General features: G+C 37.2%; 2 protein-coding genes and 1 pseudogene across 3 annotated transcripts; all 3 read right to left on the bottom strand.

Moving 5' to 3' along the window:
• Window positions 1-5,041: 5,041 nt before the first annotated feature.
• On the bottom strand, window positions 5,042-8,454 carry LOC141361625 (uncharacterized; annotated as a pseudogene).
• Window positions 8,455-14,016: 5,562 nt separating this feature from the next.
• pde9ac (phosphodiesterase 9ac) lies at window positions 14,017-33,487 on the bottom strand. 2 transcript variants are annotated; one of them, XM_073862485.1, is made up of 22 exons: window positions 31,809-33,487; window positions 31,576-31,707; window positions 31,182-31,241; window positions 30,368-30,519; window positions 27,146-27,216; window positions 26,912-26,989; window positions 26,788-26,831; window positions 26,621-26,675; window positions 26,460-26,530; window positions 25,319-25,406; window positions 25,091-25,172; window positions 24,900-24,974; window positions 24,611-24,697; window positions 22,241-22,345; window positions 22,076-22,158; window positions 21,751-21,907; window positions 21,556-21,669; window positions 21,362-21,466; window positions 21,157-21,285; window positions 20,936-21,031; window positions 17,147-17,223; window positions 14,017-16,752 (listed from the first exon to the last, which is right to left on the bottom strand). In XM_073862485.1, the coding sequence occupies exons 4-21, from the start codon at window positions 30,434-30,436 to the stop codon at window positions 17,191-17,193; spliced, it is 1,542 nt and encodes a 513-aa protein (XP_073718586.1). In that variant the 5' UTR covers window positions 30,437-30,519; window positions 31,182-31,241; window positions 31,576-31,707; window positions 31,809-33,487; the 3' UTR covers window positions 14,017-16,752; window positions 17,147-17,190. The 2 variants fall into 2 exon arrangements, with proteins under 2 accessions (XP_073718586.1, XP_055052423.2); XM_055196448.2 differs by lacking the exon at window positions 17,147-17,223.
• A 1,439-nt stretch (window positions 33,488-34,926) lies between these two features.
• On the bottom strand, window positions 34,927-48,755 carry hepacama (hepatic and glial cell adhesion molecule a). The gene is made up of 7 exons (XM_055196439.2): window positions 48,538-48,755; window positions 46,091-46,429; window positions 38,276-38,557; window positions 37,415-37,508; window positions 37,089-37,156; window positions 35,410-35,480; window positions 34,927-35,332 (listed from the first exon to the last, which is right to left on the bottom strand). The coding sequence occupies exons 1-7, from the start codon at window positions 48,623-48,625 to the stop codon at window positions 35,006-35,008; spliced, it is 1,269 nt and encodes a 422-aa protein (XP_055052414.1). The 5' UTR covers window positions 48,626-48,755; the 3' UTR covers window positions 34,927-35,005.
• Window positions 48,756-55,536: the final 6,781 nt, after the last annotated feature.

The following is a 55,536-nucleotide window of genomic DNA, read 5'->3' as shown; positions in this document are numbered from 1 at the left end:
ACAGTAAATAAAGAGCGGGACATGTTTAACTTTTTATATTAAGAAGTTATGAAATAATAAGTTACTGTGTTACACTGAGATAGGCATGTGCCCGCGTGCACTGAAAGCCAGCTGGCAGCGCGGAGTTCCCATAGCTTATTTTTTTGCTATGTGCGCAGATATTATAAAAGCTCGTCTCGTTAGGTATTCCTGACATGCGTTTATTTAAAGTAACAGCAGCGTAAACGCTGTTTATAAAATATTAGAAGATCATACTAACTAAATTTGTATTTTCCCGAGACTTAAGAAAAGTTCAATGTTAAAGATGATGCTAAATGAGAATGCAGTAACGTTACTACTGATAGTAATAATATTAACAGTAATAATATAATGGTTACATTTTATAATAAGGGTTCATGAATCACAATGAACTTATTTTTACTTCAGTCTGAACTAATGCTGAGTAAATGCATGTACTAATCATAAACTAATGAAGAGTCATCATTAAGTACAACATGACATGTTTTTTAGTTAATGTATTAATAAACAATGATTTCATGTGAGTCATTTTGTAGTTAATGATGACTCTTCATTAGTTTATGATTAGCACTAGGGCTGGAACAATAAAGAGCGGGACATGTTTTTATATTAATAAGGAGTTATTATTCAGTTTGATTTATTTTTATTTTACTTCTTTAATATTAATATATTTTATTTCTTTAAGGTGAATAATGCCCCTTTTGCACTGTTTATGTTAGGCTGAATTAATGTTGGACTTGTTTTTATGTGATTTGTTATATTTTCCTTGGCACTGGCACTGTTTGTGTATTTGTTTAATTGAGAAAATGCTTCAATAAAATGTTGGCATTAATAGCAGATGTTACATTTATTATTTGTAAAAAAAATCTTTATTTAGACTATTCGATTAATCGAAAAAATAATCGATAGACTAATCGGTTGAAAAAATAGTCGAAATTTGCAGCTCTAGAAACTAGTACATTTAAAAGTGCAGTGTGTCTTTTTAAAATAATTATTTAATAATACACAAAAATATATTATCAGGGGTGTATAAAGACCTTTCATAATGAACTGTTATGTTTTTATTACCTTAGAACAAGCCCTTAACGGACCATTTTTTTTACTTAGTTGTCCCTGACGATGACATGTTTGTCCGGTGGCAGCTACCGTAGCTTCTCTATGTGTTTCAAAAGCGAGGGGTGAGCAGTGGACTAAGCCGTTGGCTGCAATTCGTAACCTTACCACTAGATGCCACTGAAATGTACACACTGCACCTTTAAAATGTTCAAGCGTCCAACTCGGGCGGTAGACGTGAATTTGACACCTCATGCGCGTCTGGTGTGAACCCACGGTAACATTTAATTAGTTTGATTAATGATCCCATCGATATTGTTCCTCTGTCTGTATCTTTATCATTAGACAGCAGTATGGCCACTGACATTTTTTTATATTTAAATTTTTTTTTAACTTTATAGTTGTCGTTTTTGGTCTAAAATGGTCTGCACTGTTAGCAGCACAAATGTATGAAGTAGACGTGGCCAGTTTAATATGCTTACTAAAGGCACAGCCAACAGCTGTTATTATGGTGAAAATGTAGAACTGGAAGATCTGACCTGAAATCTCACATTAATTTTTCTTAAATGTAATTTTGCTGGTGTAAAATCACATTTGAGCTATTAAAACTTTTATTTAAGCCACCACCAATATGGTAGCAGACTTACCTTGTAAAGTTCGCAAGTCTTGTGGAAAGTGCACAAGCAAAATTAACTAGTTTTTATCTCAGCAAGAAGCAAAATAAAGTAATCTAGCCTTGAGCAAAGGCAATGTCCTGAAAAATGCCACAATCATGTACAATTGTTTGATAAATCACACTGAGATGACAGAGATTTTAAATGTCTTATATCTGCCTGACCCAGTTGTTTTGAAAACGTTGATGAATTATCTATTCAAGTTACTTCAAACAGTAACATCTTCAAATACAAAACAGCGGAGTTTCATAAGGGTAAAAAAATGTAACAGTCAAACCACGGTGATAAGCCAATTTCTCAAGGACAACGTTGCCAAGACATAAACTTTGCTGTCTTGAATCAGTACTGAAACATCTTTGGCTGGGATTTTACAGGCAAATATTGTGGACACAGTGAATGCATTATGTTGTATGATCTCAACTTTTGTTGGAGATTTCTTTAAGGGGACTCACAGACTTATTGTCTGTTCCATCTCCTCTGAGGGCTGTTTTTTTAAACAAAATGTTTATCACCACATTGTCTTGTCTCAACTGTAGGCCTGTTGATAAATGTAAGGAGATGTCCCAGATATCTTCAGTGTCTTACAAACATACAGTTGGCTTTTGTAGCAGCCTATCACGTACGGTTTAACTGCAAACAAGCTCACGAGCACTACAGGTGTCCAGTTGTAACCTCATGTCTGGTATTTGTGACCCAAAATCTTCTACATTAAACCATCCTACATAATGTAAAAAACATATAACCTTGATATCTGTAATAATGAGTAATATCATGTCAAAGATTGAAATCAATGTGAACTCAAACTTTCATGCTCCTGAATTCACAGGCTAGTCGTAAAAAGTACATCATAGTTGTAAAAAGCAGATTGAGATTTTGGTTGGACTGTATCTAAGGAATGCCCCTGAAGCCGACTGTATGTCTCTCACAGGAAGATCATTCTCAGACCCCCTGACTTATTTGCCTTCTCAATCTCTGAGAGGAGCCAGACATTCCTGTCTGTGAGGGAGAGTTCAGCGTCTGGGGGTTCAGAAGTTCTTTAACACATGAAGTAAATTGCTTACAAAGGCTGATGGCCCATAAATCTGAAGAGATTTATATTAACAAGGCTCTATTTAAAGTGGCAACCCTTAACATTAAGCTAACAAAATCATCTAACATCAGTTACTGAGCAGGTTTAAAAATCAGTGTTTAAAACGGTCTACGTACCCCTATTTGCAGCACTAAGCTATAATAAATAAGGGATGTGTACAGGCAGCCGGTTGTTATAGCAGAAATAAGCAGATCAGGACCCGACATTACACTGAAGGGGTTTATTTCCCGATAACAATTGGCCTGTACATTATCCTGCTTATTTCTTGGCCATTGACATCATAAGGTAAGGAAGATTAAATAATAATTTGAAATATTTTTGAATAACATTTTTATTTTATTATCTTTTTTTAAAAAAATGCAGACCTTCCACGGGGAAAACCCATTTACTAATCATTTGTAAATAAGGTGTCATGTGTTATTAAAAGACATATATTCATATTTAAAGGATTAGTCAATTTTCTTAAAAAAATTCAGATAATTTACTCACCACCATGTCATCCAAAATGTTGATGTATTTCTTTGTTCAGTCAAGAAGAAATTATGTTTTTAAAGGAAAACATTCCAGGTTTTTTCTCATTTTAATGGACTTTAATGGACCCCAACACGTAACAGGTTTAATGCAGTTTAAAATTGCAGTTTCAAAGTAGGGCTGTGCCGGTTTCAGAATTGGTGATGACGGTTATGACGTGAGTCAAATGTGACGGTTCGTCACATAACCGTCTGGGGGGGGGGGTTGCTTGTGCTCGTGGATTGACGCGAAAGTGTCATTTTACCATAAAATCATGAATGTGATGCCAAGTGTGTTTTAAACAGTAATGACTTTGAGAAATTTAACAGAAGGCAATTAAATATTTAAAAAACACACTGTTGCCAGAAGACTGCGCTGTCACTCTCTGTCCAGCATAAATGAAATCCTCTATCTATCATTATCTTAATAATCTTCAGAGAAACAGATTTGTGCCATGGGCTTTTAATGTCTATAATTGTGTCTATATCTGTCATTACATGGACCAGAACAGCACGAAAACAATGTGGATTAAAAAGCGTTTTGAAGAGGTTTTGCTCATAAATGCATGTAAAATAAAGTAATGTAAACTTGAGATTGTTATACTATTAAACTGCGCCATATGCGCTGCAAACGCAGCCGTTGTAAAAGCACATGGCCACGCGCGGCAAACGCTCTCCGCATACGCGCTGCTCAGTGCTCACGCTTGCGATGTGAAACCAGCATTTGAATAAACTAAACACTAATTAGCTACTTGCTCTACGTTTATTTACAATTAACAGCAAGACAACTAGCAGTGAATGTGCTTTCAGGAGAGTTAGTAGATTAACATATGGGAGGATTTGAACTTGAAAAGCGGGGCGGAGCCTTTCCGCGGTTAAAACATCTTATGGTTGTTCATGTTTATTTGATTCTATAAATTAAATAGAACCGTCACACCCCTACCAAAGGCTCTAAATGATCACAAACGAGGTATAAGGGTCTTATCTAGCGAAACGATTGTTATTTTTGAAAATAAAAATATGCACTTTTAAACCTCTCGTCTTCCTCTGGTCCTGTGGTGCGACCTCAAGTAATTGCGTTATAACGTTGAAACACAAAGACATTAATTAGTATCATTCGACATACAACAACATCGGAACGGTCCTCTTTCTCCACACTTAACACTGGGGCGTAGTTTCGATATGTCATCCGAGACCTCTTGACGTGATGACGTATTATGTGAGGTCGTGCTGGCGCGCCACAGGACTGGAGATAGACGAGAAGTTGTGATTTAAGAGTGCATATTTTTTTATTTTCTTGTCAAAAATGACAATCGTTTCGCGTAGGCTATCCGTAGCCTGTGCGTAGCTCTGCGTAGCCTGACGTGCACCTCGCAAAAATTTTAACAGCGCGTCAGTTCTACGCGGACCACAAGCGCTGTTATTGGTCCACCAGAACCCCTCCGTCAGGTAAAACAAACTGCGTCATTGGTATTTCCGTTTGCGACGGTAAAAACAAAGATGAGCCAAGTTGAGGAGTGATTTAACTCAAACTGCAACAAAAGTCACTGTTTATTTACTTCCATCATTGCTGGTCTTCTCAAATCATACACAACAAGTTGCGGTTTCTTCTTCGTTTGTGGGTTAACTTGCCAAGTTTCTTCTTCTCTGACGGTCGCGCTGCTACTGTGGTTACACGCGTGGATACTGCCTGTAAGGTACCACCCACAAGCCCAACGACGGATGCAAGTGGAGTGGGTGAGGGGTCTCGTGTTCGCTCCTTCCTCAGCGCTTCTACAATAATAATTCCATTTATTAGGTTTCCATTTATTTATTTTACCTCGGTAGTTAAATTATAATCTGACTCCAATTTATAAAAGATCAATATTATTCTGATGCTGATCATAATTTATATTTATCATTATTATGTTTGCATTCTCTTAATTATTTAAATATACATAGAGAATAAGTTATAATCCTGAAGGTGCTAAGGCAGTTCCATCCAGCTGGGCGTAGAGGCATTCTCCTTCTAACTTAAATTAAAATCAGAGGTTTCTCCAAAACACATTGAAAATAAGAGGATCCATCTATAGTTTAGGTTGAGGCATTTTTCCATCCAACCTATAAAGTGAGGCAATTATACACATCATATTTTCAATAGAGGTCATTTTCCTAATCTAGGCCCCCTTCGGTATATTCTCTTAAATACTTAAAATACAAGAAAAGACTCGACAAGTTTTAAAATGAATAAAAGTTAACAATTTATTATGCCAGGCAGGTTACACTTAAATCAATCATTTAGTTGTTCAAATTAAATCAAGTCAAACATTCATTAAAAAGATCAGCATATAAAGAAAAGTCACAAAGTAAAATTCATACCTGGCAATCAAAGACACACAGTAGTGTGGGAAGTTCTGAAATACAGATGCTTCCCTGAGTCCTTTTCCAATGTTCCTTATATACACCAGTACAAATGGGAGTTATTGTCAATATGGTATTTTCATTTAGTTTCTTGTGTAGTTTCTCGTGGCCCTAAAGGTCACCAAATGGGATCGTCAGCCATTTGTACTTAAGATTACCTAGAAAAGACACGCCTCTTAGAGGAACAAAGAATATGTTTTAAAGTTAAATCTCCAATATACTCTTATCTTAGACTTAAAGAAATTAGACCTCTCTTTACCCATCGCACCATGACATTTAAAAAGATATCAAACATGATGTAACAGTATTTCCATCATCACAACATATGATATACTAAATGTTACATGTGTTTAGTATATTTCCAGCAACAAGATCTTTCAAAGGGGAGGAAATTACAAGTCATTTCCTGGGTATCAGTGACCCCTGTGCAGAGAGATAACACCCTTTCTCGGGAACAGGCATAGAATGTGGTTTTATTGCTTTATTGTCCAGCTCCAAAAACACACTCTTGTCCATCTGCCCTACATAACTCCACCCCTGGACACGCAGGGACAATTTTAAAATGATCCCTAAGGGGACATCCTTGGATGTTGTGAAGTCCTTATGCATTATTTGTTACTGTAAAAGTCTTTGAAACGCAGGCACCTGTAAAGGTCCAAGTGTTAACACATTGTTGATGGATTCCTTCAACGATCGAATCATATACCTGAAATAACAACACTGGAGTATTGTAAACATGAGAATAAAACCACTGCCAATCACGCATCCACGGAACACCCAGTCCCACCAGGTGTATACATACTGTGCAGACCGTGTAGATGAACTTGACAGTAGCTTTGCCGTTCCTTTGGCCAGGTTTGTTTCCACCTGAGCCTGATTGAGATGATACTCAGTCTGTAGAATAGTCCGTTAGACTAACTCCATTGTTTCAGTCAAAGTCTGTGTGCTGTGTTCGTAGAAGGTGTCCTCCCACCAGGGAGAAACATCTATGTCAAGTGGAATCCTCCCCAGGATATTTATCTGACCCATTGAAAAGTCCTCAGTTACCTCAAGACAAAAGGTATGGTTTGACGGACAGGTCAGACCTCCATAGGTGAAAGAATTCATCTCACTGATGACACACCACTGTGATTGCGAAACCTGTACAGCATCTGCATGACCATGTAATGACTGAACATTAATAAGCTTAGTATCATTAGGAGAGAATGGTTGTAAAGTGTTACAAGTACAAATGACATAACTTGAAGTTTCATGACAACAGGTACGAGTGGTAAATAAGGTCTCATTTCTTTTCAAAGTCATATAACCTGTTAAATGATCCCATTTAATGATCTGATTTTTTACTACCATGCCTATAGAACGTATAGTTGTGGAATTTTGAAAAATTTGATCTGGGTGTATTAAAGGAAAACTGACAAAAAACCCAATACATCCGGCACATTCATTTCCATTATACAACATCAAAGTTGATAACAATTCTGAATATTTAATGTCCTTCATTTTTTTCAGATGCAAACCACCTATGTAAATCCAAAATCTCAATAAGATCATTTAAAGCATGTCTAGGTGTTTTAAGAAGACGCAAGTCTAGAATCTCTTGTCTAGCAACAGTAAATAAATCTTGAGCATATGATCTGCAGGCTAGGTCACGTTCGATGGTACGGGTCTGATTGAATAATGTGTGGCTGATCAATAGAAGCGCCTGCGCTTCAGATCTAACCGCTTTGATAATATTTTCATTACTATTGCTGAGGTGCTGAAAACCAGTGGCCACCTGGTTTGCCAACCATGTTGAAAATTGTGATTGTCCAGTTATTTTGTAAGTGTTGGCAATTGAATTAACTGAGCCGAAGAGACCTGCTAAATTTCCAAGTAGATCTCATTTAGAGCGTACAGGTGGAATTCGGACAGCTAATCTGCCTTTATAATCAGAGATTAAATCATCGATTCGTGACTGTAGCCATGCATATGTTTTATCACCAGTACTACAATGATTCATATAAGCAGATAAAATATTTGAAATATTATATGTTACATGAGTCATGACTAGATTAACATCATGCAACAAAGTCTTATTGATATTTCCCTTAATAAAACCACCAGGAGGGATTGGATATAATTTTGGACATTGTTTGGGTTTACTATACCCACAAGTGGTTAGATTAAAACAATGCTTTAAGGTCCATGTACAATTTTGTGGGCTAGTATAACTATTTACATCAGACTCACATTTGCCCACACAATAGGTTCCTTCTTTTCGGCTAGTCCAAATAAAAGTTTTTGGGTCAGTATCAACCGATACATATGAAGTGAGGTTGAACTTGTAATCTACAAAACTCATATGTGTGCTGTTGATTGTTTCAATATGTGTACCTCTGTATATGGCAGGCTCCAGATCTTTTATAAAATAAAAAATTTTAGGATCTATACAATTGTTAGGTTTTTCATATAGGGTGCGCATACCCCCAACTTTTGTTCCTGATTCAAGTTTAAGTTGATACCAGGCTGTTATTTTGTGTGAATATAGACGTGCGGGTGTGTCACCTGAAATGTTCACTATGGGATGATAGTTGGAACCTACTTTACAGAGAAAAAAATTTTGTTGCGCAATTTGGTTCCGGCTTTATACCGGGAGGCCATGTAACTATCTCTCTAAGCGAAATTGTTATGTATGATGTGGATGGCCCCTTTGCATATTTCCAGACCCCTCACCCACTCCACTTGCATCCGTCGTTGGGCTTGTGGGTGGTACCTTACATGCCTAGCAGCGGTTTGCGCGTGTGTTTGCACGTCGACACGGAGGACGATGCAAAAGTATAAATGAAAACCGACGCGGAACCTACGCCGTCGCGGCTATGCCGTAGGACCTACGCACGACTATAACAAGCCCTTAAGTGTGTATTAGTACGTGTTAACGATATGCAAAAGGTAGGCTACATACCCCAAATTAAACAATGATGCGAGTTATCGTCTCCAACGTAAATCTCTTTTCTTGGACTACAACAAACACACGGATTGTAGTCAACAGTTTCCTTTCTGGTATTGGGGATGTAGACATTATCATAATTCCTCCCACTCCTGTTAGCATTGCATTGTGCGCGAATCTTTTAAACATGGTAAGGAGCGTCACGTTTCCGGCGAATGTCAGAGGTATTCAGACCAATCACAACGTACAGATAAGCTGGCAAATCAAGGACACAGAGTTTTTCAGATCTGTGCGTTTCAGGAAGAGAGTGAAATCTGGAGCTACAAAAATGTACAGGATGTGGAAAATTATGTGGTTTTTGAACCATAAACCACGCAAACACATTGTATAATAACAAATACACAAAATAATATTGTTTTAGCAATAAAATAGGTGCTCTTTAAATAAAAGCATCTGCCAAATTATGTTTAAACAGAGATGGCGATAGAGAGGCAAATACGTGTTTTTGCAAACCTTGCTGTTTTTATAGAAAATACACACTGGTATTTTCAACACAACAATAAATCATACTAGTTATTTTAATAACTATTAAGTCATTAGCTACATTTCCATTAAAGATTTGCGGACTAGCGTTGTTTTCTAAATGCCGTCAAAAAACTATTGCAAAATCCATTAACCAATGTTATGCGACTGAAATTTAGTTTTGTTGTCTCGAGATAAGTAATTCCAAAACCCATGGCACAAGTGTGTCTGACTTCATACGGCATGGCGCAGACAGTCCCGTGGACGACATCAAAGAGCGACTATAAAGCATAGAGAGCAGTCAACTTCCGAATCACTCTTGGGGTATTTTAATGTTATGCCCTTGTTGGTTGTTGTGACACGCATGAAGTCGGCCAGACCTCCTTTGTCTTGTTGTTTGTTTTATTTATAGAGCACAATTTAAACAACACCAGGTTGACCAATGTGCTGTACAATAAAACGAATAAAAAAAGAGCACAAGAAAAGGGAAAAATATATAAATAAGCAAATAAAACAAATGTGTCTAGCCAACTCTAATAAATACAATTTCAAATTTCGTTTAAAAGAAACCAATGTAGGTAAAGGCAAGCTATTCCAACGCTTTGCGGGCCACCACTAAAAACGCTAGGTCACCAATTTTTTATTTAGACCTATGAACATCCAGAATCATTTGGTTTGATGACCTTAGATTCCTTTGGGGTGTATGTAAATGCAAAAGATCAATTAAATAAGAGGGGGCCAAATTGTGTAGGACTTTATATACTAAAATAAGTAATTTAAAATTGACCCTGTAGTGAATTGGAAGCCAAGGCGAAAAAGCTGTTTCCATTGCGGTTTTGCAAAATATTCATTTTTGCCTAAAAAAACACCTCACCCGAGCACAAACACTTTTTATTGACATAAGGGAGTTTATGCGAAATCGCCATGTTTCCATTGGGTGCATTTTCAATTCGCTATTTCAACTTGCGCAATTTAAAGGGTAATGGAAACGCAGCTAGTGAGGCAGAAACAGTTCACACATTGTGGTTGCTTACACAGAAAACAATATAAGGATGAAAAATCAATGATACAATTTTTATTGTCTGATGTACTGTTCGTTTAATAGATAACATAATTAAACAAAGACCACATAATGTTGGAACTTTAGCGAAGAAAGAAAAGAAAACATTGTGCTTAATCATTTTCTCCCAAAGGAAAATGATTCATCTATCAGAGGAGAACTGAAACAGACAACCCCCTTTAAAGTCCACACATACTGACCCTTAGCTCAACAACCCTCAAAGAAAACACAGAGAGGAGACGCAGACCGGACCTGTGTGTTTAGACAAAGACAGTATCTGGAGAGGAAAAACTGTAAGAAGAGAGAGTTTATAGCTTTGATGTTTAGAGTTTGGATGAGGAATGTCATTTAAAATTCACTTTCTTTCACATCATTTACTTCAGAGTAAATAAAAAAGTTTCCATTAAATCAGATACAGAATTGCTTTCACGTTACCCAGAAATACATTAAACTTCAAACGGGAATCACTGAGGGAAAGCCGCAAATTAGCAGGAAGGATTTGGAAACTAATGACAATAAAGGAATAGAAAACAGCACGTTCCTTTAAAGAAAATCCAAAGCATTTCTCATTTTGACGTTACTGTTTATAGCACATCAACCGCAGTGATAGAAAGCAGATTTAATCTGCTCCTGAAAAAAACGTTTGAGGTAACTTATCTTAAGCACACTTTCACTGACAAACAAGTTAGACACTGGACTGATAAATGATGATAAGAAGTAGAAAGAGAATTTTAGGAGTCAAATTACCAGAGGCCCCTCTGTTCCCCACAAAGATAGTGTGCACTGACTTCTAGGACACTCGCTAACATTCATTGTGCTCTTTCTTTGCTAAATCAAAACCGATTAGCAGAAATTAGCTTTATCTGTTTAATACTGGAAATGTGTTCAAAAATTGTGTTATACATTGACATTAGCCTCTTTCACACAGTAATTTCGGTAAATTACCGTTAATTTACCAGAATGACTTTACAATAAATAAAACAGTAAGATCATTCGCACATCAGTAACAATATACCGTACTGCCGTACGGCGAGGTCGGTGTTGTGTTGTAACAATAGCACTTTAACACTTAACGTGTGTTGGACTTCGAAACATGTGATCTCTTAACTGCAATTTACCAGTAAAGACTGTATGTGTGAAAGCAGTTATTGTGTACAAAAATACAACAGGAAACCTGCATGTGTTGTAATTCTAAAGGTATAAAAATTCTTAATTTTAACAGACAAAAAGTAAAAATGCTATGTAAAAATCTGTTAATTGGTGTAAATTTTAGTGATATCTAGTGGTGACATTGCGAACTGCAACCAACAGCTTACCCCTCAATTTCGAAACGCATATGGTAGCTGTCACAGCACAAACATTTTGTAGTCTGAGACAACGTAGGGATAAAACACCCTCTGTAGAACAGTTTTTCCGTTCAGGTTTTACTGTTTAGGATCACTGCGATTGATGTGTTATAAACAGTAATGTTTTCTATTCCTTTATTGTACTTCTGGTTTCTGTTTGTTTAATGGTCTGACTAAACTGAACTCTTGAACAAATACCTAGTTGACATTCTATACATTATAGGCCTATAGTACACATTTCAGAGCAACGTTAGCTCAGTGTTGTTTTTTATACGCTTTAGCTATGAAATATGAACTAGCTAATCTACTTGTTGTTTATTTTGCTTGTTATCAGAAATAAAATACTCTAAAAAGATTTTGTTATTGATTCTTAGTGGAGTTTACTGGAAGTAACGCGTGTTCCACGAAAGCCGCTTGTTTATAGCCTGGGTGCCAGCCGATCTTAGCCCCGCCCACAAGATTTTGAAAACGGGAAGATCGGTCTGGGGTTTCTGCGTTGAGGAGCTACTATGCTAGACCCAAAGCTGGTCGAACCAATCAAATTGTCAGGGCGGGCTTTATACGATGATGGACAGATAATCAACAGTAACGTAATGAACCACGTCACCAAAGAGCGCGTGTGTTGAATGGCTGCTGCTGTAGAGTTCAGATGTGTGGATTCTGACATTGAGTCTTTTCTAAAAGATATCGACAGAACATTGATTTTAAAAGAGGAACAGAGAAACGCGAGCAGGGCATTTGTTGATGTTTTTGCCGTCCTTCCTAACGAATTCGGCAAAAGTTGGTCGCAACTGAAATGGGTAACGTTATCACGGCGATGCAACTCGGCGTGCACAACGAGATGGATATAATTAGCGGTCGTTGCCAGCTTCTTTTCGGAAGCCCGGAATCGTGGTTGCTGAATAAGTGGAGGGACATGCTAGGCTCCAATATTTTCAAGCCAACGTAATGGGTATCGTCGTGGATGAAGTTCACCTGACGTAACTACAAATGGTAAGAGATAGTCTGACTGTATGACTTAGTAAACACTTCATGTTGTGATATAAACGAAATGTTGTAAACATAGTAGGTGTTGATGTACATTCGCTAACTCAGACTTAGTATAATCACAATGTTAGTGTCATTGTAGCGAAATAACTAGCAGTTCGGTCAGGCTGCAAAAGACGACATTTCAACATACGTCACACACTCCGTTGCTCTGATTGGGCGTAGGTCTATCCAATTGAGTGCAGAGGCATTTTTCGGTTGAGACACGCCTCATAATTATAGCTCAATGGAGCGGTATCAGACTCAAATTCTGACTAGAATTGAGTATGACAACGTCAGGCTAGCTTGTTTATGTTGTTACTGCTGAAACCGTCTTTATTATATTGCATTTCTATCAAGAGATCCTTTTAAAAGTTACACAATGCACCTTTAACTCTAAAAAACCTTGACATATACAGTTAAAAACTGCAATATATTTACCTGCATTTACCAATAAAAGTTTATTTTATGATGAAATCTTTATAATATTCAATGGGGTTATACGTGTACTTTTATGGTAAATTATTGTAAAAACAATGGTTTCTGTAGGTTAAAAATAAAATACAAAGTCATGGTAAAATTTACAGTGCGCCATCTCTACACGTATTAGCCACAATCTAAAATGGGATTCAATATGTGGACGTCCATTTTACCACCTGTGTTATGGTGATAAGCAAGTGAAATATAAAAAACAGTTTTTATCTCCAAAGTGGTTTATATGCTTCCTGTATTTTTAAAGAGGTTTTCCAACTAGTACAGCTGCCAGTTTTTTTTACCATAAAAAGTTTTATAGTGCAGTAAGGTTCAAATGTCTGATACCACTGCCTGATCTCACGAGAATTCGTACAGATTTTACGAGTTGGCTAATTCATATCAACTCATACGAAGTTAATTGTACAATTCTCATGAAAAAAAACCTAAACCGAACCCCTAACTCCAACGTCACAGAGGTCAAGGCGAATCGTACCAAAACGTACAAATGTGGTCGTAATTGATACGAATTAGCCAACTCGTAAAATATGTATGAATTCCCATGAAATAACGTTGGATACCACTCTGAAAATCTGAGTTTCATAATCTTGTTTCAACTTGGAAATACAAGGAAAGTTTTAGTTTTAAAAAGTCTAACCAAAAAGGATTCTTCATTGTAAATCAAATGAGCAAATTTGTGTCATATGTGACAGACAATTTACACGTTTAAAAGTTAAGACGTTCATTTTCCATTGCTCTTTCCCAACATTCCCATGCTGAGATAACACAGATTAAGTTTTGCATGCCAGATCAAGAGCCTGCTGTTAATACAGCAAGGTTATGTGTCAGTTTCTACCAATATACCTTTCAGTACAAATATGCACTCTTTAGGTACAAAGTAGTACTTTATACCATTTTTTAGGGTTCCATAGGTTTAATTTCTGAAAGTGTAGGAAATGAAATTCTAAAACATACTGTACGTTGACTATTTCATGACAACTTTTCCATTAAATATTTGGAAATTAAAAAAGAATTCCCAGTGGTCTCAGATGTCTGGACTACACTGTATTAACATCACAGAAACAAATATGCACTCTTGTAAATATTGAGATATACGAGCTGTGCAATACAGAAACCTGAACCAAAAGATGGGAAATGACACAATACTCTGTCTGTCTACTACACCGTGGGTGTGAAATATGATCGAAAACAAGACCTTTCAATGGCTGGGATTGACCGTCTCTCCAGTTATCAGTTTTCACTCTTGAGAATTTCTCTTTTGTCATCTAATTGCTCTTTTTTCACTCGTCAGAGCATAAAAGGACTCTTTAGTGAAATATTGCCACCCTGTGAACACTTTGCGGAACAGAGTTCACAACAAACATAAAGGTGTTGACAGACACCAATCACTTTTTTAATGGCTCATCTTGGGCTTTACAACTACTAAAAAAAGGTGAAAACAAAAGGTTGGGACACTTCATCTTGGAACACGTCTAAGTTGGATGCCTTACAAAAGCCCCAAAGGCAATTTTAGTGCAACAAGTGCACAGCTAAAATCAAGGGCAGGGCTAAATTTACTGGAATGAGAGCAATGGACTCAATATAAGTTTCTGAAGTGGGTGATGAAAAGGGATTAATAATATGTGAACTCATACTATCACAGTCAGTGGAGACAAAGCAAAACATGCCAATGGATGAATCATTTAAAATCTAAATTAAAGCTAAGATGAATAGTGACAACCTCATGAGGAAATTCACATAAAACCCCACATTGCATCAGGAAAAAAACATTTATACAAGCCAAAGGCATATAGTCATCTGCTCTACAGGAAGGAAGAAGCATGACTATATAGGTTCGGGTCTTAAACTGCGCACATAAACTGCGTACATAAACTGTGTATTTGGGCTTGTGGCTATAACTATTAAATAACTTGTTATGAATCACAAAAAAAAAAAACTCAAACATCGCACACTGGTCCTGTCTAAACAAGTCGCTTGTGCAGCCCTCAACAAAAGAAATATGTTTCGTAATCTCCATCCATCAAAATGCGCTTATCTACAGATAAATGGCATGACAGAGAAACATATGGGTGAAATGATGCATACAGGCCTAACCTTGTTATAACAGTTAACACATGTGACCTCCCGCCGCGAGAGCTTTTATTGCAGAGTTGATTAAAAGAGGAAAGAATGGTGTTGCTCAAGAATAGCCAGGAGGCAGAACTCCCACAGATTTTTATTGGCCTTTATTCAGGAAGTTTTAGAAAGAAACCGGAGCAAATAGGGTACGGAGTACTCAACTGAAAATTATTGAGAATATGGAGCCACAGGGAAAATATAATTGAATGTGGTTAGCAGGTACGACACAGTAAAAAATCTGATGTTGTATCACTTTCCCACCCAAAGAAATGAATTAAAGGAACAATTCAAATACACATAAAATGAGTCTTTTTCACTCTTAAAAATAAAGGTAAATAAATAAAATAGAAAAAACATTTTTGGTTATTCGAAGAACCATTCAGGTATTCTGAAACACCTGTATAAGTATATTCCCTGACATGTTGTTCCGATGGATTTTGTTTGAATAATTTTCTCAAGCTCTAAAAAAAAACCTTTTTGAGCAAACTATTCCTTAAATATCTTATCCGTATATGATTCTTCCGAAACATTTCTTTTCACAGTTAACATGAGATAAACCTGTAATGATAAAATCATTTAGTTTGTAAATTCTGGGAATAAAAACACTGCTTAGGGAGTTCTTATGTATCCATTAATGATATTGGGGAAGTTTCCCAGACAGGGCTTATCCTACACTGTAAACAATTTCTGTAGAAATTACAGTATTACTGGCAACTAAATGCCAGTAACTTACTATAGATTTTACATTTATGTTATTTACTGGCAACAGTTTGTTCAAAGTTAAATGAACATGAAACATTTTCAGTCGTTATCTTCTACAGTAAGTTACTGGCAACCAGCTGCATAATTACAGCAAATTTTTTACAGTGTAGTCCCAGAGAAAAATGCATGTTTGAGCTGCCTTAATTTAAAAACATCTTGCACTAACATTTCTTAACATATATCAGTGCTATTGTTTTGCTTCAAGTAAGATTTGTTTGTAAAAACTACTTTAATAGTTTTTCTGGGAAACCGCCCCATTTTTATAGTGGTATTGTGCTCATCACAAAAACATCTTCAAATGAGGTTTTAAAATATCAGAGCTGACAAAGAAACAGTATCATATTGTCTTGACCGCTGATTATTCTCAAGACACATTTTAAAGGCACTCGGTAATTCTCGTATCGTAATTGCTTTGGGACCACAAACCTTTCAGATGACTACATGCACCAAAAATGTAGATGTTCTCATTCATCGGTGCAAAACCAAAAATCAAACAACAAACACACTCGAAACTTCTGTGATAAATATACCCATGCCCATATCAGCAGAAAAATGGCTTAATAATGGTTTGATAAGAAGTAATCTGACCAGGAATGTATGCTGTTAAATGTAACATCAGAAAACAACCCCTGAGTTGATGGGGTGACTCTTTGGGTTCAGTAAACAAACCAGTTATCTTCATCACCTGAGCTCTTATACTTTCTTCTGCTGGAACTGCTGCTCACCCAGTGCAGACGTGTCCAAAAAGTGAGACCCCTAAGATTACACATAAAAAACAACAATATGATATTTTCCCTCATAAATCCCCTCATACTGATTAAAACAAAATGTATAGAACAGTGGTTCTCAAACTTTTTCTGCGTGCGGCCCCCCTTGTGTACGGTGCATTCCTTCGCGCCCCCCCCCCCCAAAGAAAATTTATGACAAAAACTGTTCCAAAATTTTACATTTTAATTAAACAAAACATAAAGTAGTGCTGTTGGTTAGTAGCCTCATTTTTTTAGGTTTAATTACACAGAATTCATGATAAATGAATGTATTTTATAAAATGTCATAAAACTGGGGCCCTCCTGGCACCATCTCGCGGCCCCCCTGGGGGCCCGGGGCCCCAGTTTGAGAACCACTAGTATAGAATATATAGTGTACATACACAGTAGCATTCGGCTACTGCCTGTGCTTATTTCTTCTTCCCTCCTAATGACATATTTTCAGTTTTTTCTTCAGCGCCTTATTGAACAAAAGACACATCTTTATGTTAACCAATGTCACAATCCCACACTTCCATACTAGATCAGAGGTCTTCAACCTTTTTAGGCCCTTGATAGAGATTATAGGAGCAGGAATCCCCAGTATATGTCAAATTTAGGCTGGATTTAGATATTATAATTAGATAACAATGATATTAAAATAAACATTTTTGGTAAAAAAAAATAGTTGAAGAGTCGGTTTCAAATGCAATAAATACATTTAGGGCCCTATCTTGCACCCAGCGCAATTGACTTTGTCAGTGACGCATATATCATTCGTATTTTGCACCGGCGCACAGGTGATTTTTCCCTCCACAGACGCATGTCGGCAAACTAGGGAATAAACTTGTGCTCCCTGGGCGGTTCAGCGCAAAAAGGAGGCGTGTTCCGGTGCAAACCATCCCTGAAGCTTTGCAGTTTCAAAAAACAATTGCGCCACTGACCAAAAAAAAACTAGTCTAAAGTCAGTGGCAATTATGCTATTTTAAGGGCACATGCTTGACCATAATAGCGTGCACAACGCGCACACACTTTGCTTATCTAATCTACACAGATGCAACAGTTATTTTTGCAAATCATAAATTGTTACAATAAAAAATATTAACACATGACATAAGGGAAATCATTGTGGTGAGCATTGTGGTGACAGTTTTTATTAATTGTGTGGCTGCGTTAAAAAATTATCATACAAATAACGATTAAAAAGGTTTTCATAAGAAACCTTAATGTATGTGAACTTGATTTGTACTTTGGGGTTGGACTGCTTGCATTTCTTGGCTTTCAGCTGTGAGGGTGGACGCAGCAATGTCCTGCTGGCGTCAGGTCCTGTGTAGAGGCAGATCCACCCCCGTTACACGGCGTGCTCGATTTATGCTGGCAAACTTGGTATTCCCCGTCTGCTGACATTATTGTAGCGCTTGTGGCGCAACGTCCTGGGGATGCCAGCTGATGAGACAATTGTGGCTATTTCCTCTCACACCTGTTTAACCGACGCTGATTTGGGCAGGTTTCTCCCATCCCCATACAAAACAACTTCTCTGTCTTTGACTGCTCTTACAAAAACGTGGGTCTCCTCGGCTGTGAACCGCTCCTGGCGTGCGCCTGGTTAATCCATCATAACAATAGCAACCCGCCATGGAACTTGCGCACTTGTGTTTAAAGGGAATGTTGGATAGCGTTCTGATTGGTTTATTTGACGTTACGCCCAAACCACACCTATGAATAATGAACCTACTTCTCTGACCAACCCCTTATTGATTTGCGCCTGGCGCAAGAGTTATTTCTCCCGCCAGGAAAATAGCAACAGCGCCCAAGATCCGCCAACAAAGTCACTTGCGCTTTGCGCTTCGCACTTGCATTTCAGATCGTTTAAATAGTGCCCTTAGACTAATTTGGGTAAAAATGTGTTTAGAAAGTGAGAAGATAAAAACCACTATTTTCTGGTACAAACTTTCACATAGCATCTTTAGGTTATAACATTAAAAATTTGAATCCATCATTTGATTTTCAAAGATTTATTATAAAAACGTTTTTTTTTTCCAAAATCCTATATATCTATTGAATCAATATAAAAATGTGCATTCATCTTTGCCATGTTATATTCATTTAGTTGACTAGTGGTATACACTGATTAAAAAAATAAACATTAATGGCATTAATCAAAACACTTACTTTGTCATATTAAGAACACTGTCATTCTTATGACGTTGTCGCTAAACTTTTTCAAAACAGCGATCAGCTGTAAAATGTTTTGGTCCTGCTTGATTTTCGTTGACTTTGAGTAAAATAATGGAAATTTTTTATAAGATCCCCTGGGGTCAATGTGTTAGCATGAGAGAAGCTTCATGCTGTCTTGTGAGAACAAGCAAAAGCCGGCATTTTTCCTTTGCCCGAGTGCCTCTCACGTAAATTATTTGAATGGCTTACGTTTCTTCCCTGCCACAGAAAACCTCCACGGGTATATCAATGGTATCAAAATTATAATTTTGTTATTGTTTGTTTGTTGATCACGAAGTAAAAAGTAGATGAGGAAAACTAGGATTCTGTGTGTATTCAACGTGCCGCCATTATTGTTTAACATTCGTGGAATGATGCGCTGTGATTTGTTGAGCGGATTTATTGCATTCTGCAGAGGAGGAGTGGTGTTTATCACGTTTTGGAAAAAAAGGGAACAAATATGGCGGATATCGAATTTTGCTTAATGAACAATTGACTTTTTAATATTGACCTGATGCAATACTAATTTTGGCGGTAACTTTTTTTTTAATGGCGTTTATCGCGTTTTGAAACCAAACTCTTCAGTTGGTTAAAAACTTACTGAATTAACTCAAAATGTTAAGGCAACCAGGTAACTTACTTTTTAAGTTGAACCAACACATTTTTTGTACAGTGCAGCTACATAGTGTAAACATACTACATTTTATTTTAATCAAGTTTTAGGGCCCTATTTTAACGATCTAAGCACATTTTCTAAAGCGCACAGCGCAACGTTTAAATGGGCGTGTCCGAATCCACTTTTGCTAATTTAATGACGGGAAAAATGGTTTGTTTGCCGAGCGCATGGTCGAAAAGGGTTGGTCCTATTTTTTTAATGATTAATGGGAGTATTTTGGGCATAACGTGCAATAAACCAATGAGAGTCTCAGCTCTCATCCCCTTTAAAAGCCTGTTGCGCTGGCGGTATGTTTAATCCCTATTTAGATGACGGACTTTGTAAACTGAAAAACTAAGCGGAGGTAGATGACAACCAGTTTAAGAATAATGTTAAATAATTGTGTTGTTTTTCACTTGTATTGAAATTGTTATTTTTTCATTAAAACCTTTAAAACCCGTTTTCATTTAGTCATGGAAGTAAAAAAGCAGGTTTTTAATTGCTTTAAATGTATAGCTATCCAATATCATCAAAAAAAAAAAAAATTTTCTTACAAGTATGTAAGAAAAGGTTTGTACTCTAAAAATACTTTCTTTGTAACAAACAGGAGATAAAGAATTTACAAACGACTCTCCCCACGTTTCAGCACTTGGACAGCGTCACAAGTTTTTTTTTAAACATTACTTAAAAATGTTTCTCATCTCACCATATCCACAGGTACAGAGTCATATACAATAAATCTGTGTGGTAGCATTTAAAAACATTTAAAAATAGATGCATTTGTTTAAAGCAAAGCACTTATTTACTTACCAGACTACAGGTGAAGCAGCTCTTTATGCCTTCTAACGTCTCATAATCGGTCCTCATTTATGTCCATTTACTTTAGACTTTAGACCAGGTTTTAGTTGGTCAATGACGTAGTCTATTTTAGTTGCCTCAAAATAGCAACGCGCCAACAATGCGCCTGAACACACCTCATTTTCAGACCAGAACACCCATGGGTGCAAAAGGGGGCGCAAATGCATTTGCTATAAAACAACGCAGCACTAAACGTGAAAAAGACACTTGCGTCGCGCATTGCGCTGCATTGCGCTGGGTGTAAGATAGAGCCCTTAAAGTTTATCATAAGCCTATTAGTGCATTTTGATGCCTAATTTCCTTTAACCAAAAAATATTTAAAATTTAAAGAATAGTTGATCCCCTGTTTAAGATTTACTGTATGCTAGATGACAGTTTATAGTGTATACATGTATGTGACCAAAACTTAAACTTTTCATGCTACGACTATGAATAATGTCATGAGAAGCTGAGGGGCGTTTACCTCTGTCATGGCATCATCAATTTGCTTCAGCTCCTCGTAATGGTCGCGTGAGTCTCTGAGTGGCTGTACCATAATCTCTTCAATCTGAGGGAAGAGCTGAAGGAAAAGCATAAACAAACATTCACACCTACCGTACTTGACACGCTTCAAGCATGGCATCATCTAAAGAGATAATTCAACAAAAGTCAATCATAATGTCTGTTACGACTTATCTTAGGTACCTTCATGACAGTTTCAAACATGGGGATAAGGACAAACTTAATGAAGCCGATCTGAGCCGTGGGTTTGGTTACTTTGTCTCTGTCCATAAAGGGGGCCACAGGAAGCCCCTCAGATTTTTCTCTATCACTCTAAACAAACAAAAAAAACATCCATCACTTGATCCATTAAATGGCATAACACTGAGGTGAAATCGAGTAAGCAGACCTGTATGAAGTATTCCTCCAGCAGAGAGTCTACCCATGGCTCTGCCACATCTGTAGGCCTGACCTCATTGGAGATGTCACAGCACTTGATAAGGACCATCTTCATCTGAACATTTGATAGGAACACAACAGCGGGTCAAATATCACCTAGTAGACCAAACTGTGTTTGCTGCATTGATGATTCACGGTACATACGCAAGTCACATGCTCCTCATTGGTGAAATCGAAATTGTCCACTTTATGCTTAAAGGAGTCCAATATCTCGCCATGCCTGGCCATGTCCGTGGCCAAAATCAATGTGATAATAGCCTGCCATAATTTGTTATATAAGAAAACAATACAAATAAATTGCATTTAAATGGAAGTTGTCCTGAAGATGAACAAATATACCTGTCGGATCTGTTTAAAGGCTTCTGGTTGTACGTTGGCAAATATGTTACACTCAGGCAATAAGAGTATCTGGAAGGCCACAGCACAGTGATGGTTCTCCAGGGGCGAGATGTCGTTGTAGCGCACGGCCAACTCAGTGCGAGCATTGATTTGGTACCTGTTAATGGACAGCCAATGAACGCCCTGGATTTGCTCATCGTATCAAACGATAAGCGACTAAATGTGAGATCATATAATTATCATGTAGGCAAATACTTGGGTGCACCTGTATGTTATTATGAGAACTGACTTGAAAACCTAAATTACATGGAAGCAAATATCTTACGTATTGTTGTATCCAGGGTGGTCCAAGTCATGACATATGGCGGCAGTCATTAAAATGCACAGATCTGTTAGCGTAAGCATTTCCTGCGAGTCACACACACAAAGAGCGTTTCACTTTTACTGTCCCTGAATAACTGCCATACTAATTGCTACGTACAGTTCTCACCTGGAGGTTGCAGAGGTGGATCATGCCATACATCATCTGACTCACGCAGAAACAATGACGGAAATTATGAAAGGGGTTACTGCGATAATTTTCTTGAATGCCCAGCTGAAAAGAATCAGCAGTTAATAAGTGTTAATCTAATCTGTCTCTTAGCTCAACTGGTAAAGCATGCTAGCAAAGTCGTGGTCATGTTTGATTCCTTGGGAATGCACTATGTTTATTGAACTGTAAAATAACTGGTAACCAGTGGCGGCCGGTGACTTCTCTTCCGAGCGGCACAAATTCAAAATGTTAATCTATGTGTGTCATGTCAAAATACGTGCCTGCTGCATACACATCTAAAGGGTTTATGATAAAAAAACACTCATGTTTAAAAATACTCGCAAGACACTCACTTAACACTAAACTCTGTTTAGTGTATCTGGCAAACGCGAGCGTCTCTTTTATCATAAGCCGCTTTGAAGCATCTGCAGCAGACACTTAGACTACGTTCACGCTGTCATGAAATCCGATTTTCTGCTCACACCGCGTGAACAGCACAAACTACATGGAATCTGATCTTTTCGATTCTGATTTGAGCCACTTCCATATGTGGCAAAAGCACTTAAAAACATTCAAGAAATTAAATATTAAGCTTCTGTTGCACATCACCTTATACATGTAACACGCAAATAAGTGTGTTTGACTTTCCTGAAGCATTGTCCAGATGACAGACCTGCACGTGACCTGGGAGCTGCATCGGCTCGTATCGTTCGCTCACACGGAACTGAGATATAAAACACGTCAACTGGCCAGTCTGCGCAGCTCCGTATGATGTCCACAACACCCGCTCGGTAGTCTGCACGTTAATTTCAGCATTACCGCGTGCTGCGCATAACGTAGTATTGCTCTTTTGCGCATGCGATGCAGTTTAGGACCACGAACAGTTCACACAGCTGTCTGATTTTAGCCACATAGTGTGAACAGTCAAAGAAAAAATCAGATCTGAGCAAAAAATCAGAATTGAGCATTTGCAGTGTGAACAAAGTCTTATTTTGGCATGACACATGATGCACATAGGTTAACAACATGACACGCTGAACACATATTTTGACATGATGAGCAACACACGATGGGCTAAATACATGTTTGGATGAGCTTAGCATAGTGCACCCTCGAAAAACAAGTCATTGGCCGCCACTGCTGGAAACATTTACTATAAGGTTTGTTTCAAGTATTTGTTGGCATTAGTAGATATATTAGCTAACATAAACTAGAACTATGTTGTTTTTTAGCATTTATTTAAACTTTCTCAATGTTAGGTATAATGCCAATACAATTGCTTATGTTAGTTCAATGTGCATTAAATAATGTTAATAGATTTAACTTTTGATTTAAAAAAATAACATTAGTAAATGATGAAATTAGCATGAACTAAGATAAATACAGTAAAAGTATCGTTCATTGTTAGGTTATGTTGGCTAATGCATTAATGCAACCTTATTGTGTTTTTGCATAAACTGTAAGATAAGCTAAACTCAAAAAAATGTTATTTTAACGCTATCTCACGAGAATTTTTACATATTTTACAAGTTGGCTTATTCATACCACCACATTTGTAAGTTTTTGTACGATTTGCCTTGACCCCTGTGACGTCCCTCTGTCATCTGTGTGCGTGCACGTGGGCGCTGGAGCGCGCTGCGACACTTCGATAGCATTTAGCTTAGCCCCATTCATTCAATAGTATCAAACAGAGATAAAGTTAGAAGTGACCAAACACATCAACGTTTTTCCTATTTAAGACGAGTAGTTATACAAGCAAGTTTGGTGGTACAAAATAAAACATAGCACTTTTCTAAGCGGATTTAAAAGAGGAACAATATGTTATGGCATAATAGCACTTATGGGAGTACTTCGACTCGGCGCAGTAACACCCTCCCTCTCCCATTATGAGAGTGAGAAGGGGAGCGGACTTTTCAGGCGAGTCGAAGTACTCCCAAAAGTGCTATTACGCCATACAATATAGTTCCTCTTTTAAATCCGCTTTTGAACCACCAAACTTGCTCGTATAACTACTCGTCTTAAATAGGAAAAACGTTGATGTGTTTGGTCACTTCTAACTTTATCTCTGTTTGATACCATTGAATGAATGGGGCTAAGCTAAATGCTATCGAAGTGTCGCAGCGCGCTCCAGCACTTACGTGCACGCACACAGATGATAGAGGGATGAATCAACAATTCTTAGTTAAGGTAATAACATAGTTTAATATTGAAAATGAGTAGACTATTCCTTTAATGGTGGGTTGAAAAAACCCAGCATTTTTTTAAGTGTATTTGCATACATGTAAATGTATTTTTCACAAATTGTTAAGCTCATACTCATACTCTCACCAGCCAGCGTTTCAAAGTGATTGGGTTCATGTTCAACTCCTTCACAAGGCCTAAGTCGTGGTACATGTACTCCAGGCAGCTCAGCATCTGACAAACATACAAGTCACTGTCAAATCAATATTCAAAGCACGTGGCACAAAAATGATTTAATATCTAAACCGAAAGGGGTACAAAGTCTTATACCACATTGAAAACCAGGGGTTAATAATCACATTCTATGGTAGTTCAAAAATAACAAATTACATTGGAAAAATGACTTATACAACTACTATACATCAGTCAAACTCACTTCATTGTGCTCCCAGTGCCAAACATCAAAGGTTGGTTGCTTCAGTGCTTCAATGGTCTCCTGAGAAAGCGTGTACTGAAAAATGCATCATGAGATTGATATGAGATATGAGTGAGGGCGAGAAACAGAGACAAAAATTACCCAGAGCCGCCCATAACTCAATCAAAACGCATTGTGAAAATGTCAAGCACCTTTGGGTAGCTCGGGACATCACGTCTGGGAGTTAACTTCTTTCCATCATCTGAAAAATTGTACTTGCACGGACAATTCACTCTGAAAAGAAAATGAAGGAGTCATTTAGATACATTTGTGCTGGTTGCAAGCCATGCCTATATGCCGTGATGGCCGCTACAGATGGATAAGCAGATAGATGGTCACAGTTGGGTTGATTTGAAAAGAAAACATTTTCTTTCATTTACCTTCCACCAGCTCTGGATGTCACCTCATCTCTCAACTTCTTCAAGTCGTTTTTGCACTTTTCAATCTCCACAACCTTCAACCCCTCCACTGTGCAAAGAATAACTTGTCAAGACTGGTTGTATAACTAGTACTTTTACATTTCATGATAAATGTTATGGATAGTTGGTGATGGTAAGCAAAGGGAGTTAATAAACCATTAGGTTGACTTTATAAACTGAATTATTGCTTTAAAATGTGATTGGTTCGGTAAAATATAGACCAACTATTGGGTTTTAACAAGACCTACATCTTAAAGGGGACATTTCACAAGACTTTTTTAAGATGTAAAATAAATCTTTGGTGTCCCCAGAGTATACCCATGTGAAGTTTTAGCTCAAAATACCCCACAGATAATATATTTTCAGAATGCATGTTAAAATTGCCACTTATAGGTGTGAGCAAAAAAAGGTGTACGTGTCCTTTAAAATGCAAATGAGTTGATCTCTGCACTAAATGGCAGTGCCGCGGTTGGATAGTGCAGATTAAGGGGCAGTATTATCCCCTTCTGACATCACAAGGGGAGCCAAATTTCAATTAGCTATTTTTCCACATGCTTGCAGAGAATGGTTACCAAAACTTAGTTATCTTTTCACATTTTCTAGTTTGATAGAAGCACTGGGGACCCAATTATAGCACTTAAACATGGAAAAAGTCAAATGTTCATGATATGTCCACTTTAAAGGGATAGTTTACAAAAAAGAAAATTCTGTCATCATTTACTCACCCTCAAGCTGTTAGAAACCTGTATATTAAATGTATTTGCTCTGCTGAGCACAAAGGAAGATATTTTAAGAAATGTTTGTAACCAAACTATTTTTTGAGCACCATTATCTTCCATAGTATTTTTAATTCCTTCTATGGAAGTCTATGGTGCTCCTGTTTCCTGCTTTATTACTGATATCTTTCTTTGTTTCCAACAAAAAAAGAAATGTATGCAGGTTTGATACAACTTAGGGATGGGTAAATGACGAAAGAATTTTGGGTGAACTATCCCTAAGGCTACTGTGTCTTTTATTGTTAAGCACATCATTAAAAACCCAAGATATCAATACATGCATGCCCGAGCCTGTGCGAGAGAAAGCAAGTACTGCCATTACATACATTCAACTCTCTTCTCCAGCATAGCCAGGCGATTGGTCACCTCGGTTTTCAGTTCATTAATCCTGAATGCTCTGCAAAGTGGAGAAAGTGATTTCAGTGCAGATCTCTTACAGTGATAGAGATTTCTAAGTTATCTATGAGAAAACAAAGACGGCTATTACCTGCTGAACTGCTCTGCTACCTGCAAGAGCACATTCTGAAACATGTCCTCCTTTTCTGTGGAGCAAAACACGCAGGCTATAAATCACGCCAAAAACTGTTGACTCTAATTATCTAAAGTTATAAAGATCAAAAGTAAGACTGTGACAAACAGTGAAGGGTGATTTACCTCCCAGTTGGCCGGTGGACAGTGGTATGACTTTGTACAGAGAGCTAAAAGGACAGAATGACATCAATAACATGCCGATCAAAATATTGCTTTTATAAACAATGAGAACAGCGTTGCGTTTTACTTGGGGTTGTTGGGGGGCATCGTGGGATCGATCGACACGAGAGCACCTTCAGGGTCCACCATCATTATAGCTGTATTTCTACAGGAAGAAGAAATACAAACCAAGTAAGAATCACATTCTTTGGATTTATCAAATGTCTGAGAGCTGCTATTTTAAATGCCTTATTTTAAATCGCTGTAGGTTTTTCGAGAGGCACTGAGGTAATGCATGGTGATGTCATCATGATATACAGACCTGGGAATGTTGGAAGAAGAACACAGCAGCTCTTTGATGTCACACGGGCTGCAGTGGCGATTAAAAAGCACCTGTGCACAAATACAAATAAGGGTGCGTCAGTTATATTTTGATGGGGTTTTTGCTTGTGCATTGAACCTGCTAAATGCCATTGAAAATATAAATGTTTTTAAAATATGACAAGCAGTGATAAACTAACACTCTACATTAGACAGTAAAGACATATAACTGATTTTTTTGTATCCCAATGGTTTTTGATACAGAAGTTACATTAAATCAGATATTTTGGTTACTGTACTGTAGGTCACAAACTTAAATATGTCTCTTGAAGATACTTTGGGTAATAAATTTTTCCAAAATATCTGCAAGAATTTTTGTGATCATCTCCTGACATGATGACAACTCATTTTGAGGTTAAATATTAAATTTTTCTAATACAAAATTAGCTTTGAGATATGAGCTTAAACTTTATAAGACTATACTGCTCTTTACTCTAAATTTTAATTTCTAAAAGGTACTTTATGAAAGAAACATCTGAGAAAAAATTGAACAAAATTAAGTCTCCTCAATCCATTAAATCTGTTCATTACATGGCACTCTTAAATGCTTGATTCTGATTGGCCAGTCGCAACATTCAAAAGTATGTTATTCCGAGATATCAACAGCCTGAAACTAATAACACACGGTAACCCGGATGCTGATAATCATTTTGACAGGTAAAGTTTAATATTACATACAAATATGTATTTTAATAACATACAGACATTATATTAACAAATGATTAAAATAGTGTGTTTGTGACATTTGAACATCTTACCTTAACCGAAAGTAATTGTTTTTTCCTTGCAGAAGCTCTGCATTCAGTAATAAAATATTTCAATTTAATATTTAATATTCCTTACCCTACTTATGAGGTAAATAGCCGTACACTCTAAAAAAACAAACGGTGCTATATAGAACCAAAACTGTTGCTTTGGATCGTAATCATAGAAGAACCGTTTTTAGTGCCATATAGCACCGGTGAAGCACCAGTGAAGCACCTGTGTAGAACCATATAGGTGCCATATAGAACCACTATAGCACCAAATATGGTTCTATATGGCACCTATATGGTTCTACACAGGTGCTTCACTGGTGCTTCACCGGTGCTATATGGCACTAAAAACGGTTCTTCTATGATTACGAGCAAAGAACCACTTTTGGTGCTATATAGCACCGTTTGTTTTTAGAGTGTAAAATAAGCAGGATAATGTACAGGCAGCCGGTTGTTATCGCAAAATAAGCATCTTCAGTGCTTCATGTTGGGTCGTGATCACACTGTCGGTGCTTATTTCTGTGATTTCAACCTACATTATCCCTTACTTAAAAGCAACCCCTCTGAACAATAACAATTTCACTCTAGAAGTCTACCAAATATTATTGGTTTAAAATGTAATTTATTAAAACATTGAATGGTGTATGGTTGAGTATTCGTTGAAAGAGTAATATATGGTGGCAGGCGTGGTAGACGAGGTACATCTTGTACTAGTAAACATATGTCACTTTCAATATCCACTTGTCTTCTCTGAATAAGGCAGGTTGTGTGTGCTTTACTGACAAACACGTTCAGCCACGAAAGCCACACCCTACATTATACAGCATGACAAAAATATTTATGACAATGAAAACAAATATAGGCAATTATTATGTTCATAAACACCTAAATGTTGTATAATGTTCTCCTAACGTCCTAAACTCCCAAAAAGATTTTCCATGGATAATGAGTATACTTATAAATCTGATTCTCATATCGATTACATCATTTCATACTGATTACAGTCCTCTGTCCATCTCCTACTACTCTTTTCTATGGGAATCACAACAGTAGAAAACAATGGAGACTCAGAACAAATTTTGTAAGTGGCACAACAGTACGCAATGTCAGTAACAGCTGCCATCTACAGCTTATTTTTAACCCGATCTCTCTTTTAACATTACATTACACATTAACATAACCATTTGCTTAAGTGCACAGAGACTGTTTGGTTACAAAAAGGATTCTGATCAAACTTAAAATGTTTGATTTAAATGGATGACAACTCATGACTGTGATGAAATGTCAACAAAGAAGACATTATTTATTTAACCTCTTAAGACCCGAGCTTGGTTTGGTTTGCATTTTAGATTTCTTCAAGCTATTTGGGGTTGGGTAGAACAAAAAAATATAATAACCGAATATATTTCATTAAACATGAAGCAGTGTAATTGTCCACGTGTGTGTACAACAGGTTCCAGTTACACAGAATTAAGTATTATGATGCAAAAAACAAAAAATGTGATGTCCAAGTATGTGGACACCCGGGTCTTAGGAGGTTAAACAATTTTCAAATGTGTGGCCCAGTCGGTGAAAACCCAGCTAAAGACATTTTTTGTGATTTCACCCACCTAGATGACCACACTGCAGTCATTAATAGCAGCACAGGGCAGAAAATTAGCCATACAGTAAAAAAGAAAAATCACAAATGTGACCCTGCCTGTGAAAACCCACATAAAGAGATTTATAGATTTCATCAAAATCATTCTACATAATGTAAGGCAGTGGTTCTCAAACTTTTTTAGCGTGCCTCCCCCCTTGTGTATAGGGCATTTGTTCGTGCCCCCCCCCCCCCCCCACATAAAAATTGATGACAAATTTGTTCTAAAATGTAACATTTGAATTAAACAAAACAAAACATATAAAATAATTCAAAGTAGTGCTGTTGGTTAGTAGCCTTATATTTTTTTGGTTTAATTACACAGAATTCGTGATAAATTAATGTATTTTATAAAATCTCATAAAACTGGGTCTCCCCTGGCACCATCTTGCAGCCCCCAGTTTGAGAACCACTGATGTAAAGAAATGTGAAATCAATGATTGAAATCAAACTTTGATGCTCCTCAAAACATTTCTTAGTGAAAAATGTCGCAAAACATTTTAAGGCTTTGAAATAACATATAAATGTTATGCAAACATTTGGCACCAAAATCAATTCTGCATTGTTAAATATAAATGTAAACATTTCAACGGCTGTCATTAAATTAAATATTAAATATAAAAAGGTACAATGGTCAACAACCACCCTGCTTTCTAAATTATGGCATTGTTATAAAAAAAAAAAAACATTGTGTTCGATAACCAGCAACTAATTTGTTTTAATAGTTTGAATTAGATAAATTACAGTCCATTTAAAACATGACGCTTACCTTCTGCACTTTACCATCTACATCCAGGTAGATGACTTTGTAGGCGTAAGAAGAAGAGCCGGACCCCATGTTCACAGCACTTTCCTACCACACCAACAAGAAGTGAACCTGTCCCCACCTATCCAGACACCCGTAGCCGGAGCAGGTCCAGTCTATAAGCACAAAAAGTAAACAACCCCTGGACATTAAAATAAATAAAAGAATAACTTTTACAAGTGGCAAGTGGCATTCATTAATCCTTATTTTATATAACCTGATGTCTTATCTTGCTACGTTTCACACCCTTCATACAATGATAAACTTCTTGTGGTGCAGAACTTTAAAGGCAGTGCTCATTCAAAAGTAAATAAAGTTTAAAAGTTTAAAAAAAAAATAAAAGCATGAGATGCTTAAAAGAAGCATTGGTAAAAAAATAAGTTTAAGCATATTTCCTGGTAAATTTACAAACTTTTACTCAAAGTGACGTGCATTTCTTCAGTCTAGAGATCAAACCCAAGACCTTTACGTCGCTAACACAATGCTCTACCAATTAAGCAACCCTATTGGCAAAACACTCAAAAAATATCTTATTATAACAAAGGTAAACATCACAATCTGCAATGAAACAAGTTTGGTAATGCTGCAAATCAATGCATCTTTAAATACACTTGAGTGTTAAAATGAGCCTTCTGTTATCATAACAGACAAACACAGCGTCACCTGAAACTTTCCTGGAGACTTCAGTTAAGTCTTATGTCAGGCCACACTTATTTTTAACCACGAAACTTAATATCTATGTAATTAAGTGTTTCTATTCGTAGCATTGCAGTCTTGCCTGTGCCGTGTCAGCAGTTCCTGGTTCTCTCCGTGATCAGTCACCGCCGGCCCAGGTGCTCTACGGAGCCAAAAAGTGCAAGAGAAACCTGGGGGTATTGAAGGACCCTGAATATAATTGACACTCTCCACAGTTGCCAAGGGGAACAGTTGCTACGGTGAAAAAGGGCCCAGCCCCCTTGATGCCTATTGTTGCTGTTGTAATCATTTCATTTTTAGCAATCATTTCAATGTCCCTCTTTCTTATAAAGGCAACTGTACCCAGTGTTTATATTTACATGTAAAAAAAGAATCATGCTTCAAATGTATATCTGAGATCTAATATCATACATTACCATCAAGATCCATGACATTGGACTACATAAAAAGCGTAAATTTGATGACATTTCGGTCACCGTAATGTGTCCTTCATTCTCTTGTGTCCACTTAGACAGGACAACAGATGTTCTGGTCAGCTGAGGAACAAGAGCTAGCTCGAACATATCCACTATGGTCTTTCTGCACCGTACATGAATTTCAATTTAAACCTGATATAAGTGGAAAACAAACATTTTGTACTTGTGTTAGATCATTAACAACCTCTGAAAACAGGGAACTGGATGTGTGAAATGTAAAGACAAGAGCAAACCTGTTCTCAGTCTCCTTCATCTCTAAATTTGTCCCTCTGAGGCCACAAAAGCTTCCTACATCTTAATTCGCATGTGTTAATGATTTCTCTCATGACAGAAACTGATTAGCAGTCGTTTATAACGCTGACACAACTTTGATAAAAACAGACTGGACTGGGTTAAAGTGCATGATATGAGACCAGAATTTCTTTGTCTAACTTCCAGTGTTACCAGTTGGGGGCTATGGGCTTAACGTGATTCATAAAATCAGGTACAATATGGCATAAATTTGCAGGGATGCTTACAGGAAACTAATTCACACCTCAGGTAATCAGAAACACATATATGCTGGCTGCTAATCTGGGGACAAAGGAGAGGAGTGCAGTCATATTTAAATAATAAAAGATCTAAGGGACAACATTATCCTGATAATAAGGGACGTTATTGGCTGTTCAGTTTATAGATGTTTATCCGTGCCAAATCTGGGCAGGAATATGGAAGACTCCTCTATTAGGGTCCTTTCATCTTCCTGGCAACCTTAATGTTTCATCCTCTCTCATTGTCTTGAACTTGAATGTCTTCTTGAAAGATTCATTTTTCCATCTTATTCTGTGTCTTTGTCTCCGGCATGCTGCATTAAGGAAAACAAACCTCTGGCTTTGTAGCCCCCGACTTCAAAATCTGCACAACATATGTCAAACTCTTGATAAATGAACAAAGTAAAACCCTACAAAGATTTGGGTGCCTGATGTTTCTGAAGCCAGTTCTGGTTATATTCAAAGCAAGCACATGACTTCAGAATAGTATGCTCTCAATATAAAAAATAACACTTGAGGGGTGGACTGGGATTTTACTGGTCTGATTATTAAAGGATCTACTTCACAGTGTTTTAGGAGCCTTGATTGCCACCATTCTGCATAATCGTCAATTACACAAATGCTTTGACCACGGACCAGCTTACAGTGAGTAACGTTGAGTTACTAGTGTTATCAAGTTACTGTAGAAAATAATGGCTAAAGCCTTATTAAAAAATGTGAAAATTCTGTCATAATTTACTTACCCTCGACTTGTTCCAAACCTGTATAAATGTATTCTGGTGAACCCAAGATATTTTGAGCAATGTTTGCAACCAGACAGCTATCGGTTTTAGCAGTTGTTATCGTAGGACAATAGTAGGCCTCAGAATGTCGCGACTGACCAATCAGAATCAAGTATTCAAGAAAGGTCCGCTATCAGCAAAGTTCTCATAGCTGAACAAATCAAATTAAAAGATATATCTAAAATATACATGCTAATGCAGGGCTCCCGCATTCACCTTAAGACACACATTTCAGTCAGTTCTCACTTTCACACGCCACACCTTGTATTTCTGGCGCTGTAAAGAGATAACTTTTCCCACTTACAATAAATGGACGAGGCGTAAGTTCTAATTTTTTTAGGTGTGCTACTCAACTTTACGCAGCGACGCTAGGACCGACATGCAGATGACATCAAAGTACCGCGAGAACAATTCGAGAAATTACACGGAGGAGTCTGGTTTCAAATCGCTCTCGCGCTCCTCTGATGTCATCCACTTGACACGCGCATGCACAGAGTGAAAATTGGAAGAATCCTACGACTGCTGTAAATAATTGATTCAGTCAAAAAATCTCCAACTGCTTTGCAACCAGAAGCTTTAGCTTGCCTAAAACTATGGAAAGTAAACTAAAGGCTAAAATTAATTAAAGGAGATGTATTTCATATTACCAAGTCGTCATGAAAATGTGTAAAAACACGAACACAAAACACCATACGCTGAAATATGTACTCTCTCTCTCACACACACACACATCTTAAAATACACGCTGATGGCACGCAGCGCTGTTCAGTTGGGTCGTTTGTGGCCAGATTTTATTTTAATTTTTAAATCTTTTTATTTAAAAAAAAATAAAAATAAAATTATTTTGATAAATTGTAGTTTTATCAGACTTACAGTTGTTATAATTTCTATTTGTGATGGTCAATTATGAACTTAAAATTGAACAGCTAGCACAAAACTTAAGAGAATTTGGTGTAGCCGAGTGGCCCCTCCCCTAACAGATGTGATCTCACTCCAAACATTTGATAAAACTTGAGAGCCCTGCTTTAAAGTATTCTATGACAGAGATTTACAGTTAAACAAATACTGTCACCAAATTGTCTTGGCTTAATCAAACAACACCATATTGCAGTATGCAAAGTAATTATTTAAATAAACGTTTAGGTCACTAATTGAATTAATTTACGTTTGATACTCATAGCTGATCATATTTACCGCGTTAAATGCCTCATATTGGAAGTGTGAAGCCCAATAACAGTAAAACAAAACACTCATGTAATGTGGTGCAAGTGCTCTTGTTTACTCGGTGAATCAAGACAAGTTAGTGAAAACTATATTTATTTTCTTGCATAAATAAGAACTTAAATATAGTTATACAATCCTGTTTAGCTTTTTGTCGACGCTTTAATTGTGTTGATTGATTGTGATATGGGAGCCTCTAGTGGTGAAATGAAGAGTGTGAATCACTAAGGCTGAAGTATTCTCAAATGTCTTGAGCCATTTTGTATTTATTTCCACTTAAATAACAAAACATTAAATATAAATAACGAAAACAAAAATTAAAAGAGTTCAGGAGTCAAGTGTTTTTATTTAAAAAAGAAAAGAAAATCATCTTAATGCTGAACTACTGTAATATTTTACTCAGATTTGCAATAAGCCAGAAAATGGCATGGAAATGTAATTATATATATATATATATATATATATATATATATATATATATATATATATATATACATACATATATATATATATATATATACATATACATATATATATATATATATATATATATACATATACATATATATATATATATATATATATATATATATATATATATATATATACATATATATACACATATATATATATATGCAATCAATCTATACATTTTTCTGTTTATACTTTTTGACTTAATAAAGACCAAGAATGTTTAAAGCAAATTATATTGTATTAATATAAGAAAATATCCAACATGTTCTCCTATAGGAATTAGTTCTTTAACAAAATTTCTTACCTAAACAATGCTCTTAAAAAAAATAAAATACTAATAGGCATTTACTTAAAATGCTTTAATTGCTATATTTCCCCCATAAACACATACATACTGTCATTCCTACTCATAATCTATCTGGCTCATCGGGGTAAACTGTGGTGGTGGCGTGTATTGTTCTCCTGTTCTCCTTCTTCTGCATGTGGAGGGGAGGGGCTTGATCTTGGATGGTGGGGCTTACGTGTTAGGCTGCCCAGGTGTGGGGGACCCAAGAGGGGAGGAGTTAAAGTTGGATGAGGGGTTGTTGGTGGGGAGGGGACAGGAGTGCGAGGGTATCTTCTTCCTGAATTCATGTAAGCATCTGGAGAATGTGCAGGAGGAGAAGCCATGCCGGGATAACACGGAGGACTGAGAGGATCAATAGGGTTTATATAATTACAAGAAGACTCATCTGGTCCCTCGTGGAAATCCTAAAAACAAAGCAGAGATGAGTTTGTCCTTTACATTGTTAACAGCATTGAGAACCATATTAGCAATAATTTCTTACTGTTTCTTTTAGTACGTATAGTCCACCTGGGTTCCTGCGATTATGGTAATTTCTAGCAGGAACAATATCAACTATAAAGAGAGGATTCAAGGTTTAATAAAAAGGGAAGGCAAATAATTCCTCTACTGTAGGAATAAATTTGAATAAAAGGTGCACTCAGAATTTTTGGTTTATGATGCACTACCCCCATATGGCAGTCGACTGGGATTTATTACACCTACTTGTATGCAGCAGCATGCAAAAGAAAAAAAATTACCAATGCCATTGCAGAATAGGCCTACTCTGCTGTGATCAACTATAAATAATTTATTCACAAACAAGCAACCAATAACAGGTAGGTTACTAAAATGTACAAAACCTTACTTAAAAGGTGACCAATTGTAATGATTTATATGAAATATTGAGGTATGAGGTTTTTGACAAGTAATGATGATATACACTCACCTAAAGGATTATTAGGAACACCTGTTCAATTTCTCATTAATGCAATTATCTAATCAACCAATCACATGGCAGTTGCTTCGATGTATTTAGGGGTGTGGTTTTGGGCAAGACAATCTCCTGAACTCCAAACTGAATGTCAGAATGGGAAAAAAAGGTGATTTAAGCAATTTTGAGCGTGGCATGGTTGTTGTTGCCCGATGGGCCGGTCTGAGTATTTCACAATCTGCTCAGTTACTGGGATTTTCACGCACAACCATTTCTAGGGTTTACAAAGAATGGTGTGAAAAGGGAAAAACATCCAGTATGCAGCAGTCCTGTGGGCAAAAATGCCTTGTTGATGCTAGAGGTCAGAGGAGAATGGGCCGACTGATAGAAGAGCAATTTTGACTGAAATAAACACTCGTTACAACCGAGGTATGCAGCAAAGCATTTGTGAAGCCACAACACGCACAACCTTGAGGCGGATGGGCTACAACAGCAGAAGACCCCACCGGGTACCACTCATCTCCACTAGGAAAAAGAGGCTACAATTTGCAAGAGCTCACCAAAATTGGACAGTTGAAGACTGGAAAAATGTTGGCTGGTCTGATGAGTCTCGATTTCTGTTGAGATATTCAGATGGTAGAGTCAGAATTTGGTGGTGGTGGTGTAATGGTGTGGGGGGTGTTTTCTTGGAACACTTTAGGCCCCTTAGTGCCAATTGGGCATCATTTAAGTGCCACGGCCTACCTGAGCATTGTTTCTGACCTTGTCCATCCCTTTATGACCACCATGCACACATCCTCTGATGGCTACTTTCAGCAGGATAATGCACGATGTTACAAAGCTTGAATCTTTTCAAATTGGTTTCTTGAACATGACAATGCATTCACTGTACTAAAATGGCCCCCACAGTCACCAGATCTCAACCCAATAGAGCATCTTTGGGATGTGGTGGAACGTGAGTTTCGTGCCCTGGATGTGCATCCCACAAATCTCCATCAACTGCAAGATGCTATCCTATCAATATAGGCCAACATTTCTAAAGAATGCTTTCAGCACATTGTTGAATCAATGTCACGTAGAATTAAGTCAGTTCTGAAGGCGAAAGGGTGTCAAACACAGTATTAGTATGGTATTCCTAATAATCCTTTAGGTGAATGTATAAACTAATTAGCGAGAGCACCTTATAAATATATCGAAAAAAAATACTGAGTGCATCTTGAAAATATATTATTGAAGAAACATAATGTTACCGTCATGATTGCCATTGCTCAGGTCTGATACATTTTGTCTGCTTTCTCTGGCAAGCTGTTGCCTTTTTCTGCAGACAGAATTATGTTAGCAAAATAATGTTTGTGACCGAAAGACAACTCTTTAATATTGTTTTAGTGCAAAAGCTTATTTCTAGATTACTTTTTGCTCTCTTTAGAGCTTCCTTTGTATCTGATCTTTGGAACTTTAACCTCCTAACATTTAAAGCACAAAGACTTTCTTACAAGAACAGTGCGACCCTGTGAGATTTATATTTGCTTGCTTTAGATCTATCAAAGTGAAAGCTTAAAGACAATAAAGCTGGTACTTTTTGGAGGGTTTCCAACAGGCACACACAGTCACCAAGGTGATGAGTAAGAAAATGCCTCCGATGGACAGAATGATATAAAGGGAGCTCCGTCCTGCAAAATTTAAGAGCGTAAATTAAAGGGTTGACATAGTACAACTTTCAAATTCTCTCATCACAAAACAACAACAACGGTGCTCTAGAGACCTGAAATGGAAAATGAGACATATGGGTTGCCAGGAATGCTAAGTACGTGAATGAATGTGGCAACCTGGGGGCTTTTTAAAAGGGTAGACTTTACTGGGGGAATGCAGAATCCTGCTGGGTTCAACTGTGAAAGTAAAGCAGTAGATGTGGAGAGGATTACACAGCTGAGCTCCACTGGAGCAAAACTTTGCTCATAAACACATTCCCGTCTGCTCCTTCCTTATATAAAGATAGCCAGCCTAAATTAAAGGAGTGATTTAACCAAATTAACATTCTGTCACTTACAGTCTTTTTGTTCCAAAAGTGTATGCTGTTTTTTCATTGTACATTATGCATCATCTTTTGTGCGTCATGTGTGGGCAAACTCATAATCCTTATACGTGCTAAATGTACAATATTTGCATTGCATTTTGTAATAACATCAAGGCATGCATATTTACAACTCTACAGCTTCACAATGCCACAAAAGAACCTTTAACATCCAAATAACCTTCTGTTTCACAAAAGTGGTAAAACGACTTTAGACTAAAAAAAAGAAGAAGAAAGAAATGGTTCTTTTATGAACCTTTGACTGAATGATTCTTTGGGGATTGAAAAATGACAAAAAAAATTAATTATCCTGCATGTTTTCTTGCTTTCTCTTTGTCTGAAGGTTCATGGAGTCACATCACCTACTGTAGACAGTGAGTTTGACGGGCATGCTCTTCATACTGCTGATGGGGTTCTCCACCTTGCAGCTGTAGATGTCATCATCTGACATGATGACACGAGAGATGGTCAGGACCTTCTGGTCATGTGACAGGAAAAGACGCGAGTCATTGGTCAAAGACTTCCCGCCTTTCAGCCAGCTATAGGTGGGTTTAGTGCCACTCTCGTGAGTACAGTTGAGAACGAAGAACTCGGTCAACTCCAGGACAGATGAGGCCACCATATGCACATGAGGTCTGGACACTGGAACTGTGAGAGATGAGAAAAACTGTTAGGGTATCAAGAATGATATGCAGTTACATTACACATGGGATTTACATCATATTCAAAATATACAGCATTTAATAACATATGTTATTACATTTTAAATTATTGTTTCCAAAAAATGAACGTGCACAATCTACCAATGACACAATTATTCATCTTATTTAGTATGTAATGCTTTCACAATGCTGTCACATTAAAGGCGGAGTCCATGATGTTTGAAAGCCAATGTTGATATTTGAAATCACCTAAACAAACACGCCCCTACCCCAATAGAATCTGAGGGCTGTTTCATAAAACTAGATTACAGAATAAGCCAGGCTTATTTTGTTAAGTCTGGCTTATTGCCGGTGGATTTCGTTTCATAAAACAAACTTGAACTAGTTCAACCCCGGTTACTATGGAAACTTATGCTTGCAAACTAGCCTGGTCCGGAGCAGGCTAACTGTCAGGCTAAGCCTCAGTTGTTGCTTAACTGGACTTCCACTAACACTGAAATGTAAATGCAATGATATTACAGCTGATTCTTTGACATTTTATTTGACTTTATTAACCACTATTAATCTAACAATTAAAGAAAATAAACTTATATATTAAATTTGATAAATTTTGTTACAATAATAATTAATAAAATATAGACATGTGTTTCATAATATGGTATATTATAGGCCTATCAAATGTTGAATATAAATGATAATCTTAACTACCCCAATATAAGGATAATAGTTTATTAACAAATTTAAGATGTATCTAAATTCATATAATTGCAACGTATTGATGATATATATATATATATATATATATATATATATATATATATATATATATATATATTTTTTTTTTTTTTTTTTAATTCAGATTGTCTGTCACACAAAGAGGAAATTTAATTTAAATATACAACACACAAAAGTCAAGTACAGTCATATAATTTTTTTATGCTTGGTGTGCATAAAAATGCACATTATTTTAAAGATCTACAGTATTTGTATCTTTCTCTAGTTGTTACATTTTTCTTGAAATTAAAAAAAAAATTATGGTGTCTGCATGGCTGAAGGAATACAATATAATTATGTGATGGTATGCTCTTGGCATTTTGTTGTAATGAGTTGAAATTCTTTTTTTTTTATCACAGAGAAGATTGTTAGTGTCCTGCATACAATAATTTTTCAGCTCACAAGGCTTGTACTGTAGACTTACAGTATAATGTGCTTATACCTCAGGCTTTTCTTCAACTGATCCTCACCCTGTAACCATTCATAAAACTCTGTTTATCTATCAACACCTAACACTACACTGTTAAAAAATTATGTAGAACTTACAGTATTACTGTCAGCTGTTTGCCAGTAACTTACTGCAGATCTATATGTACGTCATTCACTGGCAACAGCCTGCTCAAAGCCAAATGAACACCAAACATCAACAAGTCTTTTTATCTACAGAATAAAACCACCAAACAACAGCCTCATGCAAAGCATTCTGGGAACCAAAATATGAAGGAAACAACAGAAAAAGGTTCATGAGGATTTCTGGTTCACAAAATGCTTTGCATGAGGCCGTTATTTTATAGTCCTATGCCGCAAAATCATAGACTTGTTAATGTTTAATGTTGATCCAACTCCGAACAAACTGCTGCCAGCAAATAATAAACCTTTAAATCTACATAAGTTACTGGCAAACAGCTGCATAACTACAGCTAATTTTTTAACAGTGTGATAATAAACCAGTGGTTTAAAATGTCTCATAGTCCCAGGGTTTAACATGATGACTTGTGGCTCTATAACGCACACATAATTTGCCATCAAAAATGTTTTGAGGAACATTTCAAGTAATAATGATTGGTCAAGAATATGTGTAACATATATGATTTTACACAATCATTTCTTGTACTACTGTAAATTCAGAAATGCATATGCTGTTCACCCACCATGCTCTCAGTGACCCCATTTTTTTCTTTCAAACATACACTTCATCTGCAGGAGTAAAGCTGTGCTGCTGATAGATGACAGTGCTCTCCTCATTGCCAGTCAACATCTTTGGCAGCTAACATTATGAGATTAGACACTTCTTCTAGCATATGATTATGCTTAAATCAACTACACTTCTTATGAACAATATATTTATATTTTATTTTCACCTGTTACTTTATTGTCCACTCAAGTTGCTGCTTTTGAAATGTACCCCCAAATAAAAAATAAATAAATTTAAGTTACATTTAAAGTTACTATAAATGTATTAAAATCATTCATCTGCTAAATATGTATTATATAGGTTACTTAGTAAACTACAAATTGTCTTTTAAAAGTTAAGATTTGTGTTATTTTTAAAAAGTACAGCATATAAAAATTACATAAGCATTGACGGGGCTCGAACCCGGATCGCCGCATGCGTTGCTGAGAGCACTAACCACTGGGCCATCATTTTTAACGGTGTTTCATGCTTTTAATGTGATCACTTTAACAACAAGACAATATATTTAAATTTAGTTTCTGCGTGCAGGGATTTAATCCATAAGGACTTTCCAATTATTTTATGGGTTTGTTTATTGCAGCAGTATTATAATTTTCAGTCAGTAGTACATTTTCATACATTTTTTATCAAAAATTACCGCTTTCTCTTTAACTTTGATCGATTTGATCCACGCTCGACCTCTAGGGCTGCCCAAGAATAGCGTGCACGCGCAATTATCTTGACTAGGGAAATCTGGATCACATTAGTTGGATTGCGTAAGCTTCATTTGCCTTTTTTGAAACCGCTTTAGCCTCGCCTCATTTGTTAGGTTAATTCAAGTCGAGTTTGTAACTTTAATCCTCGCTTTTCCAAGCGAGTTTTATGAAATAGCCCTCTGGACCTTCTGTTGATAGACCCGCCCCACACATACGCAACCCGGCATCAGTGTTGCCAGATAGAGTTGATGGTTTCCAGCCCAAAAGTGTTCCAAAACCCGCCCAAACGCACAAAAAACCGCCCAAAATATTAAAGTCAACATTTTGGTTTAATTTGATTAGCATTTAGTTATTTTAACTTACACACTTAATGCAACATACTATAGCTAGCGACACCAGAACAGAACCACACTAGCAAAATGACATAACTTGTTAACAGCTACATTATGCTCCCTCGCCCACACGCACAATGCACTTTTACAGCGTATATTTAAGTGTTTTATGATTATTCAAATACCCAATTCGTTAATAACGTTTTTTATCTATTTATATTATTATTAATAATGTATTTTTACTCTTGATAAATAGGTGTGTGTGAGAGAGATCGTAAATAGGCTTACCTTAAGCAGTAAATGCAGAACAATAATAATGGGCTGTTGGTTGTGCGTTAACTTGCAAGGAAGCTGAAGAACACTGTGAACATCTGAACTTTTCAGAACTATGTACAGTCTAGCTGAAGTTCATGGTTCCACAATTGACTAAATGACAGCCGAACATTTGGTTCTGTTCACCTGAAATGCTCCGATAATTCATCCACGGCTCAAACACGTGTAATTGATGTCCGTTTCTCACTCCAGCTGCAGCCTGCGGAGGTCGCGTATGCAGGGTGCATACGTCATCAAGCCTGGTTTATTTTATTTAACTGACCATTAAATTCGCAAGGTATAAGCATATTACAACAATTTACTATTAACTAAGAATAAAAGTCAACTTTATAACTGTTAATATTCTAAAACAAGACAGTCGATGACGTATATGGAGCCTAGAAATGCGACCTCCGGAGGCTGCAGCATTCGCATTGAGACACGGCCGATGTGTGACAAGCAACTTATACGTTGCAATCCGGAGTCCGTGTTGCAGAATTTGCAGTGCTATTTTCCGATTTAAAAGGCATTATCCATTTGCTTCAGGCACGGGTCACTCTCCAACTCCTATCTGTAACATCTTGATTTCCCGCTGAGAGAGCTGGCTGGCTGCTATCACTTGTGATTGGCTAAACGCGGACTCATCATCGGCGTGGCGTCAACACAAACACATGCAGTGGGCGTGTGTTTAGTAACGTCATGAAATACATGCACATTTGGGTTTTTTGTTAAATAATAAGCCTATAAAATGCACGTTTCAAACCCGCCCAACTGATCCCAAACCAGCCCAATTTTTGCACAACCGCCCAAGCCAATTTTTGCCCGCACAATCAAATTCAAAACCGCCCAATTGGGCGGGAACCCGCCCAATCTGGCAACACTGCCCGGCATTTGATTTGATTTGCTATAAGTGTGTTTTGGTAGTCGGCCCGTCTCCTTTTCCAACGCGTTTTTCAAACATCGTGGACTCCGCCTTTAATATAGATCTATTAAAACTGTTCTGTAGCTCACTTGGTAAAGCTTTGCCAATGCCAAAGTCATGGGTTCAGTTCGATCCCAGTGAACACACATACTTATAAAAGAAATGTATAGATTTAATGCACTGTAAGTTGCTTTAAAAAGTGCTATTTTTTAACCCAGCATTTGGTCAAAAGGGGATGAATCTAACCAGCTGGGTTGTAATCTAACCTATGCTGGGTTGTTTATAAATATAACATAACCCAGACAGCAGACGACTCTGGACCGGATCCGCAACAGATTCGCAGATCCAGTGCGGATCCGGCTCGGATTCGTCTTCTGTTTAGGAAACATTTTCTCGCTTAATTAAACCCCAATGTCTGGGTTTGTCCATTTCGTATCCAAAGCTGGGTTGAAAATAATCTAGGGCTGTCAATAGATTAAAAAAATTAATCTAGATTAATCGCATGATTTCATGAGTTAACTGCGATTAATCGCATATTAATCGCACATTTTTATCCATTCTAAATTTACCCTAATTTAACACTTTTCAGGTTTTTAATATTCTAATCATATATACATATATAGATGCTTTATGCAAATGTATGTTAACAACAGCCTGTTTACATTTTAACAGAATCACCAGCCATTGTTTTGTATATGAATTTTCCTTTCAGAAGATTTTTCTTTCTCCATTTTTGTTTGCTGCTGCATCATTTGTGACCTGTGCTGGCAAGTTGAGTCGGAATTAGCAAATTTTTAAAAAATAGTTGTTCATATTTTAACAATCTCTATTAAAACATAGAAAAATGCATGATTTGTTGAAATATAACAAAATATGACAGAACTACACGTGTTTGAAGTTGAAAGAGTCAAATTACCACAAAAATGTCCACATCCATACATTATATTACCACATCAATACCTTAAAATCACTGGTAAAACTAATAGATTTAGCACACACAAAGCAAAAACATCATCAATATATGTTCAACTTTTTTTCCTTTTGTTTGATTGACATTGAGACAGACTGCTTAAAATCTAAGTGATCTAATATAATGTTACACATCAGATAGTTTTACCCAACAGTTAACCAAACATTTACTTAAAACATAACAGATTATAGAGCCTACCTGCGTGAATTCTTATCAAAACAGATATTTAAAACTGTAATTTTGTGTAGATGTCTATATATCCGGGTCGCGCACTCCATATCAGATGTCCAACGAGCATTTAGAGCAGGGGTGTCAAACTCAATTTCATCCCGGGCCACATCAGCATTACGGTTACTCTCAAAGGGCCGGTTGTATTTGAACGACTGTATGAATGTATCAACTCTTTTATTACTGTACATTGCATCATTTTCTCTGCATTTGCTTACTATTGGTTTTGTTAATAACTCAATTAATACCTAGCTTTGAAAGTAGAAGCCCATGCAAATAATGACAAAGTTTATAGAGTACAACCATTCTGCAGATTATTTAAAAATATTTGTGGTGACAAAAACACATGTAGTATGTGAGTACACTCAAAATGTTTTGTTATCCTTCATTGTGAAGGTAAGAAAATGAGAGGCATTTTAAGATACTAATAAAGAGTTTTACAATATCCATCACAATATGCATTTATTAGACACATCATACTCGCTTGTCATTTCTTGCCCTCTTTACAAAAAAGCTGTGATTTTTTTACCTGGCTTTGAGTGTCTGATTGACTGACGTCTCATGAGTTCAGTGTAGGCTACAGATCAATAGTTTCAATCGTTTATTAAAAGTAATCAGTTCAGATGAGTCATTAGTTCACGTATTTAGCAGGAGTAGACGCGTTTAAACTAATCCCAGCTGGACATCGCGAAACATTTCTGTAAACGAGACGGAAAACATTTTCTCGCTGGATACGCGTGTGCGTGCGCGAGAGAGGGAACGAAAGAACGAGCAGATACCTGTACTGTCCGTTTCTATATCCAAAGGCTGCAGCCTGCGGAGGTCGCATATGCAGCGTCATCAAGCCTGGTTTATTTAAGTTAACTAACCATTACATTCGCACGTCATACGCATATTACAACAATTTACTATAAACGAAGAATAATATTTAACTTTATAATTGTTAATATATTGAAACAAGACAGTCTTGATGACGTATGCAGCCTGAAAATGCGACCTCCGGATGCTGCAGCCTTCGCATTAAGACACGCCCACTCTAGTAGTGGGCGCGTGGGGGGCACTGCTCGTTCTCTGTCATGCAATCTTCAACATTATCAATATAATTATATTACAAAAAGACTTTGGCGGGACAAAAATTAGTTTTGGTGGCTGCTAAAAAAAATCAATGTAGGAAATAACCTGCAAAAAATAAAACTTATAAAAACAATAAAATAATCTGTAAACTCTCGCGGGCCACATAATTAACATAATTTGTAAACTCTCGCGGGCCAGATGGAATGAGAGGGCGGGCCGGATTTGGCCCGCGGGCCTTGAGTTTGACACCCCTGATTTAGAGCATTGGATTTGGTAGACGATTTGCTTAATGTTCTTATTTCTATGAAAACCTTTTACTCATTTAGAGAGAGTCACATTTGTCTGTGTCTCTGTTCATTCAACTATGGGCTGGACCAAGGGTCAAACAGAAATTGCGCGTTGCGTTAATCTCCGTTAATAAAATTAGTGGCGTTAAAATGAATTTGCGTTAACGCGTTATTAACGCGTTAATTTTGACAGCCCTAAAATAATCCATCTTTGACTATGTCATAACTGAATGTGTTGTAAGTGTTTCTTAAAGGCGACATTTCACAAGACTTTTTAAATGTGTAAAATAAATCTTTGGTGTCCCCAGAGTACATATGTGAAGTTCTAGCTCAAAATACCATATAGATAATTTATTATAGCATGTTAAAATTGCCACTTTGTAGGTGTGAGCAAAAATGTGCCATTTTGGGTGCATCCTTTAAAATGCAAATGAGTTAATCTCTGTACTAAATGGCAGTGTTGTGGTTGGATAGTGCAGATTAAGGGGCAGTATTATCCCCTTCTGACATCACAAGAGGAGACAAATTTATTTTTTCTATACTTGCAGAGAATGGTTTACCAAAACTAAGTTACTGGGTTGATCTTTTACACATTTTATAGGTTGATTGAAACACTGGGGGACTCAATTATAGCTCTTAAAAATGGAAAAAGTCAGATTTTCATAATACTGTATGTCCCCTTTAAGGTGTCTGGACTCCTTATAATTCCAGCACTGTGTGACCTCCTTACCATCTACAGTGAGGTTAACATATCTTTCTCCAGTGAAAGTGTCATCCGTAATAGAGATTTCCACCTCATAGGCGCCCTCATCAGATAGCTGTAGTTGATGCAAGAGCAGAGATCCATTCTCATACAGCAGGATTCTACCACGATACTCATTCCTGAGGTTTCCAATGATTTCTGTACCAATGGACTGGACCACTGTGACGGGCTTATCCCTTTTCAGCTGCCACTTTATAACAGGTTGGTCAGAACTGGTGCTGGTGTAGGTGACAGAGAGGAGGGCGGAGCCTCCAAGTGTGCCTCGCACGAGAGGAGACGGACTGCTGATGTTTACTGCACCTACAACTAAATACAAACACACAGATACACATTATAACATTATATTCCCAGCACTAGCATTGTCAAACAGTGGATGAAATTGAAATGACAGAACACTATTACTTTGTGCATGTTCCTTTGTTCATTCGTGGAGAGAAGAAATTTAGTTTTTTTTATACTTTTTCCTCTTGTGAATACTACTTGTATTGCAATAACACTGCAAAATAGCTATTAGAAAATAAGGCATAAAATAAGTATTCAAAATCAGATTCCAAGGGAAACACTTTGCTTTTGATAACATTTACATTTTTGCATTTGGCAGATGCTTTAATTTAAAGCAACTTACAGTGCATTCATCTTTTAATCATGTTTTTTTCTCACATGACCCTGCTAATACAGGGCACTATACACTATACTGTAATTAATACAGTAATTGATATACAGGAACACTATATATGCAAGTACTGATATAGACGGATGTGCGGTGACGCGGTTATGCGTCTGGTACGAACTTTACTTCCGATTTCTGTTTGTTTAATGGTCTGACTAGTTGCTGAAACTGAACTCTTAAACAAATACCTCATCGAAAATAACAAATGTTTTGGGTACCTATGTCATCTATGTGTTGTTTATTTTGCTTGTTATATAAATAAACTACTTTAAAAGGACTTTGTTGTTATTTATACTAAGCGGAGTTTACCGGAAGTTACGTGTTGACCACGAAAGCCGCTTGTTTATGTTGTTACTGCTGAAACCATTTATAGCCTACACTAGTGGCCAAAAGTGATGTCCTTTGAACAATTGACATATTTAGCAATCTTTTTTTCCTAATGTTTATTAATCAAAGATGCATTAACAATTTTGTATGTGCATTGGTGTGTTTGGAGCATATATATGTTTTAAGCATCACTAACTGTTGCATAACCAACTGATAAACCTAACAAAATGCAGTGGCCTGAATTTTTTCTTTTGGATGCCCCTTAGTGAGTCAACATGTTTTGCCCAATTTGCTATGGCAGTGCGAGTCAGCATGGCATGGCTCAATCGCTGTGGCAACTATTCTCAGTGCTGGGGTTTTGCCAAGATAATCTAACAAAGGCCTGGATTGAAGACCTGTTCTCGTCCAATCAGAGGCCTCTGTGTAAGAGACATGCTCTTTTGTGGATGGGGGGATGTAGACAGTGGGACCCAGTGATTCTGCTAATCAAAGCTTACCACAGTAAACACAACAAGTGTTAGAAAGTCTAGATTTTAGTTTGGATATGAAGAGCTCAGATGCAAAACCCTCAAAGTGCGTTTTTTTAAGACTGTTAATGGATTCTGCCAGCAAAGGTATTTTTAAATGGCCTGAGACTGGGATTAAGCAAATTTGAAGCGAAAGCATTTGATGAAAAGATAATATGTGCCGAGAGTATTCGGTTTATATCATCATCTAGTTTTTGACGGAGGTGGTGTTTAGCGGCTTTTGCATCTGAACTCCTCATATAATTATATGGCCATACATATCCTGGCTGTATACATCAATACCTGATTCTCTATACTCACACTGCAACTTAATTTTCTGGGTGTTAAGGACATTAACATTAAATTTTGATTTTAATTCTTGACATGGCTTTGCTCAGTGATTAACTCGGTAACTCACAAAAAATTACTTTACCTGAGATTTCACATTTTTATGGTGTTGAAAATGAGACATGGTTTCAGTTGACATGCATAAATATTACAATATATGGACCACTTTCATAATGCTTTTATGGCTTGAAGTTTGACAGCCCCTGGTCCTCCTCCACTGTCATTGTATGGAAGAAAAAGTGTAATTTTTCACAGAAAAAAGAATTGGAAAAACACATGGATAGCAGATTCTTCATCATCGTTACACCAATGCTCAAACATCCAATATTTTCCCAAAAGTGACACTGTCTAAAAACAAACAGCACAGCTTCAGTATTCACAACTCCAGGAAAGTGTTTACCGCTTATTACTTTACTTGCTCTGAGACGCGTGTCATCCCGACACCCACAAACTCACAGTCAAAAGTGTGAAACATGTTTTCCTCTCTTTCCCTTTAAAAACTTTTCCACAATGCTCTTCTCTCAATGCACACAGCAGAAATTTTTGTTCTTGTTGTCTCTTACCTGCCAGGTAGAAGATGAGAAAGCACAGAAGATAAACCAGTGAAGAGATAGCTGTCTCCTTGGATGATGCCTCCCGCACTGCCTTCATCTTGGGAGCAGCACTGGGTTTCTCTCCCACACAATAAGCATGATTTGTCCACTCCAATCACGTCCCTGAGAAAGCAGAGTGCTTCCTGCCAAACGGGACACTGCCTGCTCTGAAGCCCACTCTCGGGATCCAAGCCTACACAACAGCTCTCTGTGTGTGTGTGTGTGTGTGTGTGTGTGTGTGTGTGTGTGTGTTTGTCCTCTCAGTTCAGTCATTGGAAGAGAGGCAGTGTTTTTAAGCAAGTTTACACTAAGCAAAAATGTGTACACATACACATTCATGTTAAATAGCCCCATGTTTATAACAGTCTGATTACCTACTTCCATCTTTTGTGAAAATTTTTTTATAATACCATGAATTTTATATATTTTCTTAATTTTTAATTTGTTTTTTTCCTACACTTTTTTTTTTTGTTGAATCAACTTGGATTTACAAGTCATGTCAACTTACTATTATTTCTCTTTACTAGAGATGAGTTGTTATAACTACAGGTGAGTTGGTATAACTTATATTATATAGTTGACTTTTCTCAACTATATTCTATAAGTTGTGACAACCCATCTCTGTTGACATGACTTGTAAATCTGAGTTGATTTAACAAAAGGCAGCAAAGTATTTTTTACAGTTTAATGTATTTATTGTATTTACTCCTATCTGTGTATCGACTGTAATGCTACTTTGCAACAATGCAAAATTGTGAAAAGCACCATAGAAATAAACCTGAAATGAAATAAGTGTCAAAATGAGAAGATTGTTTACATACAGTACACTTTAAAAAGTAAAAAGTTGGATCAACTTAAAAAAATACTTTTGAGTTCATATTAAAATATTCACATATAGTGCACTGTAAAAAAATATTTTGCTGCCTTAAAATATTTTGTTAAATCAACTCATGTCATGTCAACTTACTATTGCTGTATTTATCTTGACAAACGGTGAGTTGTTCCAACTTATAAAATGAAGTTGACCTTTTTCAACTATATTTTATAAGTTATAACAACTCACCTGTAGTTATAACAACTCATCTCTAGTCAAGATAAATAACAGTAAGTTGAAATGACTTGTAAATACGAGTTGATTCAACAAAAATGTTTAAGGCAGCAACACATTTTTACAGTGTGGGGACTTCTGAGGTCTGGCTAGAAGAAAAATCTAAGAAGCAATAAAATGAAGCAAACATTTTCACTTGTTCACTTTATGTCATTTTTGCCTGCGAAACTATTGAGACCTGAATCTTATTGTGATTTTTCTTTCTTATGGTGACAGATTATGCCACATGTTGATGTTTAGTTATAGCTATTGTTCTCAGCTTGACACATGACATATCTAAACATATGAGCTGTCACTTTTTTTCAGTTAAAGCAAAATGCATTTTATTTAAGACAGTATTACACACCCAATTCACGAGTTCGCACTTACAAGAGTTAATAATATGTGTATTTGGAGTGCTGTCCGAGGAGAGGGCTCCGAGCTCGTTAATGGCCTGAGCCCGGAGCGCTTCCTGGCGGGGAGAGGGTTCCGGGCTCAGCCTTAGGCCCGAACCCAGAACAATCCCCCCGTTCTGGTTAGTAAGGTGACTAGGCAATCGTGCGGAGAAGGGGAGGTGGAGGGATGCTGAAACTATCAAGGAATGAGGGTGAGTTGATTTCCAGTCTATATAGGTTTCTGTTGATGCCGATCAGGTGGACACATGATTGCTGATTGTCGACACCTGGTCATAGTTGAGATGATTAGGTTGATTATTTGAACGTGTTCCTCCCGAACTTTGTTAATAAAACATCATTTGATGTAGTGCACACTTTAATTTTGTAGCTGTCTACCAAAAAAAAGGAAATTTTTATTTTTTGCTCATCATGTAAAGCAGGTCCACTTTCCTAAAGTATGTGCAATAAAGAATGAAAAACATGCATGGGAAAAGCCTTAAAGCTACAACCTCTCAAGTACAAGTGCTTAAGCTGTAAAGACTTTAAAAATGCTCTCGTCCAGCTGCCCCTACAAATTCCCCTCATATAGCTGCCCAACCAGGCTCTCCCACATGGGCGCGAGAGCACAGTTATTTGAAAGCCCCATATATCTTTACTTCACCAGGCCATTGGAGATGAAAGGAGCCTCACATGTTGCTAAGGCATCAGTCTTGTGTGAAAAGGCCTTTGTACAAGCACGATGTTAATGTTTCAAGCAACATGTTAAGAGATACGACATCTTGGGCCTGTAGTAGCACCAAAAGCACTTACATTTTTAGGTGCTTTTTATTCCAGAAGAAAAAAAATGCATGGAGTTGTGCCATCACATGTCTGTTTGCAGCTTATGTCATTGCCAAATTTAGAGAGTTTAAATGAATGATTTAAAATGAATGACCCAGAAACGGATGTTGACAATCAATCAGAATACAAAATGTCTGTTTCCCAGTTGGCAAAACACCAAATGATTTATCTAAAAAATGGCAGTGAAAGAAAAAGCTTTTCCAAGTCTTCTCTGTTCCAACTGATCAAAGCTCTGAGACACACAAACACATGCAGTCAGTGCTTGGCATTAGCTTTTGTCCTATGGAGGATAAAAGTCCTCCTGAACTCTCTCATCTTCTGAAGATCTCTGTCAAGTAGAGTCAGTGTGAGCATCTAAGGTCATTGAAAGCATGAAAGGGCTTTACACACTGGACAATATTCTGACTATGATGCACACGCGCTGGCCTTGAGGTCATGTGAAACATGAGAAAATTAATTGATTCTTTAAATAGACATTCAGATTCTTTCCTACTGACCTTGAACATTTATCACAAAATAGCTATGACCTCCTCACAGGGCACCTACGTATCATTATTTTTTGTTGCATCCTATTGTAACACTTTGCTTATATTTCTGGAATGATAATATCAAGTGTCAAAATAAAATCTTTACACACTTTAGAAGACTTTCATAGGTCAATTTAATTAACTTTTTATTGGTTTATTTTTTACTATACATTAACTAACATGAACTGTAGATGCATAAACATCAAGTTTGCTTGTACACTCTTGTGCTACAGTTGCTATAGGCTCCCCCTATTGGATATTTTGCATTAATGCCCCTAGTGTGTGTGTGTGTGTGTGTGTGTGTGTGTGTGTGTGTGTGTGTGTGTGTGTGTGTGTGCGTGCGTGCAAATATTACGGTAGCTGCCAAATCCATCCTACTTTCAACAAATTTCGAATTAAATGCAACCATTCACTGGGTATAACCATACAGTATAGTGCCTGTGTTTTGTATATTGTGCTGAATGCTTTTAGTCAGTTTAAATATGACAGCTGGTGACAGGCAATACTGCAATGTCAGCAGTTGTCTGTAGGGGGCAGGGTGCACGGGACACACAACACATAAGTATGAAAGAGAGCCGTTGTTCTGTCGATTTGTGCTATCTTGTTAGATTTTGCTACATCCCTAAAACAGGACTACCCCCTCCCCCAACCCAACACTTAAAAGATCATGAAGGTAGGGCAATCTTTTTTTGGTAGGACAATCTGACAAGTAGGATAAAATGTCAGGACACATTCACTTTGTGTTGCTATAGGCAACCTGTAAAAATGCTGTTAGGAGGCTGTAAATCCTGCAGCTAGTGACAGAACTCATTTTGGGGAGGTAACATTGAAGTCTCCTAAAGCCAGCCTTGTGTGTGGAGGAGGAGACGTGGGCGACTGCTGCTCCAACGCTCATTTCTCAAGCAAGACAAGCCACAGAAAAATGACAATTGCGTCAGGTTTTTGTTGTTGCTGTGGAAGACATATTGTACTTTTTTCTTTCCTAATGCCTGAACAAATATAGAAATGTTAAGTTAGTATGAACATGAATTGAGAAAAAGAATAAAGTAAGTACATTTCACACATAAAATCTTGTAATGTTGTTAAAAAGTTGTAATAATCACACACAAAGTATTACATTTTTTATTACTTTTTTTAGATGTCAAATAAAGTGTCCCCAGAGTACGTATGTGAAGTTTTAGCTCAAAATACCATATACATCATTTATTATAGCATGTTAAAATTGTCACTTTGTAGTTGTAAGCAAAAATTTACTGTTTTGGGTGTGTCCTTTTAAATGCAAATGAGTTGATCTCTGCACTAAATGGCAGTGTTGTTGTTGGATATTGCAGATAAAGGGGTGGTATTATCCCCTTCTGACACAACAAGGGGAGCCAAATTTCAATTACCTATTTTTCACATGCTTGTGGAGAATTGTTAACCAAAACTTGAAATGGGTTGATCTTATTCACATTTTCTAGGTTGACAGAAGCACTGGGGACTCAATTATAGCACTTAAACATGGAAAAAATGTCAAATCCAAACCAAACTCAATTTAAAAATGCAATGAGAAGCTACAGGACACAGGACACACATAGGTCCTGTTCAAATGGCGCACTTCATGTGAACTTTCGTCTCATGGTCTTAAATTGCACGTGCTTGGTTAGTCTACAAGTCCGTAGGGTGTCCCATCTGTCATTTTTATGCTCGAAGTTTGCTCATCAGCGCCCCCTTTGCACCCTTGATGCGGTCTTTGGCGAAGCCCACACTGCTGCAGGCTCCACACAATTTACCAACACAGAAGTCCTTGCGAAAGAGCAATCAGACAACGGATGGGAGGAGTTCGCCACTTCTCTTCCTATTTCCGGCGTGACGCTCGACTCTGTCCCAAACGAATTTGGTGCGCCGTCGTGGACTTGCGTCAAGTCTGCACTACTTGATGTCATCAAAGTGTGGACCATTTGGGACAGGGCAATAAGGCGCTCTGTAGAACAGTTTGTCTGTTTAGGGCTACTGTAGAAACATGGTGGCGACTTCGATGTAAGGAGACCCTCGGTGTATAGATAAAAATGACTAATTTTAAGCTAATATAAACAAAACAGTTCATCTTGTAAGGTCTTTATACACCACTGATAATATATATGAAGAGTTTCGTTGCAAAACATGTTTATTATTATGTTATCATGTTATTATTTAGTTTTATGGTGCTACTTAGCTGTATTCTTTAAGTTATGAAGGTTTAAATCAAAACAAACCAACTGCAGTTGAATTGAAATTAATTGGAATGCACAACCAAAAAACGAGATTTCTGAACAATTAAAAAACGGTGGTTATCTCGTTTTGCAACAAAACTTTTCGTATATATGTATATTATATTGCATTTTTGTCAAGAGATCCTTCTAAAAGTCCCACATTGCACCTTTAAGTTTAGATATCGGATACAACAAGATTGAGCACACAGCACTGCTATTGATAGTTTTCAGTCAGATGACTTACCAGGGGGCTTGGTGGTCATGAAAGCGTCAGTTTACATTGGGCTTAGCACAAGCCAGTAAACTTTCTGCCACAGTTAATTAAATAACCTCTTAACAGAAAAATTAAGATATAAACAAAAACTACAAGTTTGGGCACTTAAAGAGCAACTATTGTCCGAATCACGATTTTACATTTCCATTGGTGTGTAAGTGTTTAATAGCACATTGTTGGAGCTATTTTTGCACTTTGTTTATTTTAGGCTTAAGTTATAGTTTACTATATAGTTTGGTCACGTGGTGCTGTGTTAATTTGCATAAATGGGTTAAGGTGGGAGGAACCGGAAAGGCTGCGAGGGCATATGGTTTTTTACCACAGGGTGAGAGAGGCAGCAGGAAATGTCTGTGAGCTTGCTTATCTGTGAAAATAAACCTCCTCGAACTCATCTTTGGCTATGGACATTAGTTTATTTTTGTACATCTAACCATGCGTAAAGCCTACCCATGACGCAGCCTTAGTGGCCATTTGAAAAGTTTTTTGTTATTAGTTTTGCTTAAGTAAAGGACAAATAGCCGCTACATAAGTAAAAAACCCGCCCCTAGATGTATATCGTTGGTTTACCTGGACTCGTTGTTCGCTGAATTACCCCATTGAAAGTGGATTACTTACCTGGATGCTCGAGACAACGCTGGGCCTAGGAGTGGCGAAGGTGCGGGCTGGATATAGCGCAAACATCAAGTAATCCGATCCATCCTATAGTGTAAAGCTTCCTTGGACACCGTACTGGATAACGGTGACGCTACTGGAGCGCTGGAGCTGCATTTACGGAATTGATGATTGATGTTTGCTACAACTGGACTCGCAAAAGCTGGCCCAAAGCCTTCACAGGTGGCGCGCACGGACGCGCGCAACAAACAATCACTGCACGCATTCAACTCCGTGCGCAAAGGCAACACCGCTACAAACAAAGCTCCGCAAGGTATGTGCTTTATTTAACCTTTGCAAATAACTGTGTGTGCACCTGCCCAACATCAGTAGAAATTAAAAATGTCTGACGTTGTATCCAAAGCCACAAGTGACACGGCGCTTGCGATAAAGAAGCGTACAAGTTTTACTGTTAAAGGAATGATGTTTTTCATGCAAACGTGTCAGGAAAAGAGATCGAAGAAATGCAGACAAGCCAAATTATTCATGAATCAAATGGATGAATTGATGCATTCTGCAGACAATATTGGTGTAGTCAAGTCTCTTTTGGATCAAATGATAACATGTGTTAATGAGGCAAAACAACATCATTTGTGTCATTGAACATACCTCAGGATGAAAAGGAAAGACAGAATACATATTTTGAACAAAAGGAAAAACTGTTTTCAAACTTTATTGATGATGTCAAAGGGTGGTTATTAAACACAGGCCATTCATATGAACTTCCAATTAAACCGCCTGATAATCAAACTGATATTAGGCCTGAGGACAGTGTATCCAATAAAGGTTCTGCAGCACGCTCAAAAGCTGGCTCTAAATTGTCAAGAATTTCATCTAGTGCATCTGCAAAAATATTAGCGCAAGCAGATAAAGCAGCATTAGAGGAGCGTATGGCTGCTCTAAAACAAAAGCACATTTTGGAGGCGCAAGAGGAACAAATAAGACTTGAACAAGAGGAATTAAG

The sequence above is a fragment of the Misgurnus anguillicaudatus genome, chromosome 24 (assembly GCF_027580225.2).
Source record: "Misgurnus anguillicaudatus chromosome 24, ASM2758022v2, whole genome shotgun sequence".
NCBI classification, from domain to species: Eukaryota; Metazoa; Chordata; class Actinopteri; order Cypriniformes; family Cobitidae; genus Misgurnus; species Misgurnus anguillicaudatus.
Note: the sequence above shows the minus strand (reverse complement) of the source record. Positions and strands in the feature narration are given on the sequence as shown.

Bases quoted from the DNA above. Each gene is read 5' to 3' on its own strand.
- pde9ac (XM_055196448.2), bottom strand. From the start codon at position 30,436: ATGGGGTCCGGCTCTTCTTCTTACGCCTACAAAGTCATCTACCTGGAT. The intron at 26,990-27,145 runs GTCTGTATATCA...TTCTTCCTGTAG, and splicing joins TCTTCTTCCAACATTCCCAG to AAATACAGCTATAATGATGG. The intron at 21,286-21,361 runs GTCTGCTTACTC...TTGTTTGTTTAG, and splicing joins TGGAGGAATACTTCATACAG to AGTGATAGAGAAAAATCTGA.
- hepacama (XM_055196439.2), bottom strand. From the start codon at position 48,625: ATGAAGGCAGTGCGGGAGGCATCATCCAAGGAGACAGCTATCTCTTCA. The intron at 46,430-48,537 runs GTAAGAGACAAC...GTTTGTATTTAG, and splicing joins TCTCATCTTCTACCTGGCAG to TTGTAGGTGCAGTAAACATC. The intron at 38,558-46,090 runs GTAAGGAGGTCA...CATCTCTCACAG, and splicing joins TGTTAACCTCACTGTAGATG to TTCCAGTGTCCAGACCTCAT.